At 48.5% G+C, this 70,472-nt stretch overlaps 1 protein-coding gene across 3 annotated transcripts; it reads left to right on the forward strand.

Moving 5' to 3' along the window:
• The first annotated feature begins 538 nt into the window (after positions 1-538).
• Positions 539-33,886, forward strand: LOC114805410 (probable N-acetyltransferase CML1). 3 transcript variants are annotated; one of them, XM_029063751.2, is made up of 5 exons: positions 539-946; positions 2,713-2,852; positions 15,341-15,438; positions 29,016-29,250; positions 33,032-33,886. In XM_029063751.2, the coding sequence occupies exons 2-5, from the start codon at positions 2,834-2,836 to the stop codon at positions 33,721-33,723; spliced, it is 1,044 nt and encodes a 347-aa protein (XP_028919584.1). In that variant the 5' UTR covers positions 539-946; positions 2,713-2,833; the 3' UTR covers positions 33,724-33,886. The 3 variants fall into 3 exon arrangements, with proteins under 3 accessions (XP_028919584.1, XP_028919585.1, XP_028919583.1); XM_029063752.2 differs by lacking the exon at positions 539-946 and having other exon boundaries at positions 2,067-2,852; XM_029063750.2 differs by lacking the exons at positions 539-946; positions 2,713-2,852 and having other exon boundaries at positions 15,152-15,438.
• The last annotated feature ends 36,586 nt before the right edge of the window (positions 33,887-70,472 follow it).

The following is a 70,472-nucleotide window of genomic DNA, read 5'->3' on the forward strand; positions in this document are numbered from 1 at the left end:
CCCACCATTGTGAGGCTGAACTCCACCTTAGATCCATCCACTCTGTAAACTCTGGCCCCATTCAGTTCAAATTCCTCAGCTGGCGGAGAGCCGCTCAAGGCGGGCAGAACGTGGTCCTCTCACTACCAAAGTTGGCTTCTTCTACCTACTTCTTACCCCACAGTCCTTTCCCGGGACAGAAGCAGAAAGGAGAGAAGCAGCATGGCCTAGTGGAAAGGGCCTGGGTGTCACTGTGGCACATAGAAAGTGCTAAACAAATACCATTAAAAAGGAAACAAAAAACAAAAAGGAGAGACAGAGTAGGGGGGACACTGGGGCCTGGGGAGGCCTCTGGGAAGAGCTTGAGTTCACTGATTGATTCATTCATTCTTAATAATGGCAGGCACTGTACTAAGCACTGGGGTGGGTGCAAGTGAATCGGGTTCCACACAGTCCCTGTCCCACATGGGGCTCACAGTACTGATCCCCTTTTTACAGAAGAGGTAACTGCGGCCCAGAGAGGTGAAGTGACTTTCCCAAGGTCAAACAGCAGACAAGTGGTGGAGCAGGAACCTTCTGACACCCTTGCTCCATCCACAACATCATGCTCCTCAATTCTTATTTAGTGAATATCCTTCCCTAAAGCAGACCACTATCCTAAGCTCTGGGAAAGCCTTGGATGAGAATTACACCCCATCCTGCAGGTGTGTATAATTAAGGCTGTTTTTCCAGATCCTTTTAATGATGGGCAGCTGTAAAACCCCTTGTCCTTAATAGCCTTCTGCCTCTTCCTTCCTATAGCCCCACTGCCAGAAACCCAGTCTCTCCAATAGGTGCTCTTCCATGGTGACACTGGTCCTTTAAGCTCCAGAGGTTGTGTGGGCCTCATTTTATCTTACGTAGAGCCGATGGGTGCTCCTTTCTGTAGAGTGTGGTGAGAGCTGAAGTAGGCCTCTCGAGGGGTTTGGTGAGTAGGTTCTGTGGATGCTCCCTTGATTTGCTTATTTTCTCTTCAGTGGTGATTTTATTGATTATGGTGACTGAGGTGGAGGAATGGGCTGGAGTCCAGGGTGTAAAGTTGAGAGGTGCAGAGGAGGGACCCAAGTCTGGGATAATTGATATAGGGGTGGCGACACCTTGGTGGCTGAGGAGGGGCCTGTAGGTTGGAGTTAGACTGTACTCACCCAAGTACTTACAAATAATAGTTGTGGTATTTAAGTGCTTACTATGTGCCAGGCACTATACTGAGCACTGGAGTGGATACAAGCAAATTGGGTTGGACCCAATCCCTGTCCCATGAGGGACTCACAGTCTCAATTCCCATTTACCAAATCAGGTAACTGAGGCCCAGAGAAGTGAAGTGACTTGCCCAAGGTCGAACAGCAGAGAAGTGGTGGACTGGAGATTAGAATCCATGATCTTGTGACTCCCAGGCCTGTGCTCTAGCCCCTCCATCATGCTGCTCAATTGTTAGTTGTTGAATATCTTCCTGGGTGCAAAGCACTGTACTAAGCACTGGGATATCACTGGATGAGAACTATACCCAATCCTCAAGGAGTATGTCAGTGGGTTGCAGGGGTCTATAATGAAGGATGTTTTTCCAGATCCTTTTAATAATAATAATAATAATATAGTATTTGTTTTTAATATGGGCCAAGCACTGTTCTGAGTGCTGGAGGGGCAGCTGCAAATCCTTCTTAATGATGATAATAGTTTTTGTTAAGCACTTATTAAGTGCCAAGCACTGTTCTAAGACTTGGGGTAGATACAAGATAATCAGGTTGTGCCACGTGGGGCTCACATGATGCATCTCCGTTTTACAGATGGGGGAACTGAGGCCCAGGGAAGCTGTGACTTTCCCAAAGTCACACAGCTGAGAAGTGGCAGAGGGGAGATTAGAACCCATGACCTCTGACCCCCAAGCCCGTGATGTTGGTACTAAGCCATGGTGCTTCTCCAACGTGACCTGCTTTTTCCTTCCCTGATGCTCCAGCCCCACCCTCAGAAACCCGGTTTCTCACCTGGGTGCCTTTCAAAGGGGCAAGTGGCACTGCCCTTTTAAAACTCTAGAGGTTTCTGGTCCTCTCCCACGGGTGCTACTTCCTGTAGGTTGTGGAGAGGAGATGGAATATGCCCCTCTGGGGGTTTGGTGTGCAGGGTCTGCGGATGTCCCCTTGATTAGCTTAATTTCTGTTCGGCTGTGACTTGGTGACTATTTGGGTGACTGAAGGGGTTGAGGAATGGGCTGGGCTCAAGGGTTTGAATTTGAGGGTTGTGGAGGGGAAACTCAAGTCTGGGATAATTGATTGAAATGGTGGTGAGGGAGGAGGCTGCAGTTGGGAGTGAGACTGTACTCACCCACATGCTTAGTAGTAATAGTTGGGGTCTTCAAGTGCTTAGTAGGTGCCAGGCACTGGACTAAGCCCTGCAGTGGATACACGCTAATTAGGTTGACATGGTCCCTGTTCCCCAGACCTATCTTTTATCAGCTATGTCATGCTGCTCAATTCCTATATCGAATATCCTCCTGGTTGCAAAGCCCTTCATTAAGTACTGGGGAAGCACTGGATCAGAATCAGACCCACTCCTCCAGGAGTCTGTGAATGGGTTGCAGGAGTCTATAGTTAAGGATGTTTTTCCAGATCCTTTTAACAATGGCAGCTGCAATCCTTCTTAACCTCGGCCTTTTCTTTCCCTGACCCTACACCCCCACAAACCCAATCTCTCCACTAGGTACGCTTCAATGGGACAAGTGGCACTGTCCCTTGAAAACCCCTGAAGCTTTGGACTTCTCCATACCCCATGCAGGGCCCGTGGACACTACTTCCTATAGGCTGTGGAGAGGAGATGGAGTATGCCTCTCTGGAGGTTTGGTAAGCAGGGTCTTTAATGCCCCCTTGGTTATCTTTTTGTTTAGCTCTGATAGTTGATGCCTATTGGATTGGCAGTGCTGAGGTGTGTGGGGGAGATGAGTTGGTTTCTGATGGCTCTGAAGGGATTTGGGTTGATTGATTTAGCGGGCAATTTAAGGCTGGACTAGACTAGGCTGACGAGAGTGGGGACGGGGAGGCTTGTCGGGGGAGTTGTTTTTATGTGGATGACTCAGAAATGACTTGGGTGCTTAAGGTTGGGATACTTGGAGACTTTGGTTTTTGAGGGGGGTCAGGAATGGGCTGGGCTCAAGGATTTGAAGTGGAGTGGTGGGGATAACTGACTGAAAGGGTGATGGTGACACCCTGGAGGTGGGGGAGAGGGCTGCAGTTGGAAGTTATAGTATACTCACACAAGTGCTTAGGAGTTTTAATAGTTGTGGAATTTAAGTGCTTATTATGTGCCAGGTACTGTACTAAGGACTGGAATGGATATAAGCAAATTGAGTTGGACATAATTTTGATCATGTGTGTGTTTATAACAGTGATTTGGGTTGATAATCTAGTGTTGGGTTAACTGATATCTACTGTATCAATTGATCCAGAAGGTGGTGTAAAAAGCTGGAGTTGTGTGTGCGTGCATGTGCGCGTGCTCATGTGTGCTTGTGATGGGGGTGCGGCGAGGGGATGGCCAGGGCTGGGTAATCAGTGTCAACTGCATTATTGATGTGTGGGCTGTGGAGAGGGCTGAGGGTGGTCTGGGGAATGTGTTTGATAACAATGACTTGTCGATAATGCTGGTGTGGTGATGATGGTATTGGTGAAGTGCTTACTATGTGTCAAGCACTGTTGGAAGTGTTGGGGTAGGTAGAAAGTTGGACAACGTGTGTGTGACAATGTTTGTGGCCCGGGCTCTGATTTGGTTCCAATACTCCTGGCCTAGAGGGGCAGGACATGCTACGAGCTACACAGGTTTTGTTTTTCCTGACTTGGAGATGAGTCTGGGACCCAGGAAGAAAAGTGTCTGGTCCAAGCAAGTGTCTCTGGAGTGGAGGAAGTTGAGGGGTTGTGATGCTATGAGGTCTGTCTTCAGGGGAGATAACTGGTGCTCTGGATCCAGAGATGAGGGTCTTGGTGGAGGGGGAGAGGGATGGGGCAAAAACCGTGGGGTGCATGCTCACGATCTCTGTGTGTTTGTGTATGTGTCTCTGTCATGGTGCCCTCCTTGTGTGCTCTTGCCAGCTCCCAGTTAGCTATTATTTCCCACTCAACCTTAGTCACCAAGACCACTGGTCTTTGTTCAAGATCACCAACTCAACCTGGGACTCTGCGCCGCGAATGTGGTAGGACATGAGGGGCTGCTTCTGCAAGGCTTGGGCTGCTGCCCTCCCAGCCCCCCATCATCAACAAGGGGGGGGTGCGAACCCAGCCCCCATCCCCTGGAAACCTCCACCCTCCTCAGTGGATTCAGTGCCGAGGATCGGTCCTGGCAGCATCTGTATCAGAGCATCAGACTGTGAGCCCCCAGGGGCAGGAACCGAGACCCGCCGATGGGGAAGGGGTGGGGTGGTGGTACTGTCATGTGCCCCTCGAGGGCAGGATTGTGTCAATCTCAGCTCGCCATCTGGAGACTTTTTTTGGACTTCCCAAAACCTGTACCCCAAGAAACGTGCTGCCCCTTCTCCCCCGTGGGACTCCATTCCCTCCCCCCAAAAGCCCAGCAATGCATTGGGGTACAGTGGCTGTACCTATGTGGAGTAGACTGTAAGCTGGTTGTGGGCAGGGAACGTGTCTGTTCTGTTAGACTTTCCCAAGTCTACAGTGCCCTGCGCTCAAAAAATATGCCGGTCGGACCCAGAGCACCGCCAACACGAGCGCCGCCGTTGTAGCAGCAGAAGCTGAGTCACCAACAGTAGTCATTGAGTACTTAGTAGATGCGGAGTCTCTACTGAGAGCCTGGGAGACCGAGTTACAACGTGCAAATCTCTCCTCGAGTTGTAACCTGGTCTGCAGAATATTTTCAGATGATTACACCCCCGACTCGTCTTGGCACTGACTTAGGTGGATGAAATTTATTTATGTTAATTATCTGTCTCCCCCGCTAGACTGTAAGCTCATAGTAGGCAGGGAATCTGCCTGGTAGTAAGGGTTGGATAAATATGATTGAGTGAAACGGTTGTCTTTAGCACTCGAGACGTCGCACCCCATCCTGCTCTTAATACCGTGCTCTGTCAAATAGCATTTGATAAACACTACTCCTGTCATAATATGCAATATTGCCACCCTTCACTCTACGTACTAATTTACTTCTTTTTCGACTCATACTGCTGATTCAAGCTTACCTTGGGTTCAGGGTGCACAACTTAATATACTGACGTTGTATGTGCCATTCTACCTGTGTGCACCTCAATTTTAATGTCCTTCATGTAGACTGTAAAGGTCTTGAGAGCGGGGCCCATGCGTGCTATGCAGCGTTGAACTTTCTGAAGCACTTATACCGTGGTGTTCCAAAGCTGATGCTTCCCCCTCTAGACAGTAAGCTTACTGGAGGCAGGGTTTGCAGTGGTTGTATTGTTCTGTTGTACTCTCCCAAAGGCTTAGTACCATTCTCCGCACATACAGCTCAAATACGATCAACTGACTGTCTTAGATTGAAGCTCCCAGGGACAGTGGGCTGTGTATCCTACACCCAATTTGCCCAAGAGGGTGCTTAATGAGGTGGGTTCTGCCTCATGTCAGGCCAAACTTGGGGTCAGGTGCCTCATTCAGGCTCTTTGGGTGGAGAGGGGAGAAGGGGTGGGGGTGAAGGACCAGCCTGGAACTGGGCAAGTATTTAGGGCCTCGGCTGCCTGAGGAGAAAAGGCAGAAGCCCAGCTTCTTTCTGCCCCCTGAAAGCAATCCTGCGCAGAGGTAAGACCCTGGGGAATTGGGTCGGGGGAGAGTGTGTGTGTTGGGAAAGGTTTGGCAGGGGCTAAGAGTCTGCCAGGGGAAACCCTGACTGCCTGAGGTGTCCTGCCTTGGAGTGATAAAGCCAGCCAGGGTCTCCCCTGCAGGGTGGGTGAGTGGCAGCTGCTCTGTCTTGTTTCTTCCTATCTCTCTCTGGGAGAGCTCTTTCTCTCCGTCTTTCTCTCTGTGTATGTATGTGAGCCTGCAGGGGACAGTCCAGCTGCGGAGTGGGGGAGCAGATGGGGTTGGGCACGGGGACCAGAGCAGGGTAAGAGGGGCTGCCCCTCTTTGGACGGGTAGAGGGTTATGGAAACAGGGGTCTAGAGTTCTGGGCAGGTGCTCCTTGGAAGGACCTGAGAGTGGGTGTGAAGTCGCCCAGGGGCCCTTAATTCTATAGCCAGTGTGACTTCCTCCTGCCCGGGCCCTTCTGTTGGTAGCTATCTGCCCAGCTCTGGCTTCAAAAGTACAGACTCCCTCTACCACCCGAGGGAGGTGCTCCTGGGGGAGGGGGATACAGGGACAGGAGTAGTCAGGGGTGTGCCTGTCTATGTGTATGCATGTGTGACTACCTTAGGTCCTCCATCTCTCCTGGATGAGCAGAATAAGGGGAGAGGACTAGCGGCACATGCTAGAGTGGGAAGATGCAAAGTGGTTTCCCCCCATCCTACCAACAGAAATGGCACGGTCTGGTCCCTTTCTCTCCTCTTTCTCTCTCTGTGCCCTTGGCGGCTTGGGCTCTGACAGCCCAAATGGATCTGTACGGAATAAAATGTATACGTTCTTGGTTACTCCTGAGTCACTTAATCCACTGGCAGCTGGCCCTACTCCCCAGAAGGGTTATAATGTGGGGATACCACCTATGTAATCAAAGCAGGCCTGATGTCACCAGCTTTTAACTTGTAAATTGACACCCTAGCACTCTCTTCCCTCTTCTCCCCCCATCCCGCTCTCATTCCTTCACGCTCACCCAGACAGGGTAAGGGAGCTGGAATCTCTTACAGATGAGGAAACTAAGACACAAGAAGGCAAATGACTTGCCCGAGGTCACACAGCAGAGAAGGGGTGGTCATGATTAGAACCCATGACCACCCGACACCCAGGCCCTTGCCAATGATGGATGAGGAAAGGAAGGGCTTAGTCTGGACAGGACTCTTGGAGGAGATGTGTTATCCATAAGGGTTTGAAGGGGTTAGAGTAATTGTGTGTTGGATGTGAGGAGGGCAGGCGTGCCGGGACACGGGCTAGGGGTCAGGGGTGAGATGGAGGTACAGTGAGAAGGTTAGCATGAGAGGAGGGGAGTGCGTGGACAGGGTTATAGAAGGTGAGGTAGGAGGGGGCAAGGTGGCAGAGACACATGCACAGCACAAGGACTATAGGTGGGCATATACAAGCACCCCTAGACAACTCAAAATATAATAATAATGAGGGCATTTAAGTGTTTAGTATGTGCTGAGCACTAGTCTAAGCAAAGGGGTAGATAGAAGGTATTCAGATTGTCCCATGTGGGGCTCAAAGTCTTAATCCCCACTTTACTGAGAAGGTAACTGAGGTACACAGAAATGAAGTAAGTTGCCCAAAGTCACCTAACAAGTGGCGGAGCTGGGATTAGAACCTATGACCTCTGACTCTCAAGCCCAGGCTGTTTCCACTGAGCCTTGCTGCATATATAACTATACCCCTTTGGACAGGTAGTTCTCCTGGGTGGGCACACACGCAGTGCCCACCTCTCCCAGTAGAATATAAGACACTTGAAGGCAGGGATAATTTCTGCTAGCTGTGCTGAACTCTCCCAAGTGCTTGGTAAAGTGGTCTGCATAAAATAAACCCCACTGATTAATCTCCCATGTGGCCTCTTGAGTAAAGTCCGGCCGGCCGAGCCAAACCACCCTCCTCTAGTTAATAAGCAGCGGGAGGAGGGAGAGGACAGAAATCTGGTGAGGAACCTGCTGGCTCCCAAGCTCTGCTGCGTAATAATAATTACTGGTGGCATTTGTTAAGTGCCCACTACATGCCAAGCACGTCCAAAACACCGGGTAGATTCAAGATTATCAAGTCAGACTCAGTTCCTGTCACGCATGCAACCGACAGATGAGGAGGTGGAATGAATATTAAATTACCATCGTCATCTTTTTGCTATTGCTATTATTAACAATAATGTCATTTATTTAAGCACTTACTATGTGTATATAACTATACTGTACCAAGAGCTGTGGTGGACACAAGTAAATCGAGTTGGACGCAGTCCCTGTCTCACGTGGGGCTAATACCTTGACTTCCGATGACTTCTTTTTTTTCCGAGTCTGAATGGCAAAATCTCTCTATTATAGTAACTTCTTTGGATGCAGGTATTTATGGATGCCGTAGGGAGTCTATCTAAATCTTTGTGGAATTGTGGTAAGTGTTTTATAGTAATGATAAGCTCATTAGTCAGTTAGTGGTATTTATTGAGCACTTAGCGTATTCTGAACACTGTACCAAGCGCTTGGCAGAGTCCAGTACTACCAAGTTGGGAGACGTATTCAATGCTCACAACGAGTTTACAGTCTAGAGGGGGAGACAGAAATTAATATAGATTACAGAGAGGGGAGATAGTAGAATTTAAGCGTAATTGATGACACTGTCCAGAAAGGAAAATCTTTTCTCATTCTCACATGGCAGACTGTTGGAGAGATGAATTTGAGAGTCATTTATATTGATGTGGTAGTTGAAGCCATATCAGTGTTATTAATATTATGGTATATGTTGTGTGTTAAGCAGTGTGGCATAGTGGATAGAGCCCGGCCTAGGAGTCAGAAGGACCTAGGTTCTAGTTTCCTCTTCGCCATTTGTGTGCGCTTTGTGACCTCGGGTAGTCACTTCACTTCTCTGTACCTCATCTGTAAAATGGGGATAAAGACTGTGCGCCCCATGTGGGACATGGACTGTGTACGACCTGATTAGCTCCTATCTACCTCAGCGCTTAGAACAGTTCCAGGCACATAGTAAGCGCTTAACAAACACCATTACAACCACAGTATTAAAAGCTGTGGTAGATACAAGTTAATCCAGGTGCATATTCCCTTCCCTCAACGAGTTTAAAATGGAGATTAAGACTGTGAGTCCCACGTGGACATGGACTGTGTCTGACCTGATCAACTCATGTCTGCCCCAGCGCTTAGACCTGTGCCTAGCACAGAGGAAAGGGCTTATCAAATACCATTTTTAAAAGAGGAGCAGTTAAAAAGGTAGCATATGAGACCCTTACTTTTCCGTGAAGAGAACTTCCAACTCATCCTGTTTTCCTCTACAAACATAGGAGTAAGCTCCGTGGGGACAGGGAACATGTCTACCAACTCTGTTGTATTGTCCTTTCCCAAGAACTCAGTAAAGGGCTCACCACCCAGTAAGCACTCAATAAAGTCATTGATTGTAAGCTTGCTGTGGGTAGGGAACATGTCTACAACCTCCCTTCTGTTGTCCATTCCCGAGTGCTTCGTCCAGTGCTCTGCACACAGTAAGAGCTCAATAAATGCAATCGATGGTTCGCTTGGTTAAAACCTGAGGAAATGGTGAGATGCTGGAGTCCCGAGGTGGAGTTCATCATTTATAGCCCTGATTAATTCATGTGAACAGTCTACGCATCATCACCCGGTAACCTGCCCTGTGAACCTGATGCCGAAGGGCTTTTCCTGATGGTCATGACTTGTACTGGACAGAGTCGGGGCCTTGTATGACTTTAGAAGTCTGAAGTTTCCCCACCCCTACTCTCAGCAGGAGCATCTGAACCAGCAGAATCAAATTACCCAGTGACCTGCTAAGTGCAGTTCAATGGGAAGTTAGCTGGCATAAATCATTAGCTGGGTGGATGATGATCTGTCCATAACCGTCTATCAGTTTCTCTTGGGGGGATTGCACCCAGCTGCTGCTTGCCCTGTTTCCAAGAGATATGGGAGCCTGGGAATTATTAGAAGGTCTCGGGGTTTTTCATAACCCTATAGAATCTCTTTTCCTCAAGCTGAGCTGTTCCGTGGGAATCGGAGGGGTGATCCGAGGAGGAGGAGGGAGAGGGGAAGGAGGAGCCACGTGTCAGAGTTGGCGGGGAGAGGGGAGGATCTTCTGTTGGCCGTCGGCCTGCCGGGAAAAGCTGAACGAGGTTGACCTTCTCAGGGCCAAGCTAACATTGGCTTGAAAGCCCTCAATCCCCTTGCCTCCTCCTACCTCACCTCACCGCTCTCATACTCCAGCCCAGCCCGCACACTTCGCTTCTCTAATGCTTACCTTCTCACTCTACCTTGATTCCTGTCTATCTTACCACCAACCTCTTGCCCAGATCCTGCCTCTGCCCTGGAACACCTTACCACCTCATATCTGACAGACAGTTTCTCTTCCCCTCTTCAAAGTCTTCTTGAAGGCACATCTCCAAGAGCCCTTCCTTGACTAAGCCCTCTTTTCCTTATCTTCACCTTCCTTTTGCATCACCCTGGCTTGATCCCCATATTCATCCCCCTTCCCAGCCCCACAGCACTTATGTCCCTGTCTGTAATGTACTATGTATATTAATATCTGTCTCCCCCTCTAGACTGTAAGCTCACTGTGGTCAGGGAATGCGTTTGTTATATTGTTAAGCACTCTCCCAAGTGCTAGTACAGTGCTCTGCACACAGTAAGAGCTCAATGAATAGAAGTGACTGACTAACTCTGTTCGACCAGGGGCTTTCCACTCTTGGTGGGGGTGGGGGGACTGGTTGTTGGTCTTCTGTCCCAGCAAAACCTTGATCAGTAACCCCAAACCATAAGGAGTAACTGAGAAGCAGTGTGGCCTAATGGAAAAAGCACGGGCCCGGGTTCTCACCCCGACTCCGGCACTTGTCTCCTGTGGGACCATCCAACCTCCCTGTGTCTTCCCTCCCCATCCCTGATTCTCCCCTAGTGACCCAGCATGGATCTTCCAACACCTCCGACTCTCCCTTCTCCATCGATCTCTGTGCCTCGGTTTCCTCATATGTAAATTGGGGATTAAGACTGTGAGCTCACTGTGGGACGGGGACTGTGTCCAACCTGTTTATCTTGTATCTATCCCAGCGGTTGGTACAGTGCCTTGCACATAATAAGCGCCTAACAAATACCACAGTTATTATTACTATTATCCAGGAAGTCTGATTGGGCCGTTCTGTGGGAGATTGGTCAGAGTAGGTGCTGCTCTCATTTCTCTTGCCACTTGGTGGGTTTTTAAAAAAATTTTTAATTTTAACTCTTTTAATTGTGGTTGTTAGGTCTTGGCTCTTTGTGCTAGGCCGTGCTGTTAATATATTAAATGCCTTCAAGCAGTGAGGTCACTAGCGAAAAAGGATCCCAGCCGGAATGCCAGATTACTCGATTAATTGATAAGTGCTCTTTATTAAGTATCTGTGCAGAGCACTGTACTAAACTATAGTATTTAAGCACTTGCTATATGCTAAGCACTCTATTAAGCTCTGGGGTAGTTAAAAAAAAATGCAGAGAAGCAGCTTGGCCTAGTGGAAAGAACCTGGCCCTGGAAGTCAGAGGTTCTGGGTTCTAATCTCAGTTTTGCCACTTGTCTGCTGTATGATCCTGAGCAAATCACATCACTCCTCTGTTCCTCAGTTACCTGTTTTGTGAAATGGGGATTAAGACTGTGAGCCCCGTATGAGACAGGACCTTTATCTAACCCTATCAGCTTTTATGTATCCCAGTGCTTAGTACGGTGCCTGGCACATAGCTGCTTAAGAAATACCACAAAAAAGGAGTTGTGGGGTCTCCCTGCCCCGTTTCCTGATCAGTCTCCATGTGTATGACCAGAAACCATTCATTCTGCTTTCGCCACTTTTCTGTTTCCCTTTCAGCTCACTTGGCTTGAGTCACAAGCTCACGTGTACCACCTCCCCCACCGCCCTCTGCCCCTGAATTAAGACTCAAAGACCTTGAAAACATTCTTTGGCTTTAGCTCCCAGGCAAACTTTCAGCTTTCTGAAAGAAAGCCGATTAAGGTTGAGACAGTATCAACTTTATCCCAGAAGTCATGTGTGGCCCTTTATTTTCCTCAGCAGATAATGTCACACACACATCATAAGGGTCCAGCTCTTTGAAGGAAGCAACGGTGCTCCCAGCCTGTTTATGCTGAAACCGCAAAACAAGAGTCACGGTGGACTCTCGTTGCTTGAAATGAGCCTGAAAAACCCACCAGCATTTCCTCTCAGTTGTCTCCGGGAGTTTAAGCATTTACTAGATACGAAGCAGGATAGTAACTCTATTGTTTTATGCTCTCCCAAGCACTTAGTACAGTGCTCTGCAGGTAGTATGCACTGAATAAATACCACTGATGGATTGACTGATGTATTCTCTCACCTTAAGGTGTCATCTCCAAATGTCTGCTCTTTAGCTCTTTCCTTGCTGAGAGAAGAGGGGGAGACAGAGGGACAGGGAGGCAGAGAGGGGGAGAAGAAGATAAACGGATGGGAAAAGTGGGAGGGGGAAAAGGGAGGCTGTGAAGGGGGAGAGGGAGAAGACAGCAGGGGAAGAGGAAGACTGTAAGCTCACTGAGGGCAGGGATCGTGTCTATCAACTCTAACAATTAATATTATCCTGGAAGTCTGATTTGCCCATTCTGCGGGAGATTGATCAGTGTAGGTGCTGTTCTCATTTCCCTTGCCACCTGTTTGTTGGGTTTTTTTTTTTAAAACAGGTCACTTCACTCTTTGCCTCAGTTACCTTTTCTGTGAAATGGGGATTACTGTGTGCAGAGCACCCTACATTCCCTGCCCACAAGGAGCTTACAAGTCTAGGAGTGCTCACAAATGTTTCATCTCCAATTCAGTGACGATAACTGGGCTGTTCTTTAAGCACTTACTATGTGCCCAGTACTGTAGTAAGCACTGGGATAGATACAAGATCATCAGTTCGGGGCCCAGTCCCTGTCCCACAAGGGGCTCACAGTCTAAGGGGGAAGGAGAACAGGGATTGAATCCTCCTTTTGCAGATGAGGAAAATGAGGCCCAGGGAAGTTCACTGAGGTCACACAGCAGGGAAGTGGCAGTTCTGGGATTAGAACCCAGGTCCTCTGACTCCCAAGCCTTTTCCAATTGGCCAAGCTGATTCCCGTTGCCTTCCATTGTGACCTCCTACCTAAAGAGGATCGGTAAGCAGAGTTGCCTGGTGGAAAGTGCCCTGGACTGGGAGTCAGAGGACATGGGTTCTAATTGATTTATTCAATTAATGATAATAAAAGTGATGATGGTATTAGTTAAGCACTTACTGTGTGCCCAGCACTGTTCTAAGAGCTGGGGTAGATACAAGATAATAAGGTTGTCCCATGTGGGCCTCACAGTCTCAGTCCCCCTTTTACAGATGAGGTAACTGAGGCCCAGAGAGCTTAAGTGACATGCCCAATCACACAGCTGATAAGTAGCGGACCCGGGATCAGAACCCAAGACCTCTGACTCCCAAGCCCGTGTTCTTTCCACAGAGCCAGGCTACTTCTCAGATTGTGTTTACTGAGCACTTACTGTGTGCAGAGCACTGTGCTAAGTGCTTGGGAGAGAACAATAGAAAAACAGACACAAAGAGCCTGGGCTTCGGAGTCAGAGGTCATGGGTTTGAATCCTGGCTCTGCCACTTGGCAGCTGTGTGACTGTGGGCAAGTCACTTAACCTCTCTGTGCCTCAGTTACCTCATCTGTAAAATGGGGATTAACTGTGAGCCTCACGTGGGACAACCTGATGACCCTGTATCTACCCCAGCACTTAGAACAGTGCTCGGCACATAGCGCTTAACAAATACCAACATTATTATTCCCTGTCCACATGGAGCCTCCCAATCGAGAGGGGGAGACAGATGTGAATAGAAATAGGCGCTTAACTAATTCCATGGTTATTTCTAATCGCTTCTCCTCCACATACCGGCTATGTGATCATGGGCAGGTCACTTGACTTCTCTGGGTCTCAGTTTCTTCAACTGTAAAATGGGGACCTATCTTTCATTCATTGATTCATTCAGTAGTATTTATTGAGCGCTTACTATGTGCAGAGCACTGTACTAAGCGCTTGGAATGGCCAAATCGGTAACAGATAAAGACAGTCCCTGCCCTTTGACGGGCTTACAGTCTAATCGACGGGCTTACAGTCTGGTCTATTTTATATCCCTCATGTGGGATTTATCTTGTATGTGCCCCAGCAGTGCTTAGTACAGTGCTTGGCACTTGGTAAGCACTTAACAAATGCCATAATTATTATTATTACATTGATTGACACATAGTAAGCACTTTACAAATACCACTGTGATTGTTATTATTATCATTACCACATCTCCTCCCAACCGCAAAGCCTCCTGAAACCCCTTCTCCTCCAGGAAGCCTTTTCTGATTAATTCCCAACACCCTAAATTGCAGAATTCCCAGTAGCTCTATTAGCATTAGAGTATGTTGTCCTAACTCCCGCACAAAGGTATATACTGATATAAAGCTTGGTGAAATATGATAGTCTACTCTGAATGCTCACTTTTTCACTGGCCATCTCTCGCTCCTCACTTCTGCTCCTCCTTTTGTTGAAGCTTTTGTGTCTCCTCTATGACAGCGTGGTAACCTTTCCTACATTGAGTCATAATAGATCACTGCGCTATTGAAATGCTTATTATGAGCCAAGCGCTGTCCTGAGTGCAGAGGGAATAATCAGGTCGGCCACAATCCCTGACTTGTCTGCTGTGTGACCTTGGGCAAAGAGCCCAGGGGGGACTGAATCGGGCCTCTAAGCGCCAGTGGGGCCGAACCAGGCTTCTGAATTTCTTTTCCCAGCAGGTTTCATTTCTGGAGAGGATCTGGAGACAATAGAGCATGGACCTTGGAGGCAGAGGGTCATGGGTTCTAATCCTAGCTCTGCCACTTGCCTGCTGTGTGACTTTGGGCAAGTCACTTCACTTCTCTGGGCCTCAGTTACCTCATCTGTAAAATGGGGGTGGAGACCGTGAGCCCAACGTAAGACAAGGACTGTGTCCAACCCGAAAAGCTTTGTATCCACCCCAGCGCTTAGTACAGTGCCTGGCATATAGTAAGCTTAACAAATACTATCATCATTATTATTATTTATCCTAGTGATCTCCACGGGGGATGGGGCCTGGTCTCCCATTCCCCCTGGTGTCCCATTCCCTCCAGGCCCCCTTCCCAGTCCCACATGGCTGTGGGAATTGGCTGGGGAAACCAGGCTGCGGTGAAATTGTGAAGAATCTCTTCAGTTGGGGGCTTCTGGTTAGAAGCTAGACTGTAAATTCATTATGGGTGGGGAACATATCTATTGATACTGTGCTCTCCCAAGTCCATAGTACAGTGTTCTACACACAGTAAGTGCTCAATGAATGTGACTGAGTGAATGAATGCATGAATGAAAGTAAGCGCTCAGTAAATACAACTGAATGAGAAAGACCTTCTAAGATAAACTCAAAAAAAGAGTATTCAGGAGGGGGATTGAGGTACTAAACCCATGCCAGGGTGCAGAGAGGGTCTTGAAGGGCAGACCTGCTGCTTCCAGGCGAGGGTTAAATGGATGACCTGTCTCACAGGTGCCACCATTCTGAGGTTCTACCCACTAGATGACTTGCATTGCACTCAGCAAGTGGAATCCACTGCTTTTTCTGAGGGAGCCCGACCAGGCGAGAAGGTAAGCAGACACCATCGTCTATCACTCAGTTGCGTGGGTCCAAACCCCCATTCCACCCCTGAGCCCCAGGGCAGGTGACCCCCAGACAGATGGGGCCTTGGGAATCAACAGACAGGAGCCTGAAAATTTGCCTTGTTTTTTCTCAGGCAACCTTGCCTACCACACAGTACGAACTTTGCTTAGAAGCAAGGGGAAGTTTGTTCTGTTTTGACTTAAATCTCTACAGTCTTTTTCAAGTCGCGGAAAGATGGGTCTAGAGGCATCTGAGCCAAGGGCACAAAATCCTGAAGGAATCTCTTTGCAAGCTCTCTCCGATAAATGACGTCTCCAATCTTGTCCCAGTCTGGGAAGTTTTGGGGCTTGGATCTGTGACCTTTGGACATCTGATGTTTGCCCCAATCCAACAGCATTTATGTATATATCTTTAAATTATACTAAATTACTTAATTTTTCATATTAATGTCTGGCTCTCCCTCAGGACTGTAAGATTATTATGGGAAGGGAATGTTTGTGCTAATTCTCTTGTACTCACCCAAGTGCCTAATATGTTGCTCTGTCCATAGAGGTGCTTAATAAATGCCACTGATTATTTGATTTTGAACTGGGGTTTCAAATTAAGGTCTTACTGGTGATTGGCTTTTATCATGAACCAAAACCGTAAACTCACTGTAGGCAGGGAATGTTTCTACCAACTCTGTTATATTGTACTCTCCCAAGTGTTCAGTACAGTGCTCTGCACACGGTTAGGGCTCAATAAATGCCACTGAATGATTGATGACCTTTCACAGAGACATGGCTCTAGCTTAAGACCTTTTGTCTTTGGTGGAACTTGCATGAAACAATCCCTCTGTTTAGGACCAAAGCAAACTCTTGAAAGTAATATGATTTAATCCCCATTTAACAGATGAGGAAACTGAGGACCAGAGACATGAAGCAGCTAGCCTAAGGTCACCCAGCAGACAAGTGGCAGAGCCAGGATTGGGACCCAGGTCTTCTGATGCCCAGGCCAAGGTTCTTTCTCCTAGACCACGCCTGCTTCTCTATGGAAGTGTAAAGACTTAGCTGAGCCCTTCAGAGAGAAGGAATGGGGAGGAAGTAGAAGAGACAGCTTGTGGGGATGGAGACCCTCAGCTATTATGAAGGGGAGAGGTTTGCGAACTGTGTGAGCTGTGTGCCTGTGTGCAGAACACAGGGAGACCTTGTGTTATGGACCCTTGAAGGACAGCGGGCACAAGGAAGGATCAGAGAGGATCCGTGGGGGTTTGGAGCCGGGCAGCCGGGAGTTTGAAGGAGCCAAGGCTCCCACCCCTGAAGGGGGAGAAGGATACGAGGCTCGGAATATGACAGGGAAATATCGAGAGTCCCGAAGGCGGGAGGTTGAGGAGAGGTGTGAAGTAGATTCAGGGGAAGCCTGTGTAAATTGGATAGGGGCTAGGGAGAGGGGCTGGAAGAGAAGGTCCTGGTGCCACAGGAGCCGGAGGAGCACCTGCTCTGCGAGCTGCTTCTGGTGAGCCCCCAATGGGGTAGGGAGCTAGTCACCCACGACCTCTACGTCTTCACAAAGAAGCCTGGGGTTCACCTGGTTGAGGGGGGAATGGGAGAATTGGAGGGCCTGTACGACCCAGCGGAGGCTGCCTGGGGTCCACACACCCCTAAAATGATTCTGGGAGCTTTTGGGGACTGGATTTATCAATCAATCAGTGGTGTTTATTGAGCGCTTCCTATGTGCAGAGTACTGTACTAAGCTTGGGAGAGTACAATCTAGCAGAATTAGCAGACGTGTCCTGACCATAATCAGCTTAAAGTATAGAGATTTAGGGCTGAGAACCACTGGTTCCCCGAAGGGGGAGTGAGGTCCAAGACCTGGGGCCATAAGCAACTCCGCTCCGCTCCGTTGCCAGTGGAGGATGGATCATTGGCCTCCCGGTGGCTTTTCATTCATGCATTCATTCAATTTTATGGAGCGATTACTATGTGCACAGCCCTGTATTAAGTGCCTGGGAGAGTACAATACAACAGAATTAGCAGACACATTCCCTGCCCCCAGTTTATGTGCATAAATTACAGGTATGTGAATGGGGGCTCAGCACCTATTCTCTTTCCTAATTGGACTGTGAGCCTCCTGTGGGGCCTGAATATGTAGTAGGTACCTTAGTGCTTAGGACAGTGCTTGCACCGCACTTCGAATTATTATTCTTAATAAAACATCTACACTCCTCCCAGTCTGATGGAACAGCAAGTGACCAGAGTCTGTGTGTGCTGTTTCCCAGGACTGATTGTGTTTTTCCGAGTTGTTACCGATTTGTACATTCCAAGCGCTTAGTACAGTGCTCTGCACATAGTAAGCGCTCAATAAATACTATTGAATGAATGAATGAGTCGTTCTGAGGGTGAACTTTGTGATATCGCTGACGGCTCAGTCTGGGGAGGGTTGCTCACGGTGCCTCGATCGGCATTTGCGGCCCTCAGCTCCCGGGGCATTTCTGTGGAAGAGGCCACGTCTGTCTGTCCAAGTTGGCTATTTCCCCCAGGAGGATGTGAGGGTACCCAACTACTGGACCGTTCTGATACAGGAAATATTATTTAAGACAAGGAGAAGTGATTCATACCTCTCCACAGATTTCCAGACTGTGAACTCCTTTTAGACTGTAAGCTCTTCCCTCTAGACATAAGTTCCTCCTTCTAGACCTCAGTTCCTCCTTCTAGACGTAAGCTCATTCTTCTGCATGGTAAGTTCCTCCCTCTAGATGGTAAACGCATCCCTCTAGACCTTAAACTCCTCCCTCTAGACCTTGAACTCCTCCCTCTGGACTGTAGATTCCATCCTCTAGGCTGCACATCATTCCTTCTAGATCATAAAATTCTCTTTCAAGATGTAAGTCCTTCCCTCTAGACTGAAAGCTTCTCCCTCTAGGCCTTAAGCTCCTCCCTCAGGCTGTAAACTCATTCATTCAGTCGTATTTATTGAGCGCTTACTGTGTGCAAAACACTGTTGTGTGTGCCTGGGAGAGTACACTATAACAACAGACCCATTCATGCCAACCATGGGCTCGGTCTAGAGGGGAAGACCAACATTAATATGAATAAATAATTTATAATAGTTTTTTTTATAGATGAGTACATGAGTGACACATAGTGTGTACAGACACATAGTGAACCCTTAATGACTATCCTAAGGAATTCATGAATGCTCTGACTCCTCCCCTTCTCTTTCCTCAGGCTACTTGGGGCCTAGAGTTGGTCTGTCTCCAGAGACGTCGTGAAGGTCGGAGTCGAGTGTCACGTCTTTGAGCCTCGTGCTCAGAATTCAGATAGGACGCGGGCTTTGAGGGGCTTAGGCAGGTGAGAGGCGGTCTTCCCTTGGGCATTCTGTGAGGTAGGGGGTAGGGAAATGCTCAGGGACTCGATGCTCTGCCTTTTGCTGAGTACTACTAAAGTCAGGGGCCTTGGATTTACTACCGTTAATGGACAGAGCCTGGTGGTCCTCTACTGGTGTTAGCTTTAATGGTGGCCCTTTGCTCATGGGGAGAGTCTACTGGTTTTCTACTGGTTTGGGCCTTTAAGGTGGCCCTCGGCTCCTGAAGAGAGCCTGGAGGTCCTCTACTGGTGTTAGTCTTGATGGTGGCCCTCCACTCATGAAGGGAGACTGACCATCTGCTGCTGGTGTTGGCCTTAACAATGGTTCTCTGCTAATGGAGAGAAACTGGTGGTCTGCAGCTGGTGTTAGCTTTCATGGTGACCCTCCATTCATGGAGAGAGCCTGGTGGTCATCTACTGGGGCTAATGGGGGTTCTCTTCTCACCAAGAGATCCAAGTGGTCCTCTCCTGGCGATAACTTGAACGCTGGCTCATGGAGACAGCCTACTGACTCTCTACTGTTGTTAGCCCTAACGGTGGCCCTTGGCTCATGAGGACGGGTTAGTGTTCATCTACTGTTGTTAGCCTTAGTGTTGGCCTAACATTCGTGGAGGGAGTCTGGTGGTTCTCCACTGGTGTTAGCCTTAATGGTGGTCCTCTTTTCATGGGGAGAATCTTTCAACCTTTTACTGGTTTGAGTTTTTAGGGTGGTCCACTGCTAATAAAGAGACAACTAGGTGGTCTTCTATTGACTTTACCCTTGGTGGCTGTCCACTCATGGACAGAGAGCCAGTTGAGAACAGGGATGATGTCTACCTACTCTACTGTACTCTCCTAAGTGCTCATTACAGTGCTCTGTATGCGGTAAAAGCTCGGTCGATACCACTGCTTGATACTAGCGATAGTCCTAATGATGATCTCCTACTGATGGAGGGAATGAGTTAGGATTAATAGCCTTCAATATGTCCATTTTCTACACTTCAGAGAACGCTGGCACTGGGGAGAATGAAGTTGGCTAGTCCCTGATTTAGTAGTTGTTGTAGTTGAGTTTTTGCGGAGAGTTGGTACTGCCCAGAGAAGTTGGTGGGTGGGAGACCCTGGGGTGGAGGAAATCAGATGGGGACATCAGGAGGTGGGGAAGTGGAGAGGCAGGGAGAGATGGAACCAGGGCAAATTCCAACAACTGAAGAAGCAGTGTGGCCCAGTGGCTAGGTAACAGACTTGGGAGTCAGAGGGCCCTGAGTTCTAATCCCTACTCTGCCACTTATCTCCTGCAGGATCTTGGACAAGTCATTTCACTTCTCTGGTCTTCAGTTACTTAATCTGTAAAATGTAGATTGAAATGGGAGGCCCCTGTGGGACATGAATTGTGCCCAACCTGATTAAATTGTATCTACCCTGGGGCTTAGTACCATGCCTGGCATATAATAAGTGCTTAACAAATACCATCCAAATAAAACAAACAAAACCTAAAGCAGTTTAAGAAAAACAAACAGTCAGGCCAACTCCCTCAGGCCTCTTGGTTTCTGTCTCATCCTCTCTGGCACTGCCCTCTGATTTCCCAGTATTTTCTTTTCTCTGCTCTGCCCACTCGATAAGTATCATTGATTGACAGAGTCTCTTCCCAGCCTATCATTTTTTATGGTACTTGTCAAGTGCTTACTAGATGCAAAGCACAGTTTTAAGGGCTGGGTTAGATATGAGTTAATTCATTCATTCATTAGTATTTATTGAGCACTTACTATGTGCAGAGCACTATACTAAGCGCTTGGAATGTACCATTCGGCAACAGATAGAGACAATCCCTGCCCAACAATGGGCTCACATTCTAAATGGGGGAGACAGAAAACAAAACAAGTAGTCAGGCATCAGTACCATCAAGATAAATAGAAGCATAGATATAAATACATCATAAATAAAATATAATAAAATATACAAATATGCACAAGTGCTGTGGGGAGGGAAAGGGGGAAAAACAGAGGGAGGGAATAGGGGAATGAGGAGGGGCAGAGGGAAAGGGAGGGTTCAGTCTGGTAAGGCCTCCTGAAAGAGATGAGCTCTCAATAGGGCTTTGAAGAGGGGAAGAGAGTTAGTTTGTTGGATGTGAGGAGGGAGGACATTCCAGGTCAGTGGTAGGACATGGGCCAGAGGTCGACGGGACAGACGAGAATGAGGCACTGTGAAGAGGTTAGCGGCAGAGGAGGGGAGTGTACCGGTTGGGCTGTAAAAGGTGAGAAGGGAGGTGAGGTAGAAGGGGGCAAGGTGATGGACAGCTTTGAAGCCAAGAGTGAGGCGTCTTTGTTTCGTGCGGAGGTTGATAGGCAACCACTGGAGGTTTTTGAGGAGGGGAGTGACATGCTCAGAGCATTTCTGTAGGAAGATGGTCCGGGCAGTGGAATGAAGAATAGACTGGAGCAGGGAGAGACAGGAGGAAGGGAGATCAGAGAGGAGGCTGACACGATAATCCAGTCGGGATATTATGAAAGCTTGTACCAGCATGACAGCCATTTGGATGGAGAGGAAAGGGCGGATCTTGGCAATATTGTAAAGATGAGACCGGAAGGTGTTGGTGACAGATTGGATGTATGGAGTGAATGAGAGAGCAGAGTCAAGGATGACACCAAAGTTGCGGGCCTGTGAGACGGGAAGCATGGTCGTGCCGTCCACAGTGACGGGGAAGTCAGGGAGAGGACAGGGTTTGGGAGGGAAGATCAGGAGCTCAGTCTTGGACATGATGAGTTTTAGGTGGCGGGCAGATTCCAGGTGGAGGTGTCCTGGAAGCAGGAGGAGATAGGAGACTGGAGGGAGGAGGAGAGAAAGGGGAGGAGGTGTAGATTTGGGTGTCATCTGCATAGAGATGATAGTTGAAGCCTGGAATTGTACCACAGGGGACTCACAGTTTAAGTTGGTGGAAAGTAGGATTTATTCCCCATTTTTCAGATGAAGTAACTGAGGTCCAGAGGAGAGAAGGGTTTTGCAGACACGTAACAAAGCCGGGTTTATAACCCAGGTCCTTGTAACTCCCAGGCCCAGGCTCTTTCTAATAGGGCATGCTGTTTCTGTCCAGCCCCGTCCTTCTGGCTCTGCTTTTGAACTGTTTCCAGCTGGCTCTGGGTCTCTTCCCTTTGGTTCTGATTCTTTTGGTCTTGACTGTCCCATCTAGGGTCTGCTCGTCCTTCTCTCTCTGTCTCTCTTTCTCTCTGGCACCGTCTCTATCCGTCTGTCTGTCTCTCTTTATCTCTCTCTGGCTTCTATCCAGCAGCGTGATCTGGCGGCCAGAGCACAGGTCTTCATTCCTTCACAACCACGAGCGCTATCCCGATGTTTGACAGACCTCAGGTGCTGATTTTGCTTTGAAGGTGATCTTATCGCAATATATTCTTTGTAATTATTTGGCAAACATGTCTGAGCATCTTCCTTTGAGGAGTCCCCAAAGTGCTGCGTACAAACTGCAGTTTCTCTTTGAATCTTCAATCAGCCGTATTTATTGAGCACTTACCGGAAGTAGAGCACTGGACTAATTGCTTGGGAGGGTACAATATAATGGAGTTGATAGACACATTTACTTCCCGCAATGAGCTCACAATCTAGAGATTTTCTCTGAAAGGTGCAATAAAAGAATATCAGCAAAGTTGGCAAATCCCTTTCCATGCCTTCGCCTGGTTCTCTCATTAGCCACAAAGCAGAATGACTGATCTCTGTCCCACAGTGCCTTTGGCAGGATGTCTGTGGTCATTAATTTGGAAACAGCATGGCCTTTTGGATAGGGCACGGTCCTGAGAGTCAGAAGGACCTGGGTTCTCATCCTGTCCCTGTCACATGTCTGCTGGCTCACCACGGGCAAGTCACTTGACTTCTCTTTGCTTCGGTTACCTCCTCTGAAAAATGGCCCTTAAGAGTCTGAGCCCCATGTGGGATAGGGACAATGTCCAACATCATTAGCTTGTATCCTTCTCTATGCTTTGTACAGTGCCTGGAACATAGTGAGGGCTTAGCGAGGACCATTTAAAAAAAGTGACATAAAGGATGTTTGGCTGGGCAGGGGTTGGGGAAGAACAGGGAGTTTTAGTTCCAGAAAGAGAAGAGGAGAACCCTGGGTATCGTTCTCCTCACACGTTCCACGTGTTTGTGTGGCTCTCGATAGAACACTGTCATTTTTAAGCATTTATGTCACGCACGAAATCATGCCTAGTTAGGTAATTAGTATAAATACAGGCAATCACATCAAAATCCTGTAATTACATAAACACTAAGTGCGACTGCATAATTGTGTGGTGTTCTAGCCTGGAAAAACTTACTGAACTCATGGAATTAACCAAAAAAAAAAAATTTGGAGTCATATCTGACACATAGAGTTGAAATAGCCAAAGTCCTCGATTTAGCTTTCTGTTGCTACCCGGATTGTTTCCGATCCCTTTCGGTGTCAGAGTGAGGGTTTTTCGAGAGAGACCCAAAGCGTGCTCGGGGGAGAGATCTCCCTCCATTCTGAGAGCCGGACTCCCGAAAGCACGGTGCCCACCTGACCTCTGACCTCCAGCCCCTTAGAGTGTTTTGATGGGATGAAGCATCCATTTATTCCTTAGGGCTCATTCTGGAGGGTCACTTTTTCCTCATCTGCCTGACCTCCAAGATGTCCTAAAAGGAAACATTGCCTTTTAATTTAATTAAATTACCTACCTCTGGGCTGAAACACCCTCCCTCCTCAAACCTGCCAGACAATGACTCTCCCCTCCTTCAGAGTCTTACTGAAGGCACATCTCTTCCAGGAGACCTTCCCAGACTAAGCCCTACTTTTCCTCATCTGCCACTCTCATCTGCGTAGCCCTGACTTATTCGCTTTGCTCTTACTGCCCTCTCTGCCCCAGAGCACTTAGGTAAATATATGTAATTTTATTTATTTATAGGGATGTCTGTTTATTTGTATTGAAGTTTCTCTCCCCCGTCTAGACTGAGAGCTCGTTGGGGTAGGGATTGTCACTCTTTATTGCTGTATTATACTTCCCCAAGCGCTTAGTACAGTGCTGTGCACACACTCAGTGCTCAATAAATGTGATCGAATGAGTGAATGAATGACAGGGACTGTGTCCATCCTGATTAGCGTCTATCAATCCCGGCGCTTAGTACGGTGTCTGGCACGTAGTAAGCGCATAAAAAAAAAGGACTGGGCTAGATAGAAGTTTAATCAGGTCAGACGCTCTTCAGTGAAGCTTCTGCCTTTAGGATTATGAGACTCGACCTGTAAATGAGCTACACAATTATAATCAGCCACCTGCATTGTGGAGCTCAGCCTGGGCCAGTACAGAGGGCCTGGGGGTCTTGGATTTGTGGGATGAGTCACACGTCCCCCAGTAGCGATGATGAGGGGACATGGTCTCAGGGTGACCTAGTGGCTAGAGCCCGGGCCTGGGATTCAGAAGGTCATGGCTTCAAATCCCGGCTCTGCCACTTGTCTGCTGGGTGACCTTGGGCAAGCTGATGTACTTCTCTGGGCCTCAGTTACCTCATCTGTAAAATGGAGATTGATTGTGAGCCTCACGTGGGACAGGGACTGTGTCCAACCCATTTCGCTTGTATCTGCCCAGCACTTCATACAGTGCCTGGCACATAGTAAGTGCTTCACAAATACCATAATTATCCCCAGACTAAGCCCCCCCCCCCTTTCCTCAGCTTCCCTTCCATTCCACGTCGCCTCGACTCACTCCATTTACTCTTCCCCCCACTTCCACAGCACTTGTTTATATGTATATATCTATAATTCTGTTTACTGTTTCTATGTACATATATATCTGATGCCTGTTTACTTGTTTCTATGTATATATATATATATCTGTAATTCTATATATATTGATGTCTGTTTACTTGTTTAGATGTCTTTCTTCCCCCTTCTAGACTGTAAGCCTGTGTGGGCAGGGATTGTGTCTCTTTATTGCGGAACTGTCCTTTACAAGTGCTTAGTACAGTTTTCTGCCCAGAGTAAGTACTCAATAAATATGATTGAATGAATGGTCTGATTGATGGATCATCTGCTTCCAGGGAAGGACTCTGGGCAGAGCAGAATTGTTTCCTGTTAGCCAGTCAGTCAGTCTTATTTATGGAGCACTAATTGTGTACAAAGCACTGTACTAAGCACTCAGAAGAGTACAATATAACAGTAATTAGACATATTCCCTTCCCACAACAAACTTAGAGTCTAGAAGGAGAGATATTAATATAAAGAAATAGAAGCAGCGTGGCTCAGTGGCAAGAGACCGGGCTTGGGAGCCAGAGCTCATGGGTTCGAATGCCGGCTCTGCCACTTGGCAGCTGTGTGACTGTGGGCAAGTCACTTAACTTCTCTGTGCCTCAGTTACCTCATCTGTAAAATGGGGATTAACTGTGAGCCTCAAGTAATAATGTAATAATAATAATGTTGGTATTTGTTAAGCGCTTACTATGTGCCGAGCACTGTTCTAAGCGCTGGGGTAGACACAGGGGAATCAGGTTGTCCCACGTGGGGCTCACAGTCTTAATCCCCATTTTACAGATGAGGGAACTGAGGCACAGAGAAGTTAAGCGACTTGCCCAAAGTCACACAGCAGACAAGTGGCCGAGCCGGGATTCGAACCCATGAACTCTGACTCCAAAGCCCGTGCTCTTTCCACTGAGCCATGCTGCTTCTCAAGTGGGACAACCTGACTACCCTGTATGTACCCCAGCGCTTAGAACAGTGCTCTGCACAAAGTAAGTGATTAAAAAATACCAACATTATTATTATTATAACAGATATATACGTAAGTGCTATGGGCCTGGGAAGGGGGAAGAGCAAAGGAAGCAAGTCAGGGTGACGCAGAAAGTAGTCGGAGAAAAGAGTGGGTCAGTCCAGGAGTGATTCGGAGGTGTCGGATGGTCTGTGCTGGGCCAGTCGAGTCGGAGTTGGAGAGGGGAGAGTCAGGGGTGTCTGGGGAGTGTGTGTTGGGGGTCTCAAGGAGGAGTCACGGAGGGAAAGGGGAGTTAGAAGCACCAGCTGGTCTGGTCTGGGTCACTGTGGGGAGAGACCGGGATGGATAGAGAAGAGTCGGGGTCTTGGGTGGTCCGCGCTGAGTCACTGGGGAACAGGCAACGATGGAGAGGGGGAACGTCAAGGGTGTCGTGGCGGGTCACTGAGGAGAGAGTCAGTGATGGAGAGGGGAGGGTCACGGATGGAGAGGGAAGAATTGAGGGTGTGAAGTGGTCCGTGCTGGGTGTCTGAGGTAGAGTCAGGGGTGTAGGATGGTCAGTGTTGGGTCACTGCTGGAGAGTCGGGGGCGGGGGGGGGGGGTAATAGGGGTCCCTACCTAGCCACTGGAAGGAGAAGCAGTGAAGAAGAGGAAATATTCAATGAAGGAGAGGGGAGAGTAGGATGTCAATGCACTCAGGGGATGCAGAGCACTGTGATGGGCACCCCCGGATGTAGGTTGTTGTGCTGGGTGCCTAGTAAGTGCAGAGCATTTGCTGAGCATTTGGGTTCCTTGCCCTTGATGAGCTTACAATCTAAGGGCCATGCAGAGAGTTCGATCTGGCGTTTATCCCGATTTGACAAAGACTAGCCTATAGTTCACATTTTTCTTCCATAATAATAATGATATCCATGTATTTGTTAAGCCCTTACTAAGTGCCAAGCACTTTTTAAAAACATAATTAAGTGCTCACCATGTGCCACGCACTGTACTAAGCGCTGGGGTAGGTACACAGTCCATGTCCCACATGGGGCTCACAGTCTTAATTCCCATGTTACAGTTGAGGCCTCTGTATTAAGCGCTGGGGTAGATGCAAGTTAATCAGGTCCTACACAGGGCTCACAGTTTAGGTAGGAGAGACAACATGTATTGAATCCCCATTTTACAGATGAGGAAACTGAGGCACAGAGAAGTCAAATGACTTGTCGAGATCACACAGCAAGTAACTTGCGGAGCCAGACCCAATCAATCAGTTATATCTGAGTGCTTACAATATGCAGAGCACTCTACTATGTGCTTGGATTACAACCCAGGTCCTCCGACTACCAGGTCTGTAACCTTTCCACTAGGCTCCACTGCTAATTTATGAGGGAGAGAACCAGAGAAAAGACCAGTCCTTGGCTGTGAACATGAGGGAGTGAAATCATGGCCGGGATATCTAGGGGGAACGACACAATATTGGAAACTAGACTTCAGGCCTGACAACTCTCGTGGATTTACCTCCTCTAGACTGTAAACTTGTATGGCAGAGAATCTATCTGTTGTTATATTGTACTCCAGGCACTGTTTTAAGCTTCGGGGTAGATTCAAGTTAATCAGATGGGACATGGGGCTCACAATCTTAATCCCCATTTTCCAGATGAGGTAACTGAGGCTAAGAAATTGTGACTTGCCCAAGGTCACCCAACTGTCATGTGGCAGAGATGAGATTAGAATGCCTGTCCTTCTGACACCCAGGACCGGGCTCTAAGCCAGTATTTCCATGGACTGACGGAACTCCTCTCTGGGCCTAGGCTAATTTCTGGAATAGAGTAATTAGTTTGGTTAATAATAGTTTTGGTGTTCGTGGCATGTGCTGAACTGGGGTAGAGAGGAAATAATTTAGGTCCCACATGGGGCTCACGGTCCAAAACAGGTGTCAAATCCCCATTTTGCAGATGAGGGATCTGAGGTGCAGAGAAATGAAGTGACTTGCCCCAGGTCACACAGCAGACAAGAAGCAGAGTGAAGATTAGAACCCAAGTCCTCTGACTCTCAGGTTTATGCTCTGCTCACCGTAAGCCCTCAATAAATATAATTGATTGATGGGTTGCTCTTTCCACTAGGCCACACCCTTTCTCCCATATACTGGTTAAAAATCAATCAGTCAATGGTATTGAATGCTTACTATGTGCAGTGCACTGTACTAAGCAATTGGGAGAGTATAATGGAATTAGCAAACAGGTTCCCTGCCCATAAGGAGCTTATAGTCTGGAGTCTAAAAAACCAGTTTTTTGATTTTCCTATTTCCACTTTTTAGAACTTCAATATTTTGGGCCTTACAAATGTGACGAGTGTGAGGTAGGGGAGAGAAATTAAAAGGTTTGCCAGTGGGAACTGGGATTTTGAAGTTTTTCTGCTGCTTGGTTTGTTCCCCAGCAGGATAGAGCCCGGGCCTGGGTGTCAGGAGGACCTGGGTTCTAATCCTAGCTCTGCCACTTGTCTGTAATTTATTCATTTACATGAATGTCTGTCTCCCTCTCTAGACTCTAAGTTCGTTGTGGGCAGGGAATGTATCTGTTATATTGTTCTAGTGTACTCTCCCAAGTGCTTAGTACAGTGTTCTGCACATATTGAGAGCTCAGTAAATATGATTAGCTGACTGTGGGGCACATTAGGCAAGTCAGTTCACTTCTCTGGGCCTCAGTGACCTCATCTGTAAAATGGGGATTAAGACTGTGAGCCCCATGGGGGGACAGGGACTGTGTCCAATCTGATTACCCTATATGCACCCAAGCGTTTAGAACAGTGCCTGGCCCATAGTAAATGCTTAACAAATACCATTCGTTCAATTATTAAGTTCTTCTTGTGTGCAGAGTGCAGTACTAAGTGCTTGGGAGAGTACAACATAACAAGTGCTTACCAAATAACATTAAAAAAGAAAACCATAAAAAAAATGAGAAGGAGCCTATTCCAGTGTGGGGAAAATTCAGGCCTTAAAATTTTTTTATATATTATATACACACATATATAATACATGTATATTTATATTTATATTATATATACACATATATACATACATATATACACATATGTACGTATATATATACACATACATATATATACACATGTTCCATGGCAGAAAATCTAGGCTGGTTAAAAAAACAAAAAAACATAGAAAAAGAAGGAGCGTGTTCCAGTCAGGAAAAAATCCAGAATTGTCCAAAAAAAAAAAAGAATAATAATTAAAAAAAAAGGATCTTGTTTCGGTGCTGGGAAAATCCAGGACCGTTAAAAACAAAAAAACATACAAACCAACAAAAATAAGAAGAAGAAGAAGAGGAGCAGGAGCCCTTTCCAGTGCCGAGAAAATCCAAGCCGGTCAAAAAGAAAAATAACATGAAAAACAAAGAGGAGTCTGTTCTAGTGTCGAGAAAATCCAGGCCGGTCCAAAAATAAAAAGAAACTACTACGTGAAAAAGGAGAAGGAGCCCGTTCCAGTGCTGGGGAAATCCAGGCCGGTCCAAAACAATTTTTTTTTTAAAGGAGAAGGAGCCCGTTCCAGCGGCGGAGGTGATCCAGGCCGTGGTTTCCCTGTCGCCCGGTCGGCACTTTGGTCTTCTTCTGCCCCGCCCACAAGTAGCGAGGCCACGCCCACAACCTCGAGGCCACGCCCCCCAGCTCCGCTCCGCCCCCTATCGGGGGCTTCCGGGAGCGGCGGCGGCCGAGCAGGAGCAGGACCGGCCCTGTCGTGTCCAGCCGATGGAGGTGCCCGCAGCAGGTGAGCGGAGACGGGGAGCCCCCCCCCGTGCCTGGCATCCCTCCTCGGGGGTCCCCTAGGCTCCTGGGGATGCCCCTGCCCGGGCACAGCAGGAAGAGCAACTGCCAGGGGGGGCGAAGGTGGAGTTTTGCTACCATCCATTCATTCAGTCGCATTTATGGAGCGCTTACTAGGCGCAGAGCATTGGTTCAGTAGTATTTATGGAGCGCTTGCTATGTGCAGAGCACTGGACTAAGAGCTTGGAGTGGACAGTTAGGCAGCAGAGGCAATCCCTGCCCAACAACGGGCTCACAGTCTAGAAGGGGGGAGTCTGGCGTCCATATCATCGAGATAAATGGAATCACAGATATATGCACATCATTAACAAAATGAATAGATAATAATATGGACAGATATGCACAAGGGCTGTGGGGAGGGGAAGGGAGAAGGAATGGGGAGGGGAGGAGGAGAAGAGGGAGAGGGAGGGCTCAGTCTGGGAAGGCCTCCTGGAGGAGGTGAGCTCTCGGTAGGGCTTTGAAGAGGGGAAGAGAGTTTGGCAGCGGTGGGGAGGGAGGGCGTTCCAGGCCCGAGGTAGGACGTGGGCCGGGGGTCGACGGCGGGACAGGCGCGAACGGGGGACCGTGAGGAGGTGAGCGGCCGAGAGGAGCGGAGTGTGCGGGCCGGGCCGGAGAAGGAGAGAAAGGAGGTGAGGTAGGAGGGGGCAAGGTGGTGGAGAGGTTTGAAGCCAAGAGTGAGAAGTTTCTGTTTCGTGCGAAGGTTGAGAGGCAGCCACTGGAGGATTATGAGGAGAGGAGTGACATGCCCAGAGCGTTTCTGGAGGAAGATGATCCGGGCAGCGGAAGGAGGAATAGCATGGGGTGGGGAGAGACGGGAAGAAGGGAGATCAGAGAGAAGGCTGACACGATAATCCAGCCGGGATGTTACGAGAGCTTGTACCAACAAGGTAGCGGTTTGGATGCAGAGGAAAGGGCGGATCTTGGCTTTGTGGTGAAGGTGAGATCGGTAGGTGATGGATTGGACGTGTGGGGTGAATGAGAGAGCCGAGTCAAGAACGGCACCAAGGTTGCGGGCCTGTGAGACGGGGAGGATGGTCGTACCGTTCACTGTGACGGGGAAGTCAGGGAGAGGACAGGGTTTGGGAGGGAAGATGAGGAGCTCAGTCTTGGACATGTTGAGTTTTAGGTGGCGGGCCGACATCCAGGTGGATACATCCTGGAGGCGGGAGGAGATGCAAGCCTGAAGGGAGGGAGAGAGGACAGGGGCGGAGATGTAGATCTGCGTGTCATCTGCGTAGAGATGGTAGTCAAAGCCGTGAGAGCGAATGAGTTCACCGAGGGAGTGAGTGTAAATGGAGAACAGAAGAGGGCCAAGAACTGACCCTTGAGGAACTCCAACAGTTCAAGGATGGGAGGGGGAGGAGGAGCCTGCGAAGGAGACCGAGAATGAACGGCCAGAGAGATGAGGAGAAGCAGGAGAGTACGGAGTCCGTGCAGCCAAGGTGAGATAAAGTGTGGAGGGGAAGGGGATGGTTGACAGTGTCAAAGGCAGCTGAGAGGTCGAGAAGGATTAGGGTAGAGTAGGAGTTCTTGGATTTGGCAAGAAGGAGGTCACTGGTGACCTTTGAGAGGGCAGTTTCGGTGGAGTGGAGGGGACGGAAGCCAGATTGGAGGGGGTCTAGGAGAGAGTTGGAGGAGGAAGGAGGAGTAGGAAGGAGTTAGGGGTTCTTCCAAAAATCATTACAGTACTTCTTCAGCGCTATGTGCCAACCACTGTAATAATAATAATAATAACGATGGTATTTTAAGCACTCACTTTGTGCCCAGCACTGTTCTAAGCCCTGGGGTAGATAAAAGGTCATCAGGTTGTCCCACGTGGGGCTCACAGTCTTCATCCCCATTTGCCAGATGAGGTCACTGAGGCACAGAGAAATGAACTGACTTGCCCCGTCACACAGTCGACAAGTGGTGGAGTGGGGATTTGAACCCATGACTTCTGACTCCCAAGCCCAGACGTTTTCCACTAAGTCATGCTGCTTCTCTACTGTACTAAGCGCTGGGGTAGATGCAAGCTAATTGGGTTGGATACAGTCCCTGCCCCATGTGAGGCACCAAGTCTTCAACCCCATTTTACAGATGAGGAAACTGAGGCTCAGTGAAGTGAGGCGACTTGCCCAAGGTCACACAGCAGACCAGTGGCGGAGCCAGGATTAGAACCCAGGTCCTTCTGTCTTGAAGCACTTACTATGTTCCAAGCACTGTCCCAAGCGCCGGGGTGGATTCGAGGTAGTCAGGTAAGACACAAGTCTCTGTCCCACATGGGGCTCACGGTCTTCATCCCCATTTTAAGGCTGAAGGAACTGAGGCCCAGAGTAGTGAGGTGACTTACTCAAAGTCACACAGCTGATTGGTGGCGGAGCGGAGATGAGAACCCAGGACTTCTGATTCCCGGGGCCGCTGGTGTGCCCCTTGCCCTCAGCCTCTCCCCACCAATAATTGCATAGACATACAATTCCTGCCCGGCTCCTTGTCCTCCAAAGATTGGCAACTGCCTCCTTGCCCTTACTTATTAGACACGGTGATGGGAAGACCAAAAAGGAGGCTGAAGCCTCTCGGGGGGAGACTTTTAAATCGGGGGAAAAACCTCACTTGCCTGAAATTTCTCCCTCTCGACTGTTAACTTGATGCGGGCAGGGAACGCATCTGTTATATTGTAGCTTCCCAAGCACTTAGTACAATGCTCTGCACACAGTAAGCGCTCAGTATCTTACTGAGTGAGCGCTCAGTATCGGTATCTTGTATACTGAAAACTCCTTGTGGGCAGGGAACATGTCTGCTACTTATATTGTGCTCTCCCACGCACTTAGTACAGAGCTCTGCATATAGGAAGTGCTCAATAAATGCGATTGATAATTGAAACGATTAATAATACGATTATCAATACGATTCGTATACGATACAATACAATCGTATCGTAATACGATACGATACAATATGATACGTTAAGGGTAAGAAAGGCCCCCTTTTTTTTTAAAGGTATTTGTTAAGCACTTACTATGTGCCAGGCTCTGTTATAAGCACTGTGTTACAGATTAATCTGGTTGATAATGATGATGTTGATCGCATTTGTTAAGTGCTTACTATGTGCCGGGCACCCTTCTCAGCATTGGGGTCGATAGAAACTAATCAGATTGGACACAGTCCCCGTCCCTCATGAGGCTCACAGTCTCAATCCACCTTTTACAGATGGGTAACTGAGGCTCAGAGTGAAGTGACGTGTCCAAAGGTCACCCACAAGGAAAGAGGTGGACATTTTGTTCAGGGCAGAGCCAGAAGCTCACCGACCAGGTGGTCGCAGAAAGGACAGTGCCATACCCGTCCAAGCTAATAGGCAGTTTCTTCCTTCACTCAATCATACTTATTGAGCACTCACTGGCAGAGCAGTGTAGTAAGCACTTGGGAGAGTACAGTAGAATAATAACTGACACATCCCCTGCCCACAATGAGTTCAAAGCCTGGAGGGTAGCGAGCAGACATTAGCTGTCCTAGGCCCACTGAGGCAGCTCAAAATGGCGGACTTCCCCATGTCAGTCAGCCATTCATATTTATGGAACACTTGCTTTGTGCAGAGCACTGTACTAAGCGTTCGGAAGAGTGCAGTAGAACCGTAAGCGGACCCGTTCCCTGCCCACAGCGATGGTGGGCCCAGGGTGGAAGGGGCACCACGTGACCCGGCCAATCTGAGTCGGGGGAATCGGGTCTGGTCTCTCCCGTGGCGGCTGTAGGAGACGCGACCGCATCCCCCGTCATGGGCCACTACCGCATCCGACAGTTCCGGGAGGGCGACGGAGAGGCCGTGCGGGATCTCTTCTCCAGCGGAATAACGGAGCACGCCCCTGCCTCCTTCTGGCACCTGGTCACCCTTCCCCGGACTGGACTGTTCCTCCTGGCGGTGGCCCTCTCCCTGTTCGCGGCTACGGGCTCCATCCCCCTGGTCCTCGCGGCTCCGCCCGTCCTGCTGACCGCCCTCTGGGAGTTCCTGAAAAGACCCTGGCGGGACTACGTGGAGAACGCCCTTCGCACCGACCTGAAGGACATCCGCCGGTCCTACCTGGAGGCGGACGGCTGCGGCTTCTGGGTGGCGGAGTCGGCCGGACGCGTGGTGGGCCTGGTGGCTGCCCGGCCCGCGCCGGACCCGTCCGGGGGGAAGCGGATGCAGCTGCTCCGCATGTCCGTGGCGAAGGATCAGCGGGGTCGGGGCATCGCCCAGGCCCTGGTCCGGACCGTGTTGCGGTTTGCCCGGGATCGGGGCTGCGACGCCGTCCTCCTCAACACCACTTGCGTGCAGTACGCGGCCCAGAAGCTCTACGAGAGCATGGGCTTCCGAAAGATGTCCGAGGAGATCCCGTCCCTCAGCTGGAGGGTGACCGGCCTCTGCGTCTTTAAGTACAGCTATCCCCTTCTCCCGTCTCCCTGACTCCCTGTCTGATGAGACCTCTCCTCAGCAGATGGAGGAAGCGGCGATGATAGCGGCCGAAGAATATGTCTGTTTAGTCTTCTGTCCTCCTCTTCTATGCCCTTAGTCCAGTTCTCAGCACACTATTCAGCGTTTAATAAATATGCTTGAATGATAATTATAATTATGGAATTTGTGAAGCACTTGCTATTTGCCAGGCACTGTACTAAATGCTGGGGTGGATACAAGCAGATCGGGTTGGACGCAGTCTCTGACCTAGGTGGGGCTCATAGTCTTATTCTCCATTTCCCAGGTGAGTTCACTGAGGCCCAGAGAAGGGAAGTGACTTCCCCAAGGTTACACAACAGACAAGGGGCGGAGCTGGGATTAGAACCCATGACCTTTGACCCCCCACGCCCAGAATTAACAGAGTGAATGAGTTAACAGGGCTGACGGCCTTTAACCCGGTGATTCTTGGTTTCTGAAAGATGCCAGAGTGGTCTTAAGGTCTACCAACCCTACTATTAGCACGAGAGTTTGAGGAGCTAGGAGAATAAAACCTTTCTTTGCCTCCTCTCCTCACAGTCTTTCTCCTCTCCTTCATTCCTCCCTCTTTCCTTTTTTTCCTTCCTATGGAAAATCAGCAGCACCACCTTAAAACTCTAAAAATAACCAGAAAGGTAAAACCCACCAAACCTAAAAGCAACCTTCCCTAGATGGTTTTAATTTGGAAGTCTGACTGCCTCATTATGCTGTAAATACTCGGAGAAGCAGTGAGGCCTAGTGGCTATTCATTCAATTGTATTTATTGAATGCTTACGGTGTGCAGAGCACTGTACTAAGCCCTTGGAAAGTACAATAAAGAGAGACAAACCCTGCCCACAGTGGGTTTACAGTCTGGAGGTGGGGAGAGACAGACATCAAAACAAATAAATAGAATTATAGATGTATACCTATATCCATAAGTCCTATGGGGCGGGGAGAGGTGGGGAAGGGCAGAGGGAGCGAGTTGAGGTGTCCTGGAAGGGAGGGGGAACTGAAGGGAAGGGGGCATACTCTGGAAGGCTTCTTGGAGGAGGTAAGCCTTCAGTGGGGCTTTGAAGCGGGTAAGAGTGATTGTTTGGCAGATAGGAGGAGGGAGGGCATTCCAGGCCAGAGGTAGGTGGGCCGGGGGTTGTCGGGGAGACAGGTGAGATCAAGGCACGGTGAGAAGGTGAGCACCAGAGGAGCGGAGTGTGTGGACTGGGATGTAGGAGAGAAGGGAGGTGAGGTAGGAAGGGGCTGGGTGATAAAGAGCTCTAAAGCCAATAGTGAGGAGTTTTTATTTGTTAGGGAGGTGGATTGGCAGGCGACTGGGGTTTTTTGAGGAGGGGGGTGACGTGCCCTGAATGTTTCTGAAGAAGGATAATCTGGGCAGTGGAGTGAAATACGGACTGAAATGGGGAGAGGCAGGAGGTTGGGAGGTCAGAAAGGAAGCTGATGCAGTAATCCAGGCAGGGACTGGTCTATGCCCTGGGGTATATACAAGGTAATCAGTTTGGACATTTGCCCATATCCCACATTTGACAAATGAGGTCACTGAGGCACAGAGAAGTTAAGCGTCTGGCCCAAGGTCACAAAGCAGGCATGTTGCACAACTGGGATTAGAACTCAGGTCCTTCTGACTCCCCGGCCTATGCTTTATCCACTCGGCCATGAGGCTTTTTTTGTTATTGTTTTTTTTTTGATGGTATTTGTGAGGTACTTTTTATATGCCAGGGACAGTACTGAGCCCTAGGGGAGATAGAAGGTAATCAGGTTGGACACAGTCCATATCCCTCATGGGGCTCACTGTCTTAAACCTCATTTTATAGAAGAGGGAACAGAGAAGTGAAGTGACTTACCCAAGATAAGTTAAGCAGATAAGCGGCAGAGCCAGGACTAGAACCCATGACCTTCTGACTCCCAAGCTTGTTCTTTATCCAGTAAACCATACTGCTTCTTAATCCTACCCAAGAAAGCCTGCAATGGAGGTGGTTGCCTTATTCTGTCACGTTCTGTCTGACAGATGCCATAGACACATCTCTTCCAGTATGCCCCACTTCCACCTGCAATCATTCCTGTAGTGTATCCGTAGAGTTTTCTTGGTAAAAATACGGAAGCAGTTTACCGTTGCTTCCTTCCGTGCGGTCAACTTGAGTCTCCTCCCTGGACTCTCTCCCGTGCTGCTGCTGCCCAGCACTGGGGGGTTTTTCCTTGTAGACGATTGCCTTCCACTTGCTAGCCATTGCCCAAGCTAGGAAAGGAAATGCCTCTGCTTGATTCTCCCTTCCGTAGTCGAGACTGGTGAAGTACTGGAAACTCTCCAGGTGCGACCCTGAGGGGTGAAGCCTGGAGTACCCCTCCTTCAAACCTCATTTCCGTTTCCCATTTCCATTTCCATTCCCTTTGGGACGGGGCAGAGGGGGTTTGCGACCCAAAAGATAAAGATACCCACCTGTTTGGGCTGGCTGATAACGTCCTCTCTGATTTTTAAGGGCCTTCTGGACTAATTTATGCTTGTCCTCTGTAGTACCAATAGCAGGTCCAGGGCCTCCACCCTCCTGTTCGCTACGGACTGCACCGCTGAGCCTTCCACTCCCAGAGAGATGTAGCATAGAGAGACCGGAGACAACAGCCTGTTCCAAAATAGCATGGGCCTAGGAGTCGAGAGGACCTGGGTTCTAATTCTGGTGCTGCTGCTTTTCTGCTGAGTGACCTTGGGCATGACACTTCACTTCTCTGTGCTTCATTTACCTCGTCTGTAAAATGGAGATTGAGACTGTGAGCACCATGGGGGACACAGACTTCGCTTAATATTATAATCATCATCATCATCATCATTATGAGCCCCACATGGGACAGAAACCGTGTCCGACCTGATTATCAGATGGATACAGTGCTTGTCCCACAGCCTAAGTAGGAGAGAAAACAAGTATCGAATCCCCATTTTACAGATGAGGGAACTAAGGCTCTGCTAAGTGAGATGAGGATGGTGGTATTTGGTAAGCACTTCTATGTGTCAAGCACTGTTCTAAGGGCCAGGGTAGATACAACCTCATCAGGTCGAACACTTCCCTGTCCCACATGAGACTCACCGTCTCAATCTTGTGGCTCAGTGGAAAGAGCCTGGGCTTCGGAGTCAGGGGTCATGGGTTCGACTCCCGGCTCTGCCACTTGTCAGCTGTGTGACTGTGGGCAAGTCGCTTAACTTCTCTGTGCCTCAGTTACCTCATCTGTAAAATGGGGATGAACTGTGAGCCTCACGTGGGACAACCTGATTACCCTGTATCTACCCCAGCGCTTAGAACAGTGCTCTGCACATAGTAAGCGCTTAACAAATACCAAATTATTACATTATTAATCTCCATTTTACAGATGAGGGTACTGAGGCCCAGAGAAGTGAAGTGACTTGTCCAAGGTCACACAGCAGACAAGTGGCAGAGCCACTTAGAACCCAGAACCTCAGACTCCCAGCCATGCGTTCCTTCCACAGGGCCCACTGTTGGATATATTGCTGGTGATTCTTTGGGTAGACTTGTGAGTCTTTACTTATCATTCAGAGGTTTTATCACACCCCTAGATCACCCCCACCAAAATCAACCAAGTAAGATAACAAAAATTACCCCAGTAAGATAATCTTGGAGGTTAAATTATAAGTAGTCATTAATTTATGATTGATCTCCATTTTACAGATGAGGTAATTGAGGCCCAGAGAAGTGATGTGACTTATCAAGGCCCAGGGTAGTTGGCCAGTTCCTCTTCAGTCTGACTTCCTCTCTCTCTCTTTTTTCTATTTCTTTTAAATGGCATTTCTATGTGTCAAGCACTCTTCTAAGTACTGGAGTAGATACAATTTAATCAGGTAGGCAGTCAGGCAATTGTATTTATTGAGTGCTTACTGTGTGCAGAGCACAGTACTAAGTGCTTGGGAGGCCTTCCTTGACCAAGCCTTCCTTTCCTCTTCTCCCACTCCCTTCTGCGTCGCCCTGACTTCCTCCCTTTGTTCATCCCCCCTCTCAGCTCCACAGCACTTATGTCCATATCTGTCATTTATTTAGTTATTGTTTGTCTCCCCCTCTAGACTAATCTCGTTGTGGGCAGGGAATGTGTCCATTTATTGTTCTATTGTACTCTCCCAAGAGTGCTTAGCACAGTGCCCTGCACCCAGTAAACATTCAATAAATATGACGGACTGACTGACTCTTCAGCCTGACTCCCTCCCTCTTTGTCTTTTTTTTTTTTTTCCTTTTCAGTGTCATCTGTTAGGTGCTTACTTTTGTCAAGCACTGTTCTAAGCGCTGGAGTAGATACAAGTTAATCAGGTTGGGCACAGTGCTTGTCCTACGTGGGGCATACGGTTTGCACCCCCATTTTACAGAAGAGTTAACTGAGGCCCAGAGAAGTGAGGTGACTTGCCCAAGGTCACACCGCAGACAAGTGGTGGAACTGAAAGTAGAATCCAGGTCCTCTGACTAGCAGGCCCTGGCTTCAGCCACCAGGGCTAGGCGGTTTTTCCTCAGTGTTTAGAAAGAATCACCAGCCAAGTCAAATGGGGCTCAAGCTCTTGCCCAGCTCCCTGGCTTCTGGTGGGCAGGGAATGTATCTTTGTATTGTTCTATTGTACTCTCCCAAGCGCTTAGTACAGTGCTTTGCACACGGTAAGCACTCAATATATATGATTGAATGAATGAATGAGTAGCTTAGCCCAGCTCAATTCACCTCAGGCCCCTTGGGTAATTTGGCCTGGTCCAGGGCACGGGACAGTCAAATACAGCTCCTTCCAATGTGAAAATCTGTTTGGAAGAAACCCTCGTGAAACCTAGGGAATAATGGAGGGAGGGAATGGGTGTTAATTGTCATCTGAGGCTCTTTAGGTTTCCCGTAACTAACCATCTTGTCGATCGGTCCAACAGCCATTCGTTAATCAAGTTGGACAGTGAGTCGTATTTATTGAGCGCTTGCTGAGTGCAGAGCACTTGGGAGGCCTTCCCTGACTAAGCCCTCCTTCCCTCTCCTCCCACTCCCTTCTGCCTCACTCTGATTTGCTCCCTTTATTCATCCCCTCTCCCAGCCCCAGAGTACTTTTGTCCATACCTGTCATTTATTATATGAATGTGTGTCTCCCATTATAAGAATGAGCGCTTACTGTGTGCAGAGCACTGTACTAAGCTCTTGAGAGAGTACCCTATAACTCCTAGACACATTCCCTGCCCACAGTGATCTTACAGTCAAGAGGGGGAGCCAGACAGGAATATAAATCACTAAATTATAGATATATAAGTGCTGTGGGGCTGAGGCAGGGGTGAATAAAGGGGAGCCAATCCAAGTGCATTTTTTTTTAACTGGTATTTGATAAGTTCTTATTTTGTGCCAGGTACTGTACCAGTTTGGGGGAGATACAAGCTAATCAAGTTGGACACAGTCCATGTCCTACATGGGGCTCACAGTCTCAATCCCCATTTTATGGCTGAGATAACTGAGCTAAAGAGAAGTGAGATGGTTTGCCTAGTATCATTTAGTAGGCAAGTGGCAGAGCTGGGATTAGAACCCAGGTCCTTTTGACTCCCAGGCCCTGGGCTCTATCACTAGGCCACGCCACTTGTCTAAAAGTTATTGATTTTTTTTTCTCTCTGAGCTTGCATTCACTAGTATTTAATGATTGTCTGTTTTCATTCATTCATTGATTAAAGTGTATTTATTGAGCGCTTACTGTGTGCCGAGCACTGGACTATGCCCTTGGGAGAGTCTAGTCTAACAATAAGCATACATGGGCTTACGGTCTAGAGGGGAAGAAAGACACTGATATAAATAAATAAATGATAGCTGTGGACATAAATGCTGTGGGACTGGGAGGGGGGAATGAATGAAAGGAGCGAGTCAGGGCGACGCAGAAGGAAGTGGGAGAAGAGGAAAGGGAGGCTTAGTCAGGGAAGGCTTCTTTGTGTACAGCACCATATGAGATGCCTGGGACAGTCCCATACACAGGACACACTCCCCGTGCCTTTGAAGATCAGATCCCCTGAAATGCGCAAATTTTTCTTGGTTCTCTTTCATTACAGGGAAAGGCCTAGGAAAACTCAATCACTCTCCTTTTTAGTCCTTAAATAATTGGAGAACACTGCTTGACTGCAGTGTGGCCAACAACGTCTGTCCTGCTCTATCCACCATGATTGGGGTGACTGACTTTCCCCCTCAGCCCTCTGACCCCCACATTCCCCCACTCCAAGCCCCACAGGACTCATGTCCAAATCTGTAATTTATTTGTACTGGTGTCTGTCTCCCTGACTGTGGACCACTCTAGCTCCTCATGGGCAGGGAGTGTGACTATTTATTGATTCACTGAATTGTATTTATTGAGCACTTCTGTGTGCAGAGCACTGTTCTAAGTGCTTCGGGAAGTCCAATTCAACAATAAACAGCGACAGTCTCTGTTGACAATGAGCTTACAGTCTAGAGAATTGTTGTAGTGTCCTCCCCCAAGTGCTTAGTACTCTGCACACAGTAAGAGCTCAATAAATATGATTGAATGAGATGAATGAATGAATATACATACATAAATGATTTCTATTCGTGTCTGTCTCCCCCTCTAGGCTGTAAAATCATTTTGGGCAAGGAGTTTCCCTACCAACTCTTGTGTTGTACTCTTTCACCTGCATAGTTCAGTGCTCTGCATGCAGTAAGTACTTACTTGCGTATTATGTGACCTTGGGCAAGTCACCTAACTTCTCTGTGTCTGTCCCCTCATCTGCAAAAAGGGTGTTCAAGTGCTCTGTGACCTTGGGCTAGTCATTTCACTTCCCTCAGCTTCTCTTTCGCCTTCTGGAAACAGGGATTCAGTCCACGTCCTCCTCCTTCCTTAGATTGGTACCTCGTTCTGGGGCAGACTGTGTCTGACCCTGTTGTCTTATGGTTATCCCAATGCTTAGTTCAGTGCTTGGCGCATAGTGAACGCTTAACATATCACAGTTATTACCATGGTCATTATTACAGTTATTACCATTATTAGGGGAGGCAAACTAATGTCTGTCACTCCCAGTAGATTTTAAGCTATCTTGAGGGCAAGGATTACGTCTTTTGTGGAAGGAAAATCCTCAAGGACTTAATTGTATTTAAAGGGAATGTCAGAGAAAAGTTTATTTGTCAGTGCTAGCAGGGAGTGCTGGTTGAATGGCAGCGTTCCCTCTGTATTTCAAGGCCAGCTCAACTTCCAGCAACACAGTGTTTCTTCATATACTGTTGGTACAGCATTTATATTATCAGAAGAATAGAATACAAAAGAAATACTTTAGGATAGAAATCAGTAAGCCCTACAGGCCTTTTCCGGACCTGTTCTGTTCTAAGTGATCTGATACTACTGATAATCAGGGCCAGGGCACAAGAGACTAGTTTCATCTTTGGTACCAAATTTTCTTGAGTAAATCCAGGCCTTAAGTGATTAGAGTGGTCAAGCAGGTCTGGAGTTGAAACAGCTAGGAGAGGGAGATCAGAGACAAAGAAAGAGGTACAGTTGCGGGACCAGTGGACCATTCTGCTTCCACGCTACCAATTTGGAGCATCGTGCCCAGGTGGAAAGAGCATGGGACCTGGGAGTCAGAGGATCTGGGTTCTAATCCCAGCTCTGCCAGTTGCTTGCTGTGGCACCTCAGCCAAGACGTTTCACTTCTCTGTGCTTCAGTTTCCTCAATTGTAAAATAGGGATTAAACACCTAGTCTCTCTCCTATTTAATAATAATAATAATAATAATGTTGGTATTTGTTAAGCGCTTACTATGTGCCGACCACTGTTCTAAGCGCTGGGGTAGACACAGGGGAATCAGGTTGTCCCACGTGGGGCTCACAGTCTTGATCCCCATTTTACAGATGAGGTAACTGAGGCACCGAGAAGTTAAGTGACTTGCCCATAGTCACACAGCTGACAAATGGCCGAGCCGGGATTTGAACCCGTGACCTCTGACTCCAAAGCCCGTGCTCTTTCCACTGAGCCACGCTGCTGATTGCGCACTCTATATGGGACAGGGATTGTGTCCGACCTGATTAACTTGTACCTGCCTCGACACTTAAACCTTGCTTGACACATGGTAAGTGCTTGATAAATGCCCTTATGATTACTATCATTAGTAGTAGTAGTAATTCTACTGTATTGCACTCTTCCAAGTGCTCAGCACAGATCTCTGCACTTAGGAAGTGCTCAGTTGATACCATTGATTGAAAGATTGAAAATTTGATGAGTACTTTGCCATGGATGTTTCCTGCTCAGATCTCTAAATCTTTCACCCCCCGAGATGATTTCAGGTGAGCGACCCCAGGATGACCAGACACCCGCGATGGCCGCCCCCCGCAGAGACTGCCGAGCCACGGAAAGGTGGCGGCCCGCCCCCCAGCACCCACCGGTGGAGGGCCGGGCCTTCTTCCAGAGCGACCCCGGGAGGCCCCCTATCTCAGCATCCACCCTGTTGGCCGGTGGATCATTCAATCACTGGTATTCATCGAGCACTAAGTGCAGAGCACTGTACTAAGGTCTCGGGAGAGTCCAATCCAACAGAATTAGCAGACACATTCCCTGCCCATATAGAGCTTATGACCTGGAGCCGGGGCCTTCTTCCAGAGCGACCCCGGGAGGCCCCCTATCTCAGCATCCACCCTGTTGGCCGGTGGATCATTCAATCACTGGTATTCATCGAGCACTAAGTGCAGAGCACTGTACTAAGGTCTCGGGAGAGTCCAATCCAACAGAATTAGCAGACACATTCCCTGCCCATATAGAGCTTATGACCTGGAGCCGGGGAGACTGACATAAATTGGAATAAATAATGGGTGGAGATGTTTCCTGCCCAAATAACAAGCTTTACTGGGCAAATGGGCCCAAGGACAAATACCTGTCCCTAGGTTGGACACGGCCACTGTCTTAGATGGGACGCATAGCCCAAGTAGGGAGGAGAACAGGTATCCCTATTGTGCAGCTGAGGAAACTGGGACTCATAGGAGCCAAGTGACATGTCCATGGTTGTACTACAAACAATTCACAAATAGAACTCAGGTCCTTCTGACTCCCAGGCCTGTGCTCTCTGCCCTAGGCCATGCTGTCTGTGTTATCCGCGTTCTTCGCTTCACTGAAGTGTTCCTGATCTGGTTTTCCTGCCACACAACAGATTTTCAAAACCATCACCATGGGGCAGACAGTTACCCCTCCCTGCTTTTTTTATCGTTGGTTTTTTGGTATACTTTTTAAAAAATAGTATTTGTTAAATGCTTACTCCTTGCAAGTCTCTTCACTTCTCTGTTATTTATCTTAGTTACCTTAACTTCTCATTGCCTCGGTTACCTCATCTGTGGATTGTGTCCAACTTGATTATCTTGTATCTGCCCCAATGATTAGAACAGTACCTGGCACATAGTAAGCATTTAACAAATGCCTTTTTTTATTAAAAAAAAGACCTTCTGGTCTACTTGGGAAGGCAGACATTAAAATAAATAAATATCTCATAGAGTGTTGGTATCTCTTGATCAGGGGCCAGAGGAGGATACAGGCCAGACTGAGGTCAGTTGAGCAGTGTCCCGGTCCCTGAGAGGGCGAAGGGAAGAAGTGTCAGGGAATATGTCCACCAGTTCCGTTAGAGTGTACTCACCCAGGAGCTTAGCACAGTGCTCTGCACCCAGTAAGCACACTTATCTACTATGTGACCTTGAGCAAGTTACTTCACTTCTTTATGCTACGGTTCCCTCATATGTAAAATGGGGATGAAGACTGTGAGCCTCCTCTGGGGCAGGGACTGTGTCCAACCTGATTAGCTTGTATCTACTCCAACGCTCAGTACAATGCCTGGCACATAGTAAATGCTTAACAAATACCATTTAAAAAAAAAGGCTGCTTTTCGGTGGTCTTCCCTTGCCAGACGCAGGGTGGTATGAATGACAAGGATGATGAAAACCATTCGTTCATTCAGTTCTATTTATTGAGTGCTTTCTGTGTGCAAAGCACTGTACTAAGTGCTTGGGAGAGTACAACACAGATATATAACAGACAGCTACCCTGTCCCCAATGAGCTCACAGTCTAAAGGGGGAGATAGAAATTAATAGAAAAAGATAAATGAATAAATTACGGCTATTTGGCACACATTAAGTGCTGACGGCATGCCAAACGCTGGGTCGGCCATCAGATGATCCAGTCGGACACGATCCCTGCCCCTCATGGGACTCCCAGACTGGCAGGGAGGGCCTGCCCATTATGGGCAGGGAATACATCTGTTTGTTGTAGCGTCCTCTCCCACGGTGCTTAATACAGTGTTCTTCACACAGTAGGCACTCAGTAAATACCAATGACTGCCTGCCTCTTGCCTCTGACAGAGTGGAGGTTCTTGAGGAGCGGGGAGACAGGGACTGAACATTTTTGTAGAAAAATCATCTCAATCAGCCTACATATTTAGCCTAACACCAGATCATGTCATTTCAGCCTTCACACCATCAATAAAATGTGCTCTTTCCTCTCCATCCAGACTGGTACGATGCTAAGCCAAACACTTATCCTTTACCTCCTTGATAGCTGTTTCAGCCTCCCTGCCTCCTGCCTCTTCCCACTCCAGCCCTTATTTCACTCTGCTGCCTGGATTTTTCTACAGAAACATTCAGTTCCTGTCTCCCCACTCCTTGTGAACCTCCAGCGGTTGACCTTGCTAGATGCTTCACCAGGAAAAACTGAAATCATCAAGCGGGATTGCCCTAAAACCTCCCTTGCACCCATCCAGGCTCATCTTCCTCCTGTCCCCTCTGAAATCATCAAGCAGGATTGCCCTAAAACTTCCCTTGCACCCATCCAGGCTCATCTTCCACCTGTTCCTTCTTCAACTCTCTCATCCTCATCAGGGTTATGTGCAGAAGAGATCTCCCTCCTCCTCTCACAACCTATCTACCCTCTGTACCCCCACCTCCTGCTTTTCTACTTTTATACTATACTAAACTAAACTGTACTATACTATATGATATATACTATATTCGGTACTATGTTTTACTATACTATACTACTATCAGATGTTTACAGACGGGGGAAGTATCGTGGCTCAGTGGAAAGAGCCTGGGCTTCGGAGTCTAAGGTCTTGGGTTTGACTCCCGGCTCTGCCACTTTCATTCATTCATTCATTCAATAGTATTTATTGAGCGCTTACTATGTGCAGAGCACTGTACTAAGCACTTGGAATGTACAAATGGGTAACAGATAGAGACAGTCCCTGCCCTTTGATGGCTTTACAGTCTAATCGGGGGAGACAGACAGACAAGAACAATAGCAATAAACAGAATCAAGATTCTTGTCAGCTGTGTGACTCTGGGCAAGTCACTTAACTTCTCTGTGCCTGTTACCTCATCTGTAAAATGGGGATTAACTGTGAGCCTCACGTGGGACAACCTGATTACCCTGTTTCTACCCCAGCGCTTAGAACAGTGCTCTGCACATAGTAAGCGCTTAACAAATACCAACATTATTATACTATACTATAGTGTAATTATTATAATTACTATTATACTATATATACTATTACTAGAGCGATGCCTAGTACCACCAGTGAACGATGAAAAGGTGCAGGCTCCCTGAACAAGGCTGCTGTCACCAGAGGGGTGATAGAGAGGCACAGTCTCCCCAAATTCCTATTAGTTCCCCAAAGGGGGCCCGGGGACAAGGGGGAGGGGGACAAGTCTTGTTAGGACATAGCAGCAGTCAGCTACATCTATCTGTCCGTACACATCCTTTCTTGGAATTAGGGTCAGTGTTTTAGGATATGGGGAGATTAGTGTCTACCCCAAACTAAGATGTCTACAATCTGCTACCCAGCTCTTTCCAGCTCTGGTACTGCTGGTTTCTTCGCCCCCAGCCCCGAGACTGAAATGTCTGGTAACAAACACGGTTCTCAGCTTTTTCCAGAAGGTAGGATGAGAGACTCTGGACCTCCGTATGAGTAATCCACTCATCTCTCAAAATGGGGCTCCAGAGGTCTAGATGAGGATTACGGGCAGAATTTTGCCGGGGACCCTGATATCCGTCCAGACAGGCCCAGGCTCGCAGGCCAGCGGCCATCTGGGTCCGAGAGAGGGACGAGGCCGAGGGCATCTCTTCAGGGCACGGGGGCCAGGGGCAGAACGGGTGGCCCACCGTCACCCACAACCTCGGAACCAAAGCCTCATGTGCAAGCCGGGGCATCACTCCCCTCAGGGTATCCGGACCACACACTCGTCCGTGGCCACGCACGGTCACCGGTGAACCGTGACTTCTGACTCCCGGAGCGGGACGCTCACGGCACGAGTCACACAGAGTATTGGGATGGTAGAAAAGTGGGTGGAGTCAATCAGGGCTGGCTTCCTGGAGGAAATGAGCTTGGAGCTGTGCCATAGTAGCAATAACAGTCATAGTAAAGGTATTACATTCTTACTAGGTGGAGAACACTGTATTAAGTGCGGGGAGAGAAGGCACAAGTGAGAATTAGTCTTGGGGGCTCACAGTCTAAGAGCACAAGTGGGGAGCAAGGGATGCTGAAAGATGAAGACACAACATCTTCTGAGCTTAAAGTCCAGTTGGAGAGATGGACACTACAATACCTAATAAGCAGAGGTAAGAAATGGAGTTTCACGATGAGCTACAGAGAAAGGGGGGAGAAGCAGGTGAGGGAGGGTGTGTATGGTTTTGTGTGTGTGTGTGTGTGTGTGTGTGTATTCCCACTCCCTTCAACTGTCCCTTGTGCCTGCAGCAGAAGCAAGGTGTGTACGATAATGATGGTATTTATTAAGCACTTTCTTTGCACCTAAAAACTGCACCAAGACTGGACAAGATAGAAGACTTCTATTTGCTTCGCAGTTGCACTTGGATTTGCACCCTTTATTCACCCCTCCCTCCGTTCCACAGCAGTCATGGACATATCTGGAATTTATTGATTTAGATTAATGTCTGTCTTCCCGTCTACGCCATAAACTCCTTGTGGCCAGGGAACACGTCTAGCAACTCTATTCTAATGTCCTCTCCCAAGTGTTTAGTACAGTTCTCTGCCCACAGTAAGCACTCGATAAATAACACTGATAGATCGATTTGAGTGTATCTACCCATTCTGTCCTATAGTTCTCTCCCAAATGCTGAGTACACTGCTCTACATATAGTAAGGGCTCAGTAAATACCATTGACTGATAGACTGATTAGTGACAAGCTAGGCATATGCATGGACTTGAGCTGGGACTGCATCAGAGAAGCAGTGTGGCTCAGTGGAAAGAGCACGGGCTTTGGAGTCAGGGGTCATGAGTTCGAATCCCCGATCGGCCACTGGTCAGCTGTGTGACTGTGGGCAAGTCACTTAACTTCTCTGGGCCTCAGTTACCTCATCTGTAAAATGGGGATTAAGACTGTGAGCCCCCATGTGGGACAACCTGATTCCCCTATGTCTACCCCAGCGCTTAGAACAGTGCTCGGCACATAGTAAGCGCTTAACAAATACCAACATTAAATACCAACATTATCCCAGAGGTTAATTATCAGTTTAGCAATTCCTGGATTGGTTTCAGTTTAGTGCCAAGAACCCTTAGCAATTTTTCAGTTTGGCTCATTGACCCAAATCTCCCAGCTGAAAGAAACTACTTTCTGTGGAATTAGTTAAGCCACTTCAAAGAGATAGCAATCTAACCACAGATTGCAAACATTCGTGCACACGATGAGGGGCAAGATAAATGGGGTGGCCTCTAATATATGAAGTTTTTAGATCAGAAGACAATTACCTCAGACAAAGTTTCTGTCCCACTTGGGGCCCAGAAAGTGTTCCCCACCATTGAGGTGTCTGTTGGCAGCATGAGAAAGCATCAAGAGACATTGTCCAGGCTCCAGGCTTTCAATCTAAGAGCCAATCAATCCATCAGTGGTATTTATTTAGTGCCTACTGTGTGCAGAGCACTGTACTAACCACTTGGGAGAGTACATTACAACAGAACTGGCTGTCACATTTCCTTCCCAAACAGAGCTTTCAGTCTAGAAAAGGAGACCAACATTAATATAAATAAAGAAATTATGGATATGGCCAAAAGTGCTGTGGGACTGAGGGAGGGGGTGAATAAAGGGAGCAAGTCAGGGTGACCCAGAAGGGAGTGGGAGAAAAGGGAATGGGGGCTGAGTCAGGGAAGGCCTCTTGGAGGAGATGTACCTTATATGAGCCATAAAATTCCCCCATTTCCCCAGGTTTGATGAGAGTTTAATAGGGGAAAGTCTTTCGGAGGAGGTGTGCCTTTAAAGGAACCATAAAATTCCCCTGTTTTCCCTAAATTCCACCTCCCTAAAACGAGGAGCGCAGATAAAGGGTGAATTTGAGTAAATAGTGGCACACTGAAAAATGAGTGGAAAGGAAAGGATCAACAGTGTGAGGTTCAAAAAAGTCAATCAGGCAGGGGCCTGGGAGTCAGACGGTCAGGAGTTCTAATCTTGGCTCTGCCACTTGTCTGCTGTGTGACCTTGGCCAAGTCACTTCCCTTCTCTGGGCCTCGGTTCTCCTGTTCTTCCTGCTACTTAGACTGTGAGCCCTATAAGGGACAGGGACTGTTTCTGAACGAATTCACTTGTTCCTACCCCGGGGTCTAAGACAGTGTTGAACACATAGTAAGCGCTTTACAAATAGCATTAAAAAAGTGTTCTGTGAGACACGTGACACCCTGGGCAACAGGGCTTAATGCAGTGCTTGCTACAAAGCAAGCTATTAACAGATACCATTATTATTATCTGTCAGTCCCAGATCTGCAAGGGCCATCAGCAGCCACCCAAGTGGCCTGACCCATCCTTCTTTCCTGTCTTCTTCACCTTCCCTGCCTTTTTCCTCCACTTTCGCCATATTCTTGGATGAAGAGGCCCCCAAACTTGGCCTCCTCTAATTACTTCTTTTACCAACAATCTTTCCTCTGAGGCTAAAAGGAACAGAAGCAGGGAGGAGAGAAGCAGCGTGGCCTAACAGAAAGGGCTAGGGTTCCTGACTTCCAACCTCTGCTCCACAATCCATCTTCTGTGTGACCCTGGGCAAGTAGCTTCACTTCTCTGGGCCTCGGTCACCTCTTCTGTAAAATGGGGGATCAAGAGGGCAAGCCCCACATGGGACAATGATCGTGTCCAACCTCTCTTGTATCCACCGTGGTGCCCAGCACAGTGCTTGGCACACAGAAAGTGCTTAACAAATACCATTAAAAAGAAAACAAAGAGGAGAGCAAGAGTGCAGGGGACAGTGGGGCCTGGGTCTGGGGAGACTTCAGGGAAGAGCTTGAGTTTATTGACTGATTGATTCATTTATTCATTCGCTAGTTCATTCCTATTTACTGAATATCCTCCTGGGTGTAAAGCACTGTACTAGGCGCTGGGATAGCCCTGGATGAGAATTGAACCCTATCCTCGAGGAGTATGTGAAGGGGTTGCAGGTGTCTATAATTAAGGATGTTTTTCCAGATCCTTTTAACAATGAGCAGCTGCAAATCCCCTTCTCTTTAATAGCCTTCTGCCTCTTTTTCTTTCCTGCTCCTAGAGGCCCTTTCTCCCCAACACCCCCCACTCCCGTCCCTCCCTCCCTCTCCTGGGCCACCCAGTCTCTCCATTAGGTGCCCTACAATAGGGCATGGCACTGGCCCTTTAAAGCCCTAGAGGCAGGTGGATCTTTTTCTACCTTAGATAAGGCTTGGGGGCTTGCCTTCCTGTACGTTGTGAAGAGAAGACAGAGTATGTTTTTCTCGGGTTTTGGTGAGCTAGGCTTATGCTGTCTCCTTGGTTTGCATATCTTTTGTTTAGCTGTGATAGTTTTTGGCTTGATAGTTCAGCTGTGGTAGTTAATGTATTGGGTTAAAAGCCCCCCCAAAGTTGGCTTTCTCTATCTGTTTCTTATGCTAGTGGTACTGAGGTGGGTAGGGCAAACGGTTTGGTTTTGAGGATTCAGCAGTGAGTTGGGTTGATGCTTTTGGGGGGATAACTTAAGGCTGGGCTAAGTGATGTTGATTCCAATGGTGATGGAGTGACTTATCAGGGGAGTTGGTTTTATATGGATGACTCAGCAATGACTTGGATGTTTAGGCTTGAGATATTAGTGATTTTATTGATTATGGTGATTGAGGGGCCTGAAGAAGGGGCTAGTCTGAGGTATGAATTAAAGGGGTAGGGTAGGGAGACCCACCTTTGGGATAATTGGCATAATTGTGGTGGCCTTTTGTGGGAAAGGGCTGCGGTTAGGAGTTACCTTGTGCTCACCCCAGTGTTTAGGTCAGTGTTCTGCCCTCAGTAAGTATTCCCTAAGTATGATTGACTTTGAATTATTGATAAAGATAATGGTACTTGTTAAATACTTACTGTATGCCAAGCACTGTACTGAGCGCTGGGCTGGATACAAGGTAAGTAGTTATAGCAGTGACTCGAGTTGATAATCTAGGCTTGGGATAAATGATATCTTTTGTACTGAATTATCCAAGAGGGAGTGAAGAAAACAGGTGGTGTGTGTGTGTGTGGTGGGGCTGGAGAGTCTGTGTCAATGGGATTAATGATGTGTATGCAATGGAGAGGGCTGAAGATGGGAGGAGAAAGTTTGATACCATTTACTTGTTGATCCTGTCAATGAAATGATAGTTTTTGGTAGGCACTTAACATGGGTTGCAAGTGCTGCGGTAGGTGGAAGATAATCAGATTGGACACATCTGTGTGGTTAACACTGTTTGTAGCTGAGCTCTGACTTGGTTCTCAGGAGCGGAGGAATTTGAGGGGTTGTGATGCAATGAAGTGTTGTTTTGGGGGGAAATGATTGCTGTTCTGGGTCTAGAGGTGAGGGTTTTGTGGGGGCTGCAACTATGGGGTGCATGGCGGTGCATGCTCACTGGCTCTGTGTGTCTCTGTGTGTCTTGTGTGTCTCTGTCATTGAGCTCTCTTCCTGGGCTTGGGTCAAGCCCCAATTAGCTAGTATTGCCCACTCAACCATAAAATCATCCCAGCCAGTAACCTTGCACACCCTCAACCCAGGACTTAGTGCCTGGAATGTGCTAGAAGGGGAGGGGTTGTTTTTGCAAGGCTCATACACCTCCCCCCGAGCCCAACCCCATTATCCAAAAGGGGGTGCACCTCCAGCCCCCGTCCATTGGAAACCTTCTCCACACCTAACTCGCCACCCTCCTCAGTGAATTCAGCGCCGTGGGTGGGTCCTGGAAGCGGCAGTATCGGAGTATCAGAATGTGAGCCCCTTTGGGGCAGGAAATGAGACCCGCCGATGGGGAAGGGGTGGAGATACTGTCATGTGCTCCTCACGTGCACTATTGTATTGATCTCAGCTGGCTGGCTGGGGATTCTTTTGGAGCTTCCCAATTTCCATACCCCGAGGTACAATCTCCTGTTCCGCCGCCGTGGGACTCCATAGCAGCCCCACAAAAGCCCAGCAGTGAGTTGGGGTTCAGTAACTTAACCCGTGCCGAATAGACTGTGAACTCGTGGGTGGGGAATGTCTGTTACATTATGCTCTCCAAAGTGCTTAATACAGTACTCTGCACTCAATATATACGCCGGCCTTACCCAGATCGCCACCAACACAAGCCTGGTTGTAACAGCAGAAGCTGAGTCTCCAACAGTATATGTTGAGTACTTGCTAGATGCGTGCCTGGGAGACTGAGTTACCAAGTGCAAATGTCTCAAGTTGGAATCTAGTCTACAGAATATTTCCAGATGACTCTTCCCCCCACTTGTCATGGCTCTGACTCAAATGGATGTAATTTCATTGTACTAATGTCTGTCTCCCCTTCTAGGTGGTAAGCGCATAGTGGGCAGAGAATCTGTTGATGGTTATATTCTAAGCTGCGATAAGTGCTGGACAAATATTATTGAATGACTGAGGCCTCTCACCCCCACTGTGCTCTTAATAGGGTGCTCTGTCTAATGGCGTTCGATAAACACTATTTGCTGTCTTAATGCAACACTGCCACCCTTCACTGTATGTATTGATTTACTTTGTTTTTTATGCCGATTCAAACTTATCGTGGGTTCAGGGTGTACAACTTCATCTACTGAACTTGTATGTGCCGTTCCACCTGTGTGTAAGGCAATTTTAATGTCTGTCATGTAGACTGGAGGCTTCTTGAGAACAGGGGCCATGTGTACTATGTAATGCTCAAGTCCTTGAAGTATTCTCACCATGTTGTTCCAAAGTCAATGCTTCCCTTTCTAGGCTGTGAGTTTGTTGGGTCAGGGTAGTTGCATGGTTCTATGGTACTGTGCCAAAGGGGTGAGTACCGTGTTCTGTACATGGAAAGAGCTCCATTGCAATGTACTGGCAGATTGACTTAGACTGTAAGCTCCCAGTGGGCAGGGCCTTTATCTCCTACACCAAGTTTGCCAAAGAGGGTGCTTAAGAGGGTATGGTCTCACTCCAGGCCAAACTTGGGGTCAGTTGCCCCATCCGGGTCTACTGTTGGTTGACAGGAAGAGGAGCAGGGGTGAAGTACCAGATTGGCATCGGGTAAGTGTTCAAGGCCTTGGCTGCGTGAGAGAAAGGGCAGCAGCCCAGCTTTTTTTCTGTGCCCGGGAGAAGTGTCTCAGACAATCCTGCTCACAGGTAAGGCCCTGGGGAATTGGGGGGGAGGGCGAGGGGGAGAGGGTTTGCAGTAGCTGAGTCTGTTGGGGAATCTCAGAGTGCTTGAGGTGTTACAGCCAGTCAGGGCCTCCCTTGCAGGGTGTGCAAATGGCAGCTGCTCTCATGTCTCAGAGGGGTCACCCCTCATCTCCGGTTCTCTCACTTCTCTGGTTCTCACACTTTTCTTGCTCTTGCTCTCTTACTCTTGCTTGCTCCCTCTTATTCGTTCTTTTTCCACACTCTCTCACACTCTCTCTCTCTCTCTCTCTCTCACTTGCTCTTTCTCTGGTGCTCACTCTCAATTCTGGTGTGAGTGAGCCTGCAGGGGACAGTCCATCTACTGATGGGACTGGGCCCCGGCTGTAGCACCCCCTGACCAGAGCAGGCGCGCCGAGCAGGATCACCCCGAGACCTGACCAGGTTTATCCTTAGGACCAAGGAAGGAGCCTGAGCTCCAGCTGCATCATGGGAGACCTGGCCCCCTGTTCCAACCCTGCTTCCTCAAGGAAATGATGGTGCAGACAAGACTGGACAGGATGGTGAGTTCTTTATGCTTTAAGCTTGGGGCTCTCTGGCTTCTGTTGTAGGCAAGTGGAAGGAATCGATGGCCTTTATTGAGCACTAGGTGAAGCAGCTGAGAGAGTACATTGAAGGGAACCTTATCCCTCGCTACACATATATGCACACACAGTCCACTGCATCCTTATAGTCCACAACCCAGAGCAGTGACCAAGTCTCTCTGGGCTCATTAGTGACCCCTGACCAGGCTTCTATCCAACATCAAACTTCCTGCTCCCTGGCTGGAAGACTGGGCTCCCCATTGCTGACCCAACCGAGCCTTCCCCACCCCCAACTGTGACTGGCTGGCACTCACCCTGTGCGGGCAGGGGCACACCTCTTCAGCCAACCAACAGTCACATCCATCCCCAGGAAGCCACAGCGCAGCCCCGAACCGGACCACCAGGGCCCACGGACAGTGGAAGAAGGACCAGCTACTCACTGGATGCCATGGACACTGATAAATTGCGCCGGCCCCACTGAGAGGATATTGGTTGACACGAGACTGCTGCCCCCGGCCACCCTCTTCCCAGCCCCTAGCCTGCAATTGTATCCCCTCCTTCCAGACAATGCCATTTCCTTTGGGAAGTTAAGGGTCAAACACTGCATCGTGGGCGTCATATCAATCCCTTGCAACTCCAGGAGGGTATGGAGGGGTGTGCATGTGTGTGTGCCTCATGCGTGAGAGCGAGGGCCGGGACCGGAGCCGGGTCAGAGGGGCCGCCCCTCTTGGGCCGGGTAAAGGGTTATGGAAACAGGAGTCTAGAGTTTGGGGCCGGTACTCCGTGGGCGGATCCGAGCGGGTGTGAAGTCGCACCGGGGCCCTTAATTCTATAGTCAGTGCGACTTCCTCCTTGCCTGTTCTGCCCTGTGGGAGTTTCCTGCCTAACTCAGGCTTCAAGAGTACAGACGCCCTTTCCCGTCCAGGGGGGTGCTCCTGGGGGAGCGGGCATAGGGACAGCTTGAGTCAAAGGGGTGTGTGTGTCTGTCTGTCTGTATGTGTGACTACCCTGTGTCTTCCATCCCTCCTGGATGAGCAGTGGATGAGAGGGGTGGAGAGGACTAACAGCAAATGCTAGAGTGGGAAGATGCAAAGTGGTTTCCCCCATCCTACCAACAGAAATGGCATGGTCTGGCCCCTTCTCTCCCCTTCCTTTCCTCCTCCCCTCTCTGTCCCCTTGGCAGCCTGGGATCTGTAAGCCCAAATGTCTCTGTTTGGAATAAAATGTATACGTTCTTCATCACTCTTGAGCCACTGGCAATTGGCCCCGCTCCACAGAAGGGTTAGAATTAGGGGGAACCAGCTGTGTACTCAAAGCAGGTGTCTGTCACCAGCTTCTAACTTGTAGAGTGACAACCTAGCACCCTCCCAACCTCCAGATCTCAATCCTTCTGGCTCACGCAGGTAGGGTAAGGGGTCTTGTGAGTTCAAGGAAGGGGTGTGATAACACACTCTTTTTCTTCTTGCCTTTTCCCCTATCCAGCCTCAGGGTCTGTAGAAGAATGTGTCTCCCATGAGCCGGAGGGTTTCAGATTTCTCCCTGCCCCTATCGACTCTGGTGGGCAGGGCTAGCGTGGACTCCAGGACCCTCTAGGCCCAAGAGAGAGGGAGGGGGCAGCATGAGTTGGAGGTGGGCAGGGGCTCAGATTGGGGGTAGTCCCAGGTTCCACTACCCAGCCAGTTTAGTCAATTAATCCATCATATTGGAGCGACTTAAGTGACTTGCTGTGTGACTTAGTGTTGTGCCTCAATCTCGCTGAGTCTCTGCTTCCTCTCCCCTTTTCTAATAATAACAAGCACAATAATTGTGGTATTAAGTGCTTAAGTGCCAAGATGTCCATCATTTATTTACATTCATGTCTGTATCCCCCTCTAGTCTGTAAACTCCTGGTGGGCAAGGAATGTGTCTACTAACTCGGTTTTTAATCGCAGTAATAATAATTGTGGTATTTGTTAAGCAGTTAGCATGTCAGGCACTGCAGCAAGAGCTTGGTTAAAGACACAGCAATTGGGATTGGACACAGTTCCTGTCCCATACAGAGCCCCCAGTCTCCATCCCCATTTTACAGATTAGGCAACTGAAGGCCAAAGAAGTTGTCATCTGCCTAAGATTACACAATAGACAAGTGGCACAGTTGGGATTAATTGGGGTATTTATGTGCCCATAATGTGCCAGGCATTATACGAACCGGTGAAAGGGGTTAAGGGGGGAAACAGAAGCAATTCAGGTTAGACACGGTCCCTGTTGCAGATGGGGCTCTCTCTTTTAACTGCCATTTTACAAATGAGAAAAGACACAGGGAAGTGACTTGCCCAAGGTCACACAGCAGTCAAGGGTTAGAGTTGGGATTAGAACCCCTGACCTGATTTCCAGGCCAATGACAGGGAATTTTCACCAAGCCCACACAGGGAACGGAGACAGGGAACAGGCAATCGAATCACCCCGAAACAGACAGCTCAAACTACACAAGTACACACCCATGCAGAGATAGCGCTCAAGAGCACACATGGGAGGGCATGTACTCTCACAAATGCACTTGTGCCTCAGATATCCTGCTTACCTGTAATTTTCTTTTACTATCTGTCTCCCCCACTAGCCTGTAAGATGCTCAAAGGCAGGGATCTTGTCTACCAGGTCTGTTGAACTCTCCCAAGCGCTTGGTAAATTTGTCGGCATAAAATTCATTTGTTAATTCTTATTGAGCGTTTACTGTGAGCAGAGCATTTTACTAAGTGCTTGGGGAGTACACTATAGTAAAGAGACACAATTCCTGCCCACCATGGGCTCACAGTGTGTGTTGGGGGGGTGTCATACATCAATAGAAGCAAAAATACATCAATATACATCAATAAAATTATATACATACGTGCTGTGGGCGGGGGGGGGGGAGCAAATTTGAGCCAGTCATTGTGATAAAGGAGTGGGAGCTGAGGAAAAGTGGAGCTTAGTTTGGGAAGGCCTCTTGGAGGAGGTGAATCTTCAATAGGGCTTTGAAGGGAGGAAGAGCGATTGGCAGATTTGAGGAGGGAGGCCCAAATCAATTAAGTGAATCCATAGATCATTTTGAAGCATTCTGTGCCAGAGGTAGGATGTGGGCCAGGGGATTGGCAACGAATCAGGGGAGATGCGGGAAAGGTGTCGGAGAGCTTTAAAGCCAATAGTGAGGAGTTTTTGTTTGATACGGAGGGTAGGCAACCACTGAAGATTTATGGGGGGGCGGGAGTGACATGTCCAGAATATTTCTGTAGAAAAACCCTATTGTTGAGTCTCCCATGTGGCTTCTTTGGCAATGTCCAGTCTGTGGAGCCCAACCATCCTCCTCTAACAAGGCAGGGGAAGGAGAGGGAGGACAAAAATCTGTTGAGAAACCAGCTGGCTCCCATCCCCACCTGCATAATGATAACTGTGGTGGCATTTATTAAATGCCCAGTATGCGCCCAACACTGTGCCAAGCCCTAGGTAGATTCAAGATTATCAGGTAAGGTTCAGTCCCTGTCCCACATGGAACTCACAGTATAAAAAGGGGGAAGAGGCATTGAATTATGATTTTATTATTTTCATTATTAATAATAAGGGCATTAGATAAGCACTGATTATGTACCCGGCACTGTACCAGGATGTAGGGTGGAAGTAAGCAAGTCAAACGGGACACAGTCCCTGTCCCATGTGGAGCTAATACCATGACTTTGGATTACTATTTTTTTTCCAATTTTGAATGGCAAAATATCCCTATTATAGTCACTTTTTTGAATGCTGGTATTTCTGGATGCTGTGGAGAGTCTATTCAAATCTTTGTGGAAGTGTTATAATTGTTATAAAATCACGATAAGCTCACAGTCAATCAATGGTATCAAGCGCTTACTGTGTGCAGACCGCTGCACGAACCACTTGAGACAGTCCAATACGTCTTAATTGGAAGACAGGTTCCCGCTCACAACGAGCTTACAGTCTAGATGGGGAGACGGACATTAATATAAATTATAGAGAGGGGAAATAATAGAATGGAAGCATAATTGATGACCTGATGATACTGTTCGCAATGAAAAAGCTTTTCCCACTCTCGCGTGGCAGATGGAGAGATGGGTTTGGGAGTCATTACTACTGATGTGGTAGCTGAAGCCATGTCATTATTTGTTATTCTAATAGCATTTAAATACTAAGCAGTGTGGCCTAATGGAGAGAGTCTGGGTCCGGGGATCAGAAGGATCTGGCTTCCGATCCCGGCTCTGCCATTTGTCTGCTGTGTGACTTTGAGCAAATCACTTCACTTCCCTCTACCTCAGTCACCTCATTTTTAAAATGGGAATAAGGACTGTCAGCCCCACGGGGGACATGGACTTTATACAACCTCATTAGCTTGTATCTACTTCCATGCTTAAAACAGTGCATGGTACATGGTAAGCACTAAACAAATACCATTACAACTGCAAAACTAAATGCAGTGGTAGATACCAGGTAATCCAGTTCTGTATTCCTTGCCCTCAGCGAGCTTAAAATAGGGATTATGACTGCGAGCCCCATGTGTGACACGGACTTTATCTAACCTGATCAGCTCATATCTGCCCCAGCACTTAAAACAGTGCCTGGCACAGAATAAGGGGCTTGGCAAATACCATTGGAAAAAAAGGAGCATTCAGAAATGCTACAAACATCTGGGTAAGCTCATTGTGGGCAGGGAACATGTCTTCCAACTCTGTTGTATTGTTCTCTCCCACGTGCTTAGTCCCTTGCTCAATAATAATGTTGGTATTTGTTAAGCGCTTACTTTGTGCAGAGTACTGTTCTAAGCACTGGGGTAGATAGAGGGTAATCAGGTTGTCCCACTGAGGCTCACAGTTAATCCCCATTTTACAGATGAGGTAACTGAGGCACAGAGAAGTTAAGTGACTTGCCCACAGTCACACAGCTGACAAGTGGCAGAGCTGGAGTTCCAATTCATGACCTCTGACTCCCAAGCCCGTGCTCTTTCCACTGAGCCACGCTGCTTCTCTGCTCAACACACAGTAAGCACTCAATAAGTACCACTGATTGACTCTAGACCATCCTTCTAAACTGTAAACTCTCTGCACATAGTAAGCGCTCAATAAATACTATTGAATGAATGAATGAATAAACTCGCTGTGGGCAGGAATCATGTCTACCAACTCTGTTCTATTGTCCTCTCCCAAGCTCTTAGTCCACTGCTCTGCACACAGTAAGCCCCCAATAAATTCCATTGATCTGATCGATCAAGTGGTTAAAGTCTGGGAGAACTGTGAGTCTGTTGGACTCCCCCGAGCGGAGCTCATAACTGATTCATTCACCAGAAGAGTTTATGCATCTTCACCTGGTCGCCTGCTCTGTGAACCTGATGCCAAAGGAGTTTTCCTGATTTTCAGGCTTGTTGGCTGCAGAGTCAGGGCCTGTTTGACTTGAGAAAACTGATGTTTCCCAACCCAGCTTCCGTCAGCAGAACCGTCCAAAGCAGCAGAATCGATTACCCAATGACCTGCTAAGTGCAGTGCAGGGGGAAATTAACTGGCATAATTCATTAGCTGGATGGTTCCAGTGTTGCACCTCTCCCACGAGACCGAGAATCCTCTTCCCCATCTTCAGAGGAGGCATTTATGGTGAGTTCCAAGACCCCTGCTTCTGGGCCCAGTTGGCTCTAAGCCCTGGGAGGAGGAAAGCCCCATAGATCTTCTCCTCCAGAACTCTGCAGGTTGGGGCTGGATGACCAAGGGAAGAATCCTACTGGCTACTGCTCTCTCTGCAGTTGCAGCTCATCACAACTCTTCACCCTTGAAGTTTATCCCCCTGCACTTGGGCAGTCACGTCAATTCCCAAGAGCACACCATCACTGAAAGATGGAGTTCTGTAATTCACTCCCACTCAAAGGAGTGTGTGTGTGTGTGTGTGTGTGTGCCCTTGCATGCATGAAAGATGGGGTTAGCTTTGGGGAGAGTAATGAGGAGGGGACTGCTACAGTCAGCGAGAAAGCTGGTTCTGGACTCATGAAGTGCGGCTCAGTGCAGGGAGCTGGCTTGGGCTTGGCCAACGGCGCAGACATGCAGCCCTGCACACCCCTGTCGACAACTGGGGACCCCCTCCATGTGTGATAGTGGTAGCTCCTATCAAATTGGGGACCCCCTCCGTGTCCTCCACAATGTATTTCCCAACTCTAATCCTCGTGGAGAGATGGAGCCAGGAACTGTGCCGCCACCTCTAAGAGAAGGTGTTGGTTATGGTTGGTGAATATGTTTGTTTGAATTACCGTACTTCCAAATTCATCTCTGGAGGAGGAGAAGAGAGAGAGGAGGGGGCTGCCACTCCCCAGCACAGAGGCTGGTACTGGAAATGGGAACTGGGACTCTGCACAGGGAACTGGTTCTTTCTGACCCGACTGTGGAACGGAGAAGACCCGGGCCCCTTAATTCTCTAGATGGATCAAACTTCCCATTGCCCTCAGTCCTGTCTGCAGACTCATCTTGAATATTTTCAGACTCGGAGAAGGGGCATTTGTGGCCTTGACAGTGGTGGCTTCTGGGGGTTGGGGGAGGGAGAAGTCTAGTGTCAGGAGTAGGACAGGGTCAGGAGTAGGACAGGGTAACATTAGCATGTCACCCCAGTTCCTCTTTGAGGATCTGTCACCCGTCGCAGGGGACAGGTTCTTTTGAAATCAGCGCGGTGAGAGAGAGAGGGGCCGGGGATGGAAAACCTGAGTTTTGTATAGAATTTATTCCATGGGGCGAATTGAATTAATTATTTAGGCGCCACAATCAGCCTTCCCTTTTGGGGGAAACATGGTGTTAAAGCTTCCCCTTGGGGAGGAATATGGTGTTAGAGCTTCCCTAATGGGAGGAATACACTGATATGTTACTTGCGTGTGGCCGGATACCCGAGCCCACTTATGATTTTCTCACAACCTGGTGAGGCGGCTGGCTCCCACCATGTGCTCACCCCACCCAGGAGGAATCCACCTTTGCATTAAATACACTTATGCGTTAAACACTAATGAGTTACGTACACTTATGCGTTACATACACTTATGCGTTAAACCCAGTTATGCATTACCCACTTATGGTTACTCACACTTGGTGAGGCGGCTAGCTCCCACCCTGTTCACGTCCCTCTGGCGAGGCACCCACTTAAACATCAAATCCATTTTAAACGTTTCATACCCATGGTGAAGCATCTGGCTTCCAACCCCACGAGCTCTCAGCATCCCACAGCTCCTCAATTGGTGCAGGCAGAGCGGTCTTCTCACACTCTGAACAGAGGCAACCTGCAGCCAGCTGCTGCAAGTCCCATTCCTCTGCACAGAAGGTTAGAGGCAGCAGGTATTTATCACCTGTGCCCTTAGGCCATTCCAGCTTCCGGCCTCAATTTATCCAATCTCTGGCCTCCCCCCTCCTCCATTCCTAATTTGATTGGCACGGGGGCGAGGGGCACCTTCTGTATTCCCAGCTTGGGCTGTCAGTCTGGCAGTTTCAGTTGTGGGGGGCAGTGTCCCACCCTTCCAGTTCTGCCTGCTGGCTCAAGAGGTCACGAGGTAGCATTTGACCTTGAGATGGTCGGTACCCCAGGGTCACCTGGGAGAGGATCAGAGCTGTGTGGACTTCAGTTCTACAGCAGGAGTGCAGGGACTGAATTCTGTCCAGTCTTTCATTATTCTGGGCATCCAGACCCTGGAGAATGATTAACAGACTTGAGAATATGAAGATGGGGTTAGTTAAGGGTTTTGAGCTAGCTGCAGGATGTAGTAGTCTGCTTAATAATAATAATAATGGTATTTGTTAAGTGCTTACTATGAGCCAAGCACTGAAATAGATACAAGGTAATCAGGTTGTCCCATGTGGGGCTCACAGTCTTAATCTCCATTTTACAGATGAGGTAACTGAGGCACAGAGAAGTTAAGTACTTGCCCAAGGTCACACAGCAGACAAGTGGCAGAGATGGGATTAGGACCCACATTCTCACACTCCCAAGCTCTTGCTGTTTCCACTAAGCCACACTGCTTGGGAGATAATAATAATGATGTTATATGTTAAGCACTTGCTATGTGCTAAGCACTTGTTCTAAATTCTGGGATAGATACAAGGTAATCGGGTTGTCCCACAGGGGGCTCACAGTCTTAATCCCCATTTTACAGATGAGGTAACTGAGGCACAGAGAAGTTACGTGACTTGCCTAAAGTCACACAGCTGACAAGTGGCGGTGCCGGGCTTAGAACCCACGACCTCTGACTCCCAAGCCCGTGCTCTTCCCACTAAGCCATGATGGCAAGCTGCAATTGTTAAACCTCACCTCTATTGGGCAATCCACATTTCAGGAAGACTCATGTTTGTAACCTAGATGGTTTTCGTGGCTCAGTGGAAAGAGCCGGGCTTGGGAGTCAGAGGTCCTGGGTTCGAATCCTGACTCTGCCACTTGTCAGCTGTGTGACCGTGGGCAAGTCACTTAACTTCTCTGTGCCTTAGTTACCTCATCTGTAAAAACGGTGATTAAGACTGTGAGCCTCACATGGGACAACCTGATTACTCTGTATCTCCCCCAGCACTTAGAACAGTGCTCTGCACATAGTAAGCGCTTAAAAAATACCAACGTTCACCCCACACATCCGATCTGTCACCAAAACCTGCCGGTCTCACCTTTATAATATAGCCAAGATCCGCCCTTTCCTCTCCACCCAAACGGCTACCTTACTGTTACGGGCTCTCGTAATATCCTGGCTAGATTACTGTGTCAGCCTGCTCTCTGATCTCCCTTCCTCCTCTCTCTCCCCACTCCAGTCTATTCTTCACTCCGCTGCCCGGCTCATCTTCCTGCAGAAACGCTCTGGGCATGTCACTCCCCTTCTTAAAAACCTCCAGTGGTTGCCTATCAACCTGTGCGCAAAACAAAATCTCACTCTAGGCTTCAAGGCTCTCCATCACCTTGCCCCCTCTTACCTCTCCTCCCTTCCCTGTTTTTACTGCCCACCCCATAAGCTCCGCTCCTCTGCCGCCCACCTCCTCCCCGTCCCCCGTTCTCGCCAATCCCGCCATCGACCCCTGGCCCATGTCCTCCCACTGTCCTGGAATGCCCTCCCTCCTCACCTCCACCAAACTAATTCTCCTCCCCTCTTCAAAGCCCTACTGAGAGCTCACCTCCTCCAAGAGGCCTTTCCAGACTGAGCTTCCCTTTTTCCCTCTGCTGCCTCTCTGCCCCCCCTCACCTCCCCTCAACTAAGCCCCCTTCCCCCCCTTCTCTCTGCTCCTTCCCCTCTCCTTTCCCCTCCCCTCAGCACTGTGCTCATCTAATCATTTGTATATATTTTATTACCCTGTTTATTTTGTTAATGAGATGTACATTCCCTTGATTCTATTTACTGCTATTGTTTTTGTCTGTCTCCCCTGATTAGACTGTAAGCCTGTCAATGGACGGGGATCGTCTCTATCTGTTGCCGAATTGTACATTCCAAACACTTAGTACAGTGCTCTGCACATAGTAAGTGCTCAACAAATACTATTGAATGAATGAACGAATGAATGAATGAATGAACGAACGAAGGAAGGAAGGAAGGAAGGAAGGAAGGAAGGAAGGAAGGAAGGAAGGAAGGAAGGAAGGAAGGAAGGAAGGAAAGGAGGGTGATAAAAAAGCACAGCCTCCCCAGATGCGTACTAGTGGCCCAAAGGGGACCTGGGGGCAAGGGGGAGGGGAGCAAGTCTTAGTAGGACAAAGCAGCAGTCAGCTACATCTATCTGTCCGTACACATCCTTTCTTGGAATTGGAGTCAGTGGATATGGGGAGATGAGTGTCTAACCCAAACTGAGCTGTCTACAATCCACTATGTAGCTCTTTCCAGGTCTGATACTGCTCCTTTCTTCACCCCCACCCCCGAGACTGAAATGTCTGGTAACAAACATGGTTCTCAGCTTCTTCCAGAAGGTAGGATGGGAGAGTCTGGACCCCCGTATCAGTAATCCACTCATCTCTCAAAATGGGGTGCCACAGCTCTAGATGAGGATTACAGGCAGAATTTTGCCGGGGATAAAGTCAACTCTTCTGGTATCGGTCCAGACAGGCCCAGGCTTTCTGGGTCCGAGAGAGGGATGAGGCCACGGACATCTTCCAGGGCACGGGGGCCAGGGGGCAGAAAGGGCAGCCCACGGTCACCCACAGCCTCGGACCCAGAGCCTCATGTGGCAGCCGGGGCATCACTCCCCCCAGGCTGAGGATATCCGGACCACACACTGGTCCGCGGCCACACACGGTCACCGGTGAACCGCGACTCCTGACTCCCAGAGCAGGACACTCACGGCACGAGTCACACAGAGTATTGGGGTGGGAGGAAAATGATGGAGTCAATCAGGGTGGGCTTCCTGGAGGAGATGAGCTTGGAGCTGTGCTATAGTAACAATAGCAGTTGTAATAAAGGTATTACGTTCTTACTGGGTGCAGAACACTGTACTGAGCACGGGGAGAGAAGGCACAGGTGGGAATTAGACTTGGGGGCTCACAATCTAAGAGCATAAGTGGGAGCAAAGGATGCTGAAACATGAAGACACAACACCTTCTGAGCTTCAAATCTAGTTGGAGAGATGGTTACTGCAATACCTCATAAACAGAGGGAAGAAATGGAGTTTAAAGATGAGCTACTGAGAAAGTGGGGAGAAGCAGGGAAGGGAGGGTGTGTGGTCTTACGTGTGCATGTGTCTTTACACTCCCCTCAGCTGTCCCATGTGCCTGCAGCAGAAGCAAGGTGTTGTATGATAATGATGGCATTTACTAAGCACTTTCTTTACACCTAAAAATGGCACCAAGGCTGGACAAGATAGAAGATTTCCTTCTGCTTCGCACTTGCACTTGGATTTTCACCCTTTATTCACCCCTCCCTCAGTCCCACAGCACTTATGCACGTATCCGGAATTTATTGATTTATATTAATGTCTGACTCCCCTTCTATACCTTAAACTCCTTGTGGCTAGGGAACGTGTGAACGTGTCTAGCAACTCTGTTCTATTGTCCTCTCCCAAGCGCTTAGTATAGTTCTCTGCCTACAGTAAGCACCCTATAAATACCACTGATTGACCAATTTGAGTGTATCTACCATTCTGTCCTATAGTTCTCTCCCAAATGCTTAGTACAGTGCTGTGCACATAGTAAGGGTTCAGTAAATACCACTGACTGATAGACTGATTAGTGACAAGCAAGGCATATACATGGACTTGAGCTGGGACTGACATCCCAAAGGTCAATTAGCAGTTTCGCAATTGCTGGATTGGTTTCAGCTTAGTGCCAAGAGCCCTTAGTAATTTTTCAGCTTGGCTGTTGACCAAATTCTCCTAACTGAAAAAAACTACTTTCTATGGAATTAGTTAAGCCTCTTCAAGGAGAAAACAACCTAACCACAGATTGCAAACATTCGTGCGCATGAGGAAGGGCAAGATAATTGGGGTGGCCTCTAATATATGAAGTTTTTAGATCAGAAGACAATCACCTCAGACAAGGTTTCTGGCCCACTTGGGACCCAGAAACTGTTCCCCACCATTGAGGTGTCTGTTGGCAGCACAAGAAAGCATCATGGGACCTTGTCCAGGCTCCAGACTTTCAATATAAGGGCCAATCAATCAATCAATGGTATTTATTTAGTGCCTACTGTGTGCAGAGCAGTATACTAACTGCTTGGGAGAGTACAGTACAGCAGAATTGGCTGACACATTTCCTTTCCAAACAGACCTTCCAGTCTAGAGGGGGAGACCACCATTAATATAAATGAAAAAAATTATGGATATGGACTAAAGTGCTGTGGGGCTGAAGGAGGGGGTGAATAAAGGGAGCAAGTCAGGGTGACACAGAAGCGAGTGGGAGAAAAGGGAATGAGGGCTCAGTCAGGAAAGGCCTCTTGGAGGAGATGTGTCTTAAATGAGCCATAAAATTCCCCCATTTTCCAGGTTTGAGGAGAGCTTAATCGGGGAAGGCTTCTCGGAAGAGGTGTGCCTTTAACAGAACCATAAAATTCCCCTCTTTTCTCTAAATTCCACCTCCCTAAAATGAGGAGCGCAGATGAAGGGTGAATTTGAGTAACATAGTGGCACACTGCAGAATGAGTGGAAAGGAAAGGATCAACATTGTGAGGTTCAAAAATGTCAATCATAATAATGCTGGTATTTGTTAAGCGCTTACTATGTGCAGAGCACTGTTCTAAGCACTGAGGTAGATATAGGGCAATCAAGTTGTCCCCCGTGAGGCTCACAGTTAATCCCCATTTTACAGATGAGGGAATTTAGGCCCAGAGAATTTAAGTGACTTGCCCACAGTCACACAGCTGATAAGCGGCAGAGCTGGGATTCGAACCCATGATCTCGGACTCCCAAGCGTGGGCTCTTTCCACTGAGCCATGGTGCTTCCCAATCATGCACAGGCCTGAGAGTCAGAAGGTCAAGAGTTCTAACCGTGACTCTGCCGCTTGTCTGCCGTGTGACCTCGGCCAAGTCACTCCCCTTCTCTGGGCCTCAGGTCTCCTGTTCTCCTCCTACTTAGACTGTGAGCCCCGTAAGGGACAGGGACTGTTTCCGAACTATTTCGCTTATTTCTACCCCATTGATTAGAACAGTGTTGAACACATAGTAAGCGCTTAACAAATAGCAGTAAAAAAGGGTTCCGTGAGACACGTGACTCCCTGGGCAACAGGCCTTCATGCAGTGCTTGCTACCAAGTAAGCTATTAACAAATACCATTATTATTATCTGTCGGTCCAAGATCTGCAAGGGGGTCAGCAGGGGCCACCCAAGTGGCCAGCCTGAAAGCTGACCTGTCCTTCCTTCCTGTCTTCTTCACCTTCCCTGCCTTTTCCCTCCGCTCTCTCCGGGGTCTTGGATTAAGAGCCCCCCCCAAACCTGGCCTCCTCTAATTACTTCTTTCACCAACAGCCTTTCCCCAGAGGTTGAAAGGAACAGAAGCAGGGAGGAGAGAAGCAGAGCGGCCTAGCTGAAAGGGCCCTGGCCTAGGCGTCAGAGGACCTGGGTTCTAATCCCGGCTCCACAATCCATCTGCTGTGTGACCTGAGCAAGTCGCTTCACTTCTCTGGGCCTCAGTCACCTCATCTGTAAAATGGGGGATCAAGAGAGCAAGCCCCACATGGGACGGAGACCACGTCCAACCTATCTTGTGTCCACTGTGGTGCCTGCCCAGCACAGTGCCTGGCACACAGAAAGTGCTTAACAAATACCATTAAAAAGAAAACAAAAAGGAGAGAAAGTGTGGAGGGGACAGTGGGACCTGGGGGCTGGGGAGACCTCAGGGAAGAGCTTGAGTTTATTGACTGATTCATTCATTCATTCATTTGCTCATTCATTCTTATTTATTGAATATCCTCCTGGGTGCAAAGCACTGTACTAGACGCTGGAATAGCCCTGGATGAGAATTAGACCCCATCCTCTAGAAGTATGTGAATGGGCTGCAGTTGTCTATAATTAAGGATGATTTTCCAGATTTTTCATTTAACAATGAGTAGCTGCAAATCCCCTTCTCTTTAATAGCCTTCTGCCTCTTTTTCTTCCCTGCTCCTCTGCTCCCCACACCCCGCCAGGCAACCCAGTCTCTCCCTTAGGTGTCCTCCAAAAGGGTGTGGCACCGCCCCTTTAAAGCCCTAGAGGGTGGTGGGTTTTGTTTTTTTTTTTTTACCTTAGGTAAGGGCTGGGGGCTTTACTTGCTGTAGGCTGTGGAGAGAAGACAAAATGTGTTTTTCTCAGGTTTTGATGAGGAGGGCCTGTGATGATCTCTTGGTTAGCATATCTTTTGTTTAGCTGTGGTAATTGTTGGCTTGGTAATTCAGCTGTGGTAGTTGATGTATTGGATTAAAAGCCCCCAGATTTGGCTTTCTCTAGCTATTTTTTATACCAGTGGTGCTGAGGTGGGTCGGGCAAATGGTTTGGCTTTGATGGTTCAGCAGTGAGTTGGGTTAATGCTTCTGGGGGACAATTTAAGGCTGGGCTAAATGATGTTGACTCCAATGGTGATGGAGTGGCTTATGAGGGGAGTTGGTTTTTTTATATGGATGACTCAGCAATGACTTGGATGTTTAGGCTTGAGAGATTGCTGATTGAGGGGATTGAAGAATAGGCTGGGCTCAAGGTTTGAATTCAAGGAGTAGGGAAGGGAGACCTGGGATAATTGACATAATGGTGGTGGCCCTTTAGGGGAAGGGCTACAGTTAGGAGTTACCTTGTACTCACCCAAGTGCTTAAGATAGTGTTTTGCTCTCAGTAAGTATTCCATAAAAATGATTGACTTTGTGTATATTATTGATAAAAAATAATGGTACTTGTTAAATGCTTACTATATGCCAAGCACTATCTTGAGCACTGGACTGGATATGAGGTAAGTAGTGATAGCAATGACTGGAGTTGATAATCTAGGGTTGGGATAAATGATACCTCCTGTATTGAATTATCCAAGAGGGGGTGAAGAAAGCTTGAGTTATGTGTGTGGCGGGGCAGGCAGGAGAGTAGGACTGGAGAGTTAGTCAATTGGATTAAGGGGTATGCAAGGGAGAGCCCTGAGGGTGGTAGGAGAAGGTTTGATAACATTTATTGATTCTGTTGGTGAGATGATGGTATTTGGTAGGCAGTTAATGTGTTCCAAGTGCTGGGCTAGGTAGAAGATTTTGTTGTAGACAGTGTTTGTAGCTGAACCTCTGATTTGGTTCTCAGGAGCAGAGGAAGTTGAAGGGTTGTGATGTGATAAAGTCTTGTTTTAAGGGGGAATGATTGCTGCTCTGGGTCTAGAGGTGAGGGCTTTGATGGGGTGCATGGAGGTGTATGCTCACTGTCTCTATGTAGCTGTGTCTCTCTGTGTGTCTCTGTCATTGAGCTCTCTTCCTGTGCCCTGGCCAGGCCCCAGATTCTTAATAATGCCCACTCAACCGTAAAATCATCCAAGCCAGTAACCTTCCACAACTTCAACTCAGCACTTTGTGCCTGGAATGTGCTGAAAGGTGAGGGGTTGTTCGTGCAAGGCTTGTACCCCACCCCCAATTCCGTTATCCAAAAGAGGGTGCACCTCCAGCTCCTGTCCATTGGAAACCTTCCCCCCACCCCACCCTCCACCCTTCTCAGTGAATTCAGCGCCGTGGTCGGTCCTAGAAGTGACAGTATTGGAGTATCAGAATGTGAGCCCTCTGGGGCAGGAAGTGAGACCCGCCAATTGGGAAGGGGTGGGGTGGCGGTACCGTGATGTGCCCCTCGAGGGTAGGATTGTGCCTACCTTAGCTGGCTGCCAGGGGACTCTCTTTGGGCTTCCCAATTTCTGTGCCCCGAGATAGAATCTCGCATTTCGCTGGCATGGGACTCCATAACAGCCCCACGGAAGCCCAGCAGTGAGTTGGGGATCACTAGCATCACCCGTGTGGAATAGACTATAAACTCGCTGTGGGCAGGGAATGTCTGTTATATCATGCTCTCCTAAGTGTTTAATACAGTACTCTGTGCTCAATAATTATGCCGGCCTGACCCAGAGCACCACCAACACGAGTGGTTGTAAGAACAGAAGCTCAGACTCCAACAATCTTTGTTGAGTACTTAATAGACACGTGCCTGGGAGACTGAGTTACCAAGTGCAAATGTCTCATTGAGTTGGAATCTAGTCTAGAGAATATTTCCAGATGACTCCTCCACCCACTTGTCATGGCTCTTACTTAACTGGATGTAATTTGTATTAATGTCTGTCTCCCCCTCTAGATGGTAAGCTCATAGAGGGCAGAGAATGTGTCTGGTTATCTTGTGCTCTGCAGTAAGTACTGGATAAATACTATTGGACTGAGCTCTCACCCCCGTCGTGCTCTTAGTAGGGTGCTCTCTCAAATGGCGTTGGATAAACGCTATTGCTGTCTTAATGCAAAACTGCCACCCTTCCCTGTATGTATTGATTTACTTGTTTTTTATGCCAATTCAAGCTTATTGTGGGTTCAAGGTGTACAACTTCATCTGAGCTTGTATGTGCCATTCCACCTGTGTGGAACTCAATTTTAATGTCTGTCATGTAGACCGGAAGCTTCTTGAGATCAGGGGCCATGTGTACTATGTAATGCTAAACTCCTTGAAGCATTCTCACCATGTTGTTCCAAAGTCAGTGCTTCCCCTTCTAGAATGTGAGCTTATTGGGGCATCTTTGTTACATGGTTCTATAGTACTGTGCCAAAGCGTGTTCTGCACCTGGAAAGAGCTCCAGTGCAATGGACTGGCAGACTGACTTAAACTGTAAGCTCCCAGTGGGCAGGGACTTTCTCCTACTCTAAGTTTGCCAAAGAGTGTGCTCAAGGGGGTGTGGTCTCACTCCAGGCCAAATTTGGGGGCAGCTGCCCCATCCGGGTCTATTTTGGTGGACTGGAAGATGAGCAGGGGTGAAGGACCAGATTGGCACTGGGTAAGTGTTCAGGGACTTGGTTGCCTGAGAGAAAGGGCAGCAGCCCAGCTTCTTTCTGCACCCTGGAGAAGTCTCCCCAGACAATCCTGCTCACAGGTAAGACTCTGGGGAATTGGGGGGGTGGGTGTGGCGGGGAGGGGGTCTGCAGGAGCTGAGGATGTGGGGGAAACCCTGGGTGCCTGGTGTGTCCTGCCTTGGGGTGACAAAGCCAGTCAGGGCCTCCCCTGCAGCGTGTGTGAATGGTAGCCGCTCTCTTATATTTCAGAGGGGTCACCCGTCACCTTCACCCGTCACCTCTGGTTCTCTCACTTCTCTTGCTCCCTCTCACTCTCTTTGCTCGCTCTCACTCTTTCTTTCTCTCTTTCTCTTGCTTTTTGCTCTCTTTCTCTCACTCTTTCTCTCGCTTGCTCTCTCGCTTGCTCTTTTTCTCTTGTGCTCGCTCTCAAGTCTGGTGACAGTCCAGCTGCAGCCTGGGGCACTGATGGGGCTGGGCCCTGGCTGTAGCCCTCCCTGACCAGAGCAGGAGCACAGAGCAAGATTACCCCTGAGATCTGACCAGGTTATCCCCCAGGGCCAAGGAAGGAGCCTGAGCCCCAGGTGCATCATGGGAGGCCTGGCCCCCTGATCCAACCCAGCTTCCCCAAGGACACGTTGGTGCAGACAAGACTGGACAGGATGGTGAGTTTTTATGCTTTAAGCTTGGGGCTCCTCTGGGTTCTGTTTCAGGCAAGTGGAAGGAATTGATGGTCTTTATTGAGCACTAGGCGAAGCGCTTGCGAGAGTAGAGTGAAGGGAAGCTTATCCCCCGCTACACATATACACCCACAGTCCACTGCAATCCTTATAGTTCACAAACCAGAGCAGTGACTGAGTCTCCCCCCTGCCCTCCCAGGCTCATTAGTGATCCCTGCCGAGGCTCCCACCCAACATCCAACTTCCTGCTCCCTGCCTGGAGGAATTGGTCCCCACTGCAGACCCATCCAAGTATTCCCCACCCCCAACTGTGATAGGCTGTCAGTCTCCCCATGAGTGGCCTGGGGCATCTCTCATCTGTCAACCAACAGTCGCCTCCCTCCCCAGGAAGCCATAGTGCAGCCCCAAACCAGACCAACCACCCCCGTGGACAGCAGAGGACTGACCAGCTACCCACCAGATGCTATTGACACAGATGGTGCCTGCCCACCTGTCTGCTTGGGGGGTGCCCCTGGGGGAGGG

This window comes from Ornithorhynchus anatinus, chromosome 4 (genome assembly GCF_004115215.2).
Source record: "Ornithorhynchus anatinus isolate Pmale09 chromosome 4, mOrnAna1.pri.v4, whole genome shotgun sequence".
NCBI lineage: Eukaryota > Metazoa > Chordata > Mammalia > Monotremata > Ornithorhynchidae > Ornithorhynchus > Ornithorhynchus anatinus.

What these genes read in the sequence shown, in the direction of transcription:
- LOC114805410 (XM_029063750.2), top strand. Translation starts at nt 15,262, where the DNA reads ATGCCAGGGTGCAGAGAGGGTCTTGAAGGGCAGACCTGCTGCTTCCAG. An exon ending in GAGCCCGACCAGGCGAGAAG is followed by an intron (nt 15,439 to 29,015) that starts GTAAGCAGACAC and finishes TTTTTTTTAAAG; the next exon opens with GAGAAGGAGCCCGTTCCAGC. An exon ending in GATGGAGGTGCCCGCAGCAG is followed by an intron (nt 29,251 to 33,031) that starts GTGAGCGGAGAC and finishes TGGCGGCTGTAG; the next exon opens with GAGACGCGACCGCATCCCCC.